Raw genomic sequence first — 72,089 nt, 5'->3', positions numbered from 1 at the left:
GCGATGTTGGCAAGCGGGTTGCACTCAGCTGTTGTGAGGCCAACTGAGGAGTTACTCAACTGAGAAGTAGCGACTCGGGTCACGAAAACTGACAACAGCCGGGAGAGCGGTACGCTGACCACACAACCCTCCATACCCGCTACCAGTGACTCCTGTCGACTGAGGATGAAGCGGCGGTCGGTCGGTAGCGTCGGGCCTTCCGAGGCCTGTTCGGATGCCGAGAGTTTCTGTATCCACGACAAGTATGAAGTGTGCCGCCTCAAACTTGGAATGTTGCTAAACAGTTACAAAACGCTATCAATATGTCAAATAAGAAAGTAAAGTGGCGGAGAGTGGATCAGAAATCATCCTGCAGTTCCCACTTGCTGTATACGTCACCGAGAAGTAAGCTCCCTAGGTGGACGCTCAATTTATTCGGCGGATTTGCCCGTCAGAAAGTTCTGACACCGGCGAGATGTGGTGAAAGTGAAAGGCTGCCAGATTAAACTGCTAGAGCCGTCGGAAAGGTATTAAACCGCCGTGCGTCCGTGGTGTGCTGAGAGCCAGGGGATTATAAACAGAAGCATTTCCGCGGCCACCACACGTGGCGAGCGCCGAGAACTTTTCAAAGCGCTGTCATTCCGCACACAGAGTCGTTCACATACTTGTGCTGTGGCCGAGCTCCACCGCAGTCCACACACACGAACGAGACAACTCAGGAAAGAATGACGTCAGATTTTCCAGAATCAGCGTTAAAAATCCAATGAGGATTATGTAAATCCCGATTTTACCCCTACTTACTCTGTTTCATATCGTATGCAGCTGTCACGTGAAAACGTGCCGATGTTCGCAGTCTTCCTGATGCCACCTGTGACACGCCAGTGAGGTTCGTGGAGAAATCCTGTCACCTCCCACTGATACAGAACCGTACAGTGACTGCGCACCACTTCGATATCCACTTCAGCCGCTGTTCCAGATTCATCTCTTTGACGTTTGTCACCGCAGTCAGCAGTGTTATCACCAGAGATGCTGTTATCTGCGACTCTGGAAACAATTTTGTCTAAAGTGCACAGCCACGGTATTACACTGAACGTGTAATACTCACTTATTTAGAATGAATCTGACTTTTGTACATGTACATAAGTACAGGGCTACTACAAATGATTGAAGCGATTTCATAAATTCACTGTAGCTCCATTCATTGACATATGGTCACGACACACTACAGATACGTAGAAAAACTCATAAAGTTTTGTTCGGCTGAAGCCGCACTTCAGGTTTCTGCCGCCAGAGCGCTCGAGAGCGCAGTGAGACAAAATGGCGACAGGAGCCGAGAAAGCGTATGTCGTGCTTGAAATGCACTCACATCAGTCAGTCATAACAGTGCAACGACACTTCAAGACGAAGTTCAACAAAGATCCACCAACTGCTAACTCCATTTGGCGATGGTATGCGCAGCTTAAAGCTTCTGGATGCCTCTGTAAGGCGAAATCAACGGGTCGGCCTGCAGTGAGCGAAGAAACGGTTGAACGCGTGCGGGCAAGTTTCACGCGTAGCCCGCGGAAGTCGACGAATAAAGCAAGCAGGGAGCTAAACGTACCACAGGATGGTGCTCCACCGCACTTCCATCATGATGTTCGGCATTTCTTAAACAGGAGATTGGAAAACCGATGGATCGGTCGTGGTGGAAATCATGATCAGCAATTAATGTCATGGCCTCCACGCTCTCCCGACTTAACCCCATGCGATTTCTTTCTGTGGGGTTATGTGAAAGATTCAGTGTTTAAACCTCCTCTACCAAGAAACGTGCCAGAACTGCGAGCTCGCATCAACGATGCTTTCGAACTCATTGATGGGGACATGCTGCGCCGAGTGTGGGAGGAACTTGATTATCGGCTTGATGTCTGCCGAATCACTAAAGGGGCACATATCGAACATTTGTGAATGCCTAAAAAAACTTTTTGAGTTTTTGTGTGTGTGTGCAAAGCATTGTGAAAATATCTCAAATTATAAAGTTATTGTAGAGCTGTGAAATCGCTTCAATCATTTGTAATAACACTGTATATGTCTAATGGGTGTTCTGGCACAGTGTGTGTCACCAATAATATCATCGAAAAGTCATGGAATGGTTGTGTGCTGCCTCTGAAGCCAAAAGAATAGTTTCATATACTATGCTTACAAAATTCACCACAAGAAAGTCGTGTGTGGAATGGATGATGGCTTTTTAGCGGCAGTAACATAGCCAGTCGCCCCAGTACAGAGGTGTACCCATTCCGCTTTTAACCTGCTTATGCTTCCCTGTTAGCCAGGTAGGCAAGCTGCCGCACGTTATCAGCAGAATGGGCAGGTTGATTTACCCCCATCCAAGCCAAGCTATGTCCGAAACCAAGTAGGCTAAAAGAGGCTTGCTTTGCTCCCTGTCTTCCCTCGGTCTTCCACTACGTAGCAATTTATTCTGCATGCTTTCATCGCAGTTTTATGAGTAGGTTTTCGAAGCTGATGAAAATACCGGAGTATCACAAAACGAGAGTCAATGAAATATACAGGGTGTACATAAAGCCCGGGAACACTTTCAATTATTTATTATTGTTTTTTTTTCATGTATACCACCACAGCGTAGTTTGGTAATTTGCCGATAGTCAGTGCTAGTCGGAAACATGCCGAGTTCAGGTGCGGAGCGAGCTTTCTGTGTGTTGGAGTTCCCCAACCACCAGATCTCACTCCGTGTGACTTTTTTCTGTGGGGACACATTAAAGATCTGGTGTATGTACGGCCTCTTACCACGTGATGTTGCAGAGCTCCGGGAGAGAAAACGGGAAGCGACTGCCACAGTCGACGACCGTGCTGGGACGGGTATGGCAAGAATTTGATTACCGATTGACGTCCGCCGGGTCACTCATATTGAATGTTTGTAAAAAACCTTTCAGAGTTTCTCTTCAAATTGCAATATGTATGACATCTGTACAATGCTTAGTTCTTGTGCAATAAATAATAGAAAATGTTCCCGGACTTTATGTACACCCTGTATATATATTTTCGGTTATTGCAGGCAAGAAAATGGTGGATTGTAGTTGTCCTTTTCTCCTTTTCGGCGAATTTCTGGTTTATTTGTTTATTTAGATATGAACGATTTTCTTTGGAACTTCTCTTCGACTAGTACTGGCCATTCTCAACTCGAACCATCATCGGGTCATTTTGTAACATTACGAGTCAAGACAGCTGTAACGGAACTTGAATAGCGTAAAGTTATCGTTAAAAACGCACGCCGCGCGATTTGTTATGATTTGGTCGGTCATAATAGTAGTAACATGCTTTTGAATACAATTAAAATATAACGGCGATACCTGTTTAGCGTTATTGGAAATAATATGTAATAAATTAATGATTAAGGTAGCCGATCCTATAAGAAGAGGTAAAATTGGGCATATTAAGGTGTTTTGCTTTATATCGACTAAGCCGATGATACGGCGTCTTTTTTTTCCGTTTACTCTTAGAAGAAAAAAAAGAAAACCAGTAACGAAGTGCTATTTGTGCGTTGTGAAAAATATAGGGGCGAATTTTAAATAGCTACAGTGTATAATCAGACTAACAAATGACATTCAATTACGCGAAATAGCGGACAGTGCAGTGTGGTCATTAAATTGAGTACACCTACAGGGCGGTCAATTCCAGGATAAGTCTATTCGCGTCTCACGAGGCACGCGGTATTGAGACCGGTTTTTTTATTATATCACGGAGAGCGGGCTTCAATTTATAAAAAGGAGAAAAGCTGTATTATTATCATTGACTGTTGGTGTTATGCAACCAAAACTGTTCATCAAAGGGTTTCGGTGAATGAGTGGTGAATGCGAAATGAAACTGTGAACGAAGTTATTTTAAATAAAGCAGAAGAGACAAGACAGTTTGGTCGTATCTGTTATTATTCCATAAACCGTAACATGTACTCTCGTTGTACGAAGCCTTTATAGACGATCGTATGACAATTTGCTTTGAAGGGATCTCGTTACGAGTTAAGTTTTGGGGACCTGGTCAACAGGGGATAGTTCGTAGATCTTAACTACTGCAGCTATTCTGGAATCAGGTGCTACCGTGACCGTTGTGTGTTGTCTATGGCTTAAGGTCATCATATCTCATGCTCTAAGATCGACGCGCCATTCCTCTTGGTATAACGGTGTCTCACGGTAACCACGACAACGCAGACGGCGAAGGAAGATACGGTAGAAGTGGCGCCACAACGTGCGGCTCGATCGAGGAGGATTGCTGCATCGAGTCGAGTGTCATCCGGATTCTCGAACCCTCGAGTTGGAAAATACTGTAGCAGCCAGTGAGTGTGTCCAATGAAAGAGGTATTCTTCAATAATCGCTAAAAGTGAGCGATACTACCAGGTATGATTAAAATAACTGTATAATTATAAAAAAAAGGAAGTTGAGACTTGTGATTTCGGAAGATAAATATATATAAATACATAGTGAAAATAAGTGTATGTCTTGGTAGTGAATAATCATGTCAAAACGAACGAAAAGAATACATGATAATGTGCAGTTGAGTAGAGTAATGAGTAGAGAGAGAGAGGAAAGTGAAGAGGAAAGGGATGATGCATCCCATGAGCTCAATGTGGGACAGGAGACATGTACAGATAATAATACAGTTATTGATTTAGAGCCGTTAGGAGATTCAAATACAATGATAAGTAAGGTAAGCAGCGTGGGAGAACATAAAGATCTTGAGGTTTCGGATGTAGATCAGCAAGTTGATCCTCAAAATGGAAATATTAGTCAAAAAATGTTTGATATGCTGGTATCAATAAATACTCAAATGGGTGTAATGAATGGAAGACTTGGTTCACTAGAAAAAGATAATAAGCAATTAAAAGAGGACAATCAAAAGTTAAATGAAAAATTTGAGGCCAAATTTGGTTCATTAGAAGTTAAAATGGATTCTTTGGAAAGCAAACTGAACACCTTTGATTATAAACTGGAAAATACTAAGAAAGAATTAAAGGCGGACTGGGAGACTCAATTAAATGCGAAATTTGGAGAACTAGATGTAGAGTTTTCTAACACCTTAGAAAAGCAATATAATAATTTAATGGGAAAACTTCATGACGTAGAAAAGAAATATGAGGTAGTTTCGAAGAGTTATGATGGCCTGTCCAACAGGATGGTTAAGTGTGAAAGCAGCTGTTTCAATGCTAGCGCACAGATAGAAGAGCTTTCGAAACAAATAGTCGAGTTTGAGTCTGATGCTCATAAGAGGATTGACAAGTATTTAGTAGATCAAACTAAAAGACTTGACGAAGATCTATCTGAATGGATAGAAATAAAAGGAAATGAAATTGTAGACAAGGTTAAGACTACTATTGGATCCCAGCCAAATGAAAATATCAATGAGCACCTGAGTAGAAATGATGAATTAATTAAGCTCTTCACTAGCGAATTTCAGAAAATAAAAGACAAAATAGTTGATGAGTTACCTAAATGGCAAAAGGAAACCAATCATAAATTGGCGGAGTTAGAACGAAAGTCATCACAAAATTTGTTGACAGAGGACGAACGTTCGGAGAATAGGTCGAAAAACAACCGAACATGTGATAATACGAAGTACAATTGTGGTGAAAATTTGCATTGGGAAGTTGATGATTCGGTAGGTAAAGATGATGATTCTTTTGGTCAGCGAGGATATTTGTCTTCTTTAAAGGTGGAGAACAGCATTTTTAAAAGTAGACAATTCCCAACATTCTCCACTGAAAAGAACAACCTGCATCCGAAAATCTTTATCAATAATTTCAAAAGAATATTTCCGCGTAGCTGGTCAGAACACGACCGACTTCAATTTATAGTATCCAAAATTACCGGAGAAGCCGCATTATGGGCTGCCGAAGTAAGTGAAAGTTGCCATACTTGCGCTTAGTTTGAACAACTTTTTTTGGCTAAATACTGGTCGTCGAGTAAACAAGAGAAATTAAGAAAAGAGGTTTACCAACCTGAGTATTTTAACAGTAAAAGGAGTACTTTAAGGCAATATTTTGAAAAGTACATAAATAAGACACGTTATTGGAGTGATCCAATTTCTCACAAGGAAGTGATCAGAATTTTGAAGGGAAGGTTACCCATAAATATACGTGAAAAGTTAATAAATGTTCCTGACCACGATGTAGAACAGTTCTTGTCGGTGATTGACTCTATAGATATGATTATGGAAGACGCAAGACAAATGAGTAGTAATCAAATGTCGACTCACACTCATAGTAATACGAATAATTATAATAATAATTTAACGTATGATAATAATAATACCGAAAACCAGGTCAAACCCGCATCACAGGAGCGTGGACAATCTTCATCCTATGGTTGCAATAAAAACAATGATTATAATAAATATAGAAGAGATACTTACTGTGCTAGAGGTAAACCTCGATATGGTGACGCGAATGTGCATAGTAGTGATATTAATAAGGGTAACAGGTACCCAAGTGATGAACCCAATTGCATTCGACCTTGGGAAGATAATTCGAAGCATAATGTTCATCGGCAGGATGGAACAAATGCCTCGAGTCCTCATCCAGCACAAGGAGTTATACCAATGGGTGAAGGAGCCTCCAATGTGCGACGGGGTGAATACCATAACTCGGATCATACTGTACGGATTGTGGAAGTTCATGAACCCCCACCGATGACTCAACGAGATAGATTAAACTAATACCAAATGCCTTCCTAGGATGACTGGAAAGGAGAAGGAAGGCAGGCATCAATTTGAACTGAGAGTATTAAGGTACAATAACGATCACGATATAAGGAATGAATTAATTTAAGAAAAACCTGAAGTTTCTAATAAATGTGGACAAATTTTACAGGCAATAATTCCAACAAGTATAAATAATGTTGATGTTGAAATATTAATTGATACTGGAGCAACTATTAGTGTCATGACGTTGGACTGTTTAAAACAGATAAGCCGAGGGGTAAAAATGCCCACTTTTCCTATTACAGGATGTACCGTGTCTGGCGCGTTCACCGCAAAAATGCAAAAAGTTGTGAAACAGGTACGTGTTGACGTTACAATACAGGGGGCTCAAATAGAAAGTACATTCCTGGTTGTTCCTAAAATGATAGTACCATGTATCTGGGGTTTGGATTTTTTATATGAGACCGGTGCAATCATTAATTTAGAGAAAGGTGAATGTATATTTAATTCAAATGGTAATGTTTTGACAACTACCCTGAGAAAGGGCCGAGTAATTCCAAATCAATTGTGTATGAATCTAATGGTAAAATATGTCAGTATTGATGATGAAAATGTGTATGATATATGCCTTATTGAATGTTCTGAAGAAATGATGGATAAAATGTCATTGCAGGAAAAGGTGTTAGAATCAGAATATTTATCTGTTATCCAAAGGGATGAACTGTACTACTTGTTGGAAGCATATCAGTCAATTTTTAGGAAACGTCCAGGTATAATAAAAGACTTTGAATACCATATAAAGACGTATGCACATAAACCCTTTTGTCGTACTTCCTATTCTATCCCATGGACAAAGAAAGAAGTAGTCAGAAAGGAAATCAATAAAATGTTAGAATGGGGTATTATTGAGCCCTCAGATTCTGAATATTGTAACCCTCTTGTGGCGGTAATTAAACCCAATGGTGACATCAGATTGGTGTTGGATGCCAGAGAGATCAATAAGATCATTATACCTGTACAAACGCAACCGGAGAACCTAGAAGAGTTAGTACAAAAGTTTTATGGTGCCCGCTTCTTAACTTCTTTGGATATGCGTAGTTCATATTGGCAAACTAGAATATCGAAAGAATCTAGAAAATATACTGCATTCGTTTTTCTGGGCCGAAGTTACCAGTTTACTGTCATGCCATTTGGGTTGAAAATAAGCGGTGGTGTTTTCATATCGGCATTAGATACCGTACTGGGCAGAGACCTTTTGAATGAAGTTACTTTATATGTGGATGATTTGCTAATTGCTTCTGAAACTTGGGAGGAACATTTGGACTTATTAAGAAGAGTTTTTGCGAAATTTTTGGAATACGGAGTTACTGTAAATTTGAGCAAATCCAAGTTTGCTCATAACCAATTGAAATTTCTTGGACATATAATCACTCCTGAAGGGATAAAACCAAATCCTAAAAAGATGGATGCGATTAACAGATGTGCTTATCCAAAGAATAGAACGGAATTAAAGTCATTTATCGGCTTAGTTTCATTTTTTCGACGATTTTTACCCAATCAGTTAGGAAGCCAAGACTGTTTGTTACGGCTGTTAAGAAAAAAATGTCATGTGGGAGTGGAATTCCGAATGCACGCAAGCTTTTGATAACATCCGCAATGCTTTGACTAATGCTCCACTGTTACATCATCCGAGACTTGATCAAGATTTTTATATTGCTGCGCATGCTTCTGAAACCGGATTGGGTGCCACTCTTTTCCAGATGGACAATCCAGAAGATATCAGTACCATCAAGATAATTGGGTTTGCCAGCAGAACACTCTCTAGCTGTGAACGTGCATATTGTACTACTGAATTGGAAGTACTGGCCGTGGTCTGGTCACTTAGAAAGTTTCGCTATTTTGTATATGGAAAGAAGATCATTGTATTCTGCGACCACAAAGCTTTATCTTTTATTTTAACAGGAAGGATGTTCCATTCACGTTTAACCCGGTGGGCCTTGCTACTGCAAGAATATGATAGCTCAAATACATCAGAGGGAAAGACAACATCATAGCCGATGCTCTTTCAAGATTACCGAAAAGAAAGAATGCTGACGAGTGTGAAGAACGGACTATTGACTTTAAAGTCATGAATTTATCAAGGCAATATTGTGAGAGGCAGATTTCACAGCTATCTCGAAGTCTTCCACAACTGCAAGAAGATGATAAGTTGTGGAAAGCCATTAGGCATGCTGTTGAAAGCAAAACGCCAAGTCACTCTCAAGAACAGTATCAATTAAAATCCGGAATATTGTATCGGAGGATGGATGAAGAAGATGTTTGGAAAGTTTCTGTTCCAAATAAATATTTAGAATCACTAGTATGGTACACTCACTTGAAATGGGGTCATTTTGGTGCCGCTAAATGTACAGCCAAAATAGCACAATACTGCTATCATCCAAATTTGGGACGTATAGCTACAAATATTATTAAGAAGTGCAAAATATGTCAGAAGGCGAAACCCATAAACTATTGTCGGAAGATAGAATTACATCCTATCATCTCACAACAACCTTTAATGTTGGTGTCATGTGACGTCTGTGGGCCATGTCCCATGACACGTGGACGGTTCAAATATGTATTGGCTTTCTATGATCTCTTTTCAAAATATGTGAAATTATATCCTTTGAAAAATCTCCACGTTCGACCCATGTTACGCAAATTTATCAACAACTATATAACTGAGCTTGGCAAACCTATAATGATCTTGACAGACAACGCTGCTTATTGTACAAGCAAAGTATGGAGAGACACTATGAAAGAACAAGGAATCCAGCACATTTACATCTCAAGATTTTACCCTTGTGGAAATCCGGTTGAAAGAATCTTCCGAGAGTTGAACCGATTTTTACGGACGTACATACCCAAACAACATTACAAATGGATCGATTGGATTTATGAATTTGAGAAAGTGTATAATGACTTACCACACTTATCGACAGGTTATTCACCTAACCAAATAGTATTTGGTGAAAGTATTGTGCCAGAATGGATGAAGAAATTACCTGCAATAGAACAAAAGATTACCAAGAAAGAAGATATGGTGAAGAAGGTCTACGAAAACCTGAAGCATCAAGCACAATTGAGAAAAACCCGTTTTGATAAAAATGTGAAGAAAGTAGTCACATATGATGTAGGGGAAGAAATTTTATTGAGAAATCACCCAAAAGCATCAACCAGGAAAAGACTGAATAAGAAATGGCAATATTTATATACAGGTCCATATAAAATAATGAAAATACCTCATGAAGGGAGCTACCTCCTGGCAGATTGTGATACTGATGTAATTAAAGGCTTGTTCCCTCACATAGACCTGAAGAAGTATTATCAATAATGAGCAAAATATAGATTCAAGAAACACTGAATGATACCAAGACTACACTCAGTGGACTAAATAAAAGCACCAATGGATAAATACGTACTTATACTAACTTACAAAGAAAATTAAGGAATGTACCGATGATTTCCATGAGATACCTTCTTGGTATCAGCAACAATGACGACGCTGAAATACGATTTATCCTCTCACTGAACGATGAGGATGGATGATTTGAAAGTGGAATTAAGAGGAAAAGAAAAGGACCAAATCCTCTCTGGTTAAACAAGTGGCCTGATAAGGGTTTTGGCCTAGGATGCCAATCGTCGAACCCGGCTGTGATCCCTGCCTTGCACAGTCGGTTGAAGAACTGAGGGCTTCATCCAAGAAAAAAAATGTGGTGTGAATATGAAGTGATTAGTGAGAAGTGCTTCTAAGACAACCTATAAACAAATGTGGAATTTAGTTAAGGGCATTTTGTCTAGGCCCATTAACTCAACTTAAATATTGTAGAATGTATGTACTGACTTGTTGAGTGAATCTGAGAGTGAGTGTATTCGCCGAAACAAATACCCTCTCCTGTCACAGTACACAAAAAAAAAAAAGAAAAGAAATAAGCCTGTTCTGTCTGGAACCCTCTTCAAGACATCACAGTCTGGGGGGCCGTGTAACATTACGAGTCAAGACAGCTGTAACGGAACTTGAATAGCGTAAAGTTATCGTTAAAAACGCACGCCGCGCGATTTGTTATGATTTGGTCGGTCATAATAGTAGTAACATGCTTTTGAATACAATTAAAATATAACGGCGATACCTGTTTAGCGTTATTGGAAATAATATGTAATAAATTAATGATTAAGGTAGCCGATCCTATAAGAAGAGGTAAAATTGGGCATATTAAGGTGTTTTGCTTTATATCGACTAAGCCGATGATACGGCGTCTTTTTTTTCCGTTTACTCTTAGAAGAAAAAAAAGAAAACCAGTAACGAAGTGCTATTTGTGCGTTGTGAAAAATATAGGGGCGAATTTTAAATAGCTACAGTGTATAATCAGACTAACAAATGACATTCAATTACGCGAAATAGCGGACAGTGCAGTGTGGTCATTAAATTGAGTACACCTACAGGGCGGTCAATTCCAGGATAAGTCTATTCGCGTCTCACGAGGCACGCGGTATTGAGACCGGTTTTTTTATTATATCACGGAGAGCGGGCTTCAATTTATAAAAAGGAGAAAAGCTGTATTATTATCATTGACTGTTGGTGTTATGCAACCAAAACTGTTCATCAAAGGGTTTCGGTGAATGAGTGGTGAATGCGAAATGAAACTGTGAACGAAGTTATTTTAAATAAAGCAGAAGAGACAAGACAGTTTGGTCGTATCTGTTATTATTCCATAAACCGTAACATGTACTCTCGTTGTACGAAGCCTTTATAGACGATCGTATGACAATTTGCTTTGAAGGGATCTCGTTACGAGTTAAGTTTTGGGGACCTGGTCAACAGGGGATAGTTCGTAGATCTTAACTACTGCAGCTATTCTGGAATCAGGTGCTACCGTGACCGTTGTGTGTTGTCTATGGCTTAAGGTCATCATATCTCATGCTCTAAGATCGACGCGCCTTTCCTCTTGGTATAACGGTGTCTCACGGTAACCACGACAACGCAGACGGCGAAGGAAGATACGGTAGAATTTCTAATACATGTTTTCGGTAGTAATGAGAACTATCTCTGAAACTCGAGATCCTTCGGAGCTAAGAATCTCAAGATGTCTATTATACTGCAACGCCAACTAAAGTAAGGTTTTGGAAGTCTAGTTTCTGTAGCATTTGTGCATTCCAGCCAAATAAGACCCCATTTACACCAGTTTTAATTACTTTTTCCAAGATGTGTATGCGGGTTCACTGAATTCATTGCAAGTTGCCAAAATAGTCCATTATATATTTCCCAAATGCACTTTACTAAACACGAAGTTAGTTTCTGATATTATGTTAATCTCATAAGTGCATATCTGAAAGGAGAAACTTTTCTAATGTGCCAAGTTTCCCCTTCACAGCATTACTTACAACCGGAACGTGGTTTTTAATATGTACTGAGTCATATCATTTTCTATTTCAATCAATGTTTGCCCTAAATTTAGAAAGTCCATTTACTACTAAATAGCCTCAAGTTCTTAGCATATATTCCTACATGCTTTTCAACTACCAAGTCTTTGGCCTCTTTCAAAATTATTTATGGAGCGAGAAAACTGCTGGTCAAATTTGGTAACGTGTGCGAGGTTACCGATTGAGTGTTTAGTAACTTTTCACACAATTTCCGCTGCGAGACATCTACCGATTTATTTGAAGCTGTCTCACACACAAACGACGAGTTGTCCCCTGCTGGACTTGTGCTCTACTTAGTGAATGGTATATATTCCCCAAATCCTAATTCCTTCCCAAAAACCTTTAAGTTTAATTTGTTCATTTTTCTGAAATAGCTGAGCTGCAGTGAAACTGCCCACACACTCATATACCTGGCTGGCTATTGACGTTGGATTGATAGCGCAACCATATGTCAGGTGCAGCGAACTGAACAGGTCCCGTGAAACTAACCAGGCCTGCACAAACCGAAGTTGGGCTGCTTTAAACACTGTGCTTCAGTACTTACCGTCCACCACAGGTCACCTCCCCTATGTATAAATGGCGGGAAATTCAAATTTTGGAAGTGGGGCTGTTGTGTAAATTGGCGGGAAATTCAAAAATTCAAGATGGCGCATTGTCATGCTGGCTGACTTAGAACGCAGGAACAGGCTCTATGACGTAAGAATACAAGATGGCCGACCTGAAATACTGCCACTGGCTCTAGGACATCATCATCACCATATCCTTCCAAGGTGTTGTAGTCACCAGTTCCGGTTTCTCCATCATCCATCCATGGAGGTCTATCTAGTTCTCTCTTCCCACTCTGCCGATAATTCACTACTTGTTTTGGCTGACTTTCTTCTGTCATTCTATCAACATGATCCTTCCATTTCATTCTAATCTCTTCGACCTTGTCACTGACGGAAAACTTTTAAATCTGTTCTCATTGTTTCGTTCCATATTTTATCCATTTTATTACGGCCCCCGGCATATCTCTTGAACATGCATGACTTCAGAATGCAGCTTTTGAAACACTGGCACTTTGGCGTGAGATTTCTTGAGACAAACTATGTTTGCTTCCCCCAGTAGGTCCAGGCCTGTCTGTTGGGCAAATAAGGTCCTACTTAACATGTTTTCCCCAAGCTGCTATTCACGCACTACAGTTACTGCAAACTACTTATCCCGTACAGAATCGTAAGTTAAAGTCCAAACTGAATGGTGTGTATTAGGATCAAATGCTTCCTTATTTAGAAACACACCAGTGGAGGGAAAGAGCCCTACCATCCCGCCCCCGCCACCTCCTCTCAGTTTCGCATACTCTGCGCCGTATTATCAGGCGAAAGTCTCGCAGCCGCTTGCGGCCCGGGCCGCCGTTGCCGCATCGCCCCGGGGAGCAGGCTGATATGCGTCGAGGTTAGCCGCAGGGGTCGCCTTGCCACGTAAGACATAGGAGTCCTGAGTTAAAATGACGCGGAACATGAAAAATGCAGGAAGTGCACTTCTGCTTTAATCCATATGACAGGTATTGAAAATTAGCTTAGTCGAAAATAACCTAGGACCCACACATACATTCTGCTTGGAAACTGCAAAATCAAAAAAATTGCGCATTTGTCCTCCTGACGATGGTCACTTCCGTGAGTCTGAAGCCAACAAAATAATTTTTAAGTAAAATTAGAAAAAAAGTGTGTGTGGAATGTATGTGGCTAATTTGCCAGGAGGTACATAGCCAGTCACCCTACTGCTGCTATTTTTTCTCTGTTATTATTTCATCCCCCCTCAACCCATATGGGCTGTCAGCACTACAGGCAATCGCTCTTCAGCCAACTGACAAGAAAATCTAAATGAGATGAAAGAATAATAAATACAAAGGAGATATTTGCAAGGAGTTAAAAACTTCTGTAAGATGAAAATAAAATGGCATTTTTATACACTCCTGGAAATTGAAATAAGAACACCGTGAATTCATTGTCCCAGGAAGGGGAAACTTTATTGACACATTCCTGGGGTCAGATACATCACATGATCACACTGACAGAACCACAGGCACATAGACACAGGCAACAGAGCATGCACAATGTCGGCACTAGTACAGTGTATATCCACCTTTCGCAGCAATGCAGGCCGCTATTCTCCCATGGAGACGATCGTAGAGATGCTGGATGTAGTCCTGTGGAACGGCTTGCCATGCCATTTCCACCTGGCGCCTCAGTTGCACCAGCGTTCGTGCTGGACGTGCAGACCGCGTGAGACGACGCTTCATCCAGTCCCAAACATGCTCAATGGGGGACAGATCCGGAGATCTTGCTGGCCAGGGTAGTTGACTTACACCTTCTAGAGCACGTTGGGTGGCACGGGATACATGCGGACGTGCATTGTCCTGTTGGAACAGCAAGTTCCCTTGCCGGTCTAGGAATGGTAGAACGATGGGTTCGATGACGGTTTGGATGTACCGTGCACTATTCAGTGTCCCCTCGACGATCACCAGTGGTGTACGGCCAGTGTAGGAGATCGCTCCCCACACCATGATGCCGGGTGTTGGCCCTGTGTGCCTCGGTCGTATGCAGTCCTGATTGTGGCGCTCACCTGCACGGCGCCAAACACGCATACGACCATCATTGGCACCAAGGCAGAAGCGACTCTCATCGCTGAAGACGACACGTCTCCATTCGTCCCTCCATTCACGCCTGTCGCGACACCACTGGAGGCGGGCTGCACGATGTTGGGGCGTGAGCGGAAGACGGCCTAACGGTGTGCGGGACCGTAGCCCAGCTTCATGGAGACGGTTGCGAATGGTCCTCGCAGATACCCCAGGAGCAACAGTGTCCCTAATTTGCTGGGAAGTGGCGGTGCGGTCCCCTACGGCACTGCGTAGAATCCTACGGTCTTGGCGTGCATCCGTGCGTCGCTGCGGTCCGGTCCCAGGTCGATGGGCACGTGCACCTTCCGCCGACCACTGGCGACAACATCGATGTACTGTGGAGACCTCACGCCCCACGTGTTGAGCAATTCGGCGGTACGTCCACCCGGCCTCCCGCATGCCCACTATACGCCCTCGCTCAAAGTCCGTCAACTGCACATACGGCTCACGTCCACGCTGTCGCGGCATGCTACCGGTGTTAAAGACTGCGATGGAGCTCCGTATGCCACGGCAAACTGGCTGACACTGACGGCGGCGGTGCACAAATGCTGCGCAGCTAGCGCCATTCGACGGCCAACACCGCGGTGCCTGGTGTTCCTCTGTGCCGTGCGAGTGATCATTGCTTGTACAGCCCTCTCGCAGTGTCCGGAGCAAGTATGGTGGGTCTGACACACCGGTGTCAATGTGTTCTTTTTTCCATTTCCAGGAGTGTATATATGACAGATGACTTCCTTCGCTTTTAGTTACAAAGAGCTGTAATAAAGAATTAAAATCAGAAACACAATAAGATTATATTTAAGATTTTAAAAAACACTGGTGCAGAACACTGATGTCAAAATGAAGCCCTTCACTGGCACTAAAGCTGGAAGGACCTTGTATGGGCTAGACAGCCGGTTGTTGAAGGGGAAAGGAAAGGTTGGTCGTTGGGGAGTGTAGAGTGGGTTGAGGCCAGTACAGATGTACCGATGCAGTAGAAGTAGCTGTTTGGATTCAAGAGAGGTTGAAGTAGAGATGGTATTAGTGAGGCTAAAACTTGTTGAGGGAAAGGTGCTATAGAAAAATAGTGGAATGGGGAAAAATGGATGGTAGGGAAAATATGGAGAAGGGAGAGAGAAGGAGCTCTGAAGAGGTGGAATAGGTGAAGTGGGCTTAAAGTTGATGGGAGGGGTAAATGTTGGGACGGTGTTCATGATCTGGAAGGGGGAAACGTTTGAAGCTCCTTTGGTAGAGTATGTTGGGGGGGGGGGGGGGGGGGAGGGCGGTGTAGGGTTAATGGGACTTGTTAATAGAGGTGCGGCAACGTACTAGGGTTGGAAAGCAGAGGAGAAAATATAGAGTTACTCCAGTCGAGTTTGCAGATGATGTAGGCTGTCAACAGGTGTTCAGTGTGAGTGAGCAGAGAGTACTTTTTATTTTTTTACATTTTCCACTCTTAGGAGTAGAGCAAGTGTTCGATATCAGACCTATTAAGAGTCACGGTTCTATTCAGCCAATTATCAGACAAGCTCATTGTTGGCAGGAGAGCCAACACCGTGTTACTAGAAGGAGGCCGAAAGGCACGCGTTTTAGCTCACGCAGGTTGGCGTGAGGTCTGGAACAGGACAAGGAAATTAGAATTTAGAAAAACGGACGTAGCTGGTGGAATACTTAACTTTAATCCGTTAATGAAGAACGTCGGTCTTGCCGGTACATGATTCACAATATCAATGGTTCAAATGGTTCAAATGGCTCTGAGCACTATGGGACTTAACTTCTAAGGTCATCAGTCCCCTAGAACTTAGAACTACTTAAACCTAACTAACCTAAGGACATCACACACATCCATGCCCGAGGCAGGATTCGAACCTGTGACCGTAGCGATGCGCGGTTCCAGACTGTAGCGCCTTTAACCGCTTGGCCACCACGGCCGGCCAATATCAATGGTAACTGATAATGGCGTCTTGCTAGGTCGTAGCAAATGACGTAGCTGAAGGTTATGCTAATCTATCGTCTCGGCAAATGAGGACGTATTTTGTCAGTGAACCATCGCTAGCAAAGTCGGTTGTACAACTGGGGCGAGTGCTAGGAAGTATCTCTAGACCTGCCGTGTGGCGGCGCTCGGTCTGCAAGCACTGATAGTGGCGACACCCGGGTCCGACGTATACTAACGGACCGCGGCCGATTTAGAGGCTACCACCTAGCAAGTGTGGTGTCTGGCGGTGACACCACACTCATACTCGGGCAAATGGGGGAGCCCAACTGGGAATAAATGAGATGGGACTATCAGTTCTGGAACACACCCTACAACCAAGGGAAACTTCCCGAAAACCTTATTCGGAACTGGGAGATTGGAAGAATATTACTTTATTTCTGGGACATAGTTCTGTATTGAGGGTGTTATCCCAGTCAAAAATAAAATGGCCCTGTTCTTGGCACAGAGTTTTAGAGGTCTTGAGGTTGCTGGCTGTGAGGAACTAGTGCACAGAGCTCATGCGCTGGCCTAAATAGTCGCCTCGCAAATCGTGGACCTGTTTTCAGGATGTGACACAGTGGATGCATGAAGAGGTGTCGTTTGTCAATAACGACTGTCGTTGCCATGTACGCCGCCTTGTAGCCTGTCTGGAGTGTAGTTGAAGCCCTATGCTGGCCTGGCTTTTGAGTTTCAAGATTGCGAAGTCGCGCCTCATGTGACCTGTAGGGCTAAGCCTGCTGCAACCCTCATGATGTACATTTTACGCGTGGTGTTTTCGGCTGTCTAGGCTGCCATGGAATTCCCCGCCTACCCCCCCCCCCCCCCCAACACCACCACTACCACGCAACTAGGAGACAGAAATTAGAGTCCCAGGTGAGGTGAAGTCCTCAGGCGGCGACTGGCACCTGCCGGTCGTGTGGTATGCGACAAGCCTTGTGTCGTATAGCAGGGAGACCATCGCACTTGCGACGCCAGCGGCCAGGACGTCCGGCAGCCGCGACCAAGTGGATGGGAAGGTGGCCCCAGTGCGGCTGATAGACCAGCAACAGTGAATTGCGAGTTGCCGAAAGCCAGCCTGTAAGGAGACTGTACCACAGACTGGGCTCAGATTGCATTAAACTTGGAAAAGGAAATGAAAGAAAACACAAGAAAAGGATGCAAAATCATTAAAGATGACTATTTGTCGTGCGCATGTACGTAGGGTAAAACAGTGTCGTGCGGAAGCACTTGGAAGGGAAAAGTGCAATATGGAAGCATGTGAGACGGGAAGATGTGCTGTGGAAGCACATGGAATAAAATGGTGTTGTACCGGAGCACTTGGGACAGAAAAGAGAAAATTGAAAGAATTTGGAAGGGAAAGTTGTGGTGCAGAAGCACTTGAGATAAAAGAAAAAAGCAGCCGGCATCTAGACGACATTCTCGGGGTCCGGTGCCACGCCAGGGCAAGATGCAGCGCCAGATGTTGTGGTGTTCAGAGGCAGTCGAGGCTGGTCGTACGCAGAGGACAGTGGCTATGTACTTCTGGAGTCACAAAGGTGCCAGTCACCAAGTTGGGTGTTTTGTCAGGAACCACCAACTGCACCGAAATCTGGAGAGCAGCCTCACCAGGTAATAATGACTTACGATTTATTTTTTTACGTCAGTGTCCCTCTCCGGGGCCTCTCTTTGGAACCTACATCCTCATTTATTTGCTAAATGCATTCCAGTTCTGTCTTCCTCTACACCTTTCCCTCCACAACTCCCTCTAGTGACACCTAATATTCGTTTTGTTGCCACTTCCCCCAATCATTTTACAAATTCCAGATGAATGTTATCTATCCTTTCCACCTCAGTCCATCTTAAGTCGTCCAAAGCTCATTTAAACTCTGATTCTAATACCGGGTCTCCTATATCTTCTCTGTGGAATGCCATCAATATAATCTTTCCACCTACTCCCTCCCTCCTGTGTTTTTAACTGTCGAATTCCATTGCAGTTATAATGTTACCGCCCTTGCTTTTAATTTCGCCGGAGCGAAGGTTATATTGATTTTCCTATATGCTAAATGAGTCTTTCTAATAATCAAATGAAAATATATATGTATATGCAGACAGAAGTGAAAATGAAAATTTTTAACAAGGCTGGGATTCGGACCCTGTCTCCTGCTCACCAGGCAGACTCAGTAAACAATACCCAGACGTAGGTGCTTTTATCAAATGAAGCGGTATGGTTCAAGAGACCTTTTCAAAAAATGGTTCAAATGGCTCTGAGCACTATGGGACTTAACATCTGAGGTCATCAGTCCCCTAGAACTTAGAGCTACTTAAACCTAACTAATCTAAGGACATCACACACATCCATGCCCGAGATAGGATTCGAACCTGCGACCGTAGCGGTCGCGCGGTTCCAGACTGAAGCGCCTAGAACCGCTCGGCCACAGACACCTTTTCAAATCTATAACATCTGTAATGGCAGGATAACGAGAAAATGCAGCACTTGGCGGTCTGCATGCAATTCCTCATCCGCATTCACGACGAGGTGTATCTATTAAAGCCTAGCTTGAACAGAAATGTGATACAAATGGAGGTTCAGCCTACGCTGTAACTGCATGCAGCGTAGTCAAGAACAGGTAGCATGAACTATACGCTGTGCCGTATCTGTCCCATTAGCTCAGTGAGACGATGCAATGCCATGGGCAATAGATATGCAGACTCACCTATGTTCGAGTAGAGTTCGCTCCATTTTATTTTTTTTTTTTCAGTCACAGCCTCAAAACAGTATCCAGTATACACTTCCACAATGCGGTACCTTCAATATCTATCCCTGTTGCTGTTACCTTTATTTAAACATTAAGACACAACATGAACAGCTGGAAAGAAGAATTTTAGATAAGTAAGTGTCTGCGGCGGGTATGTGGGTTGTCACCGACCGTTTTTAAACTGCACCAAGGAGACGTCTTGTAGACTTGACACAGATGATACCACGTTATGGGAGCGACAGTAGAGGACAGTAAGACATTTAGGCTGTAAATTACAGATGACAAGATTGTCATAGCAAAAGATGAAAATCATCTGAGCTATATGTCGAGAGAACCTAAAGAGGAATACGATAAAGCTGGACTGAAGATAAACATGAAGAAATCCGAGTACTTGGCCGTTGGAATGGAAAAAGTAAACGATTTGGAGACAATGGAGAAGGAATCGTAGGTGTGGAAAAGACAAAACTTTTGGGGTATTATTTAATAAACAGGACAGACATATTGACGAAATCACTGGTAGGATTCATAAAGGATGAGCTGTTTCAAGGGCAATGAACTCTGTTCTGTGGAATAAAAATAAAAGAGCAACGAAGAAGAGAAAGTATTAGCCTATATCCAGACTATAGTTTTGTAGGGAGCAGAAGCGTGAGACGTTAGCAAAAAAAAGTAAGAACAAACTGCTTGCCACTGAAATGTGTTACTTAAGACGAAAGTCAAGCTATCGAGAAAGGGATCAGATAAGAAATGACGTAATCCGACAAAGGATGTAAGTGAATAGGAATATCTGTGACGACTTCAACAAAAACGGCTGATGTGGTTTGGTCATGTTACTAGGATGAATGAAGACAGGATACCAGATAGGATACTACAATGGATACTATCCTTGGGGAAGAAAAGGGCTCGCCCACGGCGCAAACGGCAAAATGATGTAGAGGAGGCAATGGAAGGAAGGAGTATGAATGTTGAGGAAAGGCAAGACAGAAGAAGATGATGACTGGGAGGCGGAGAAGCGTCGCCAGCCGTAGATAATCCGCTAGAAGAAGAAGACGTGACATGAATTCTTGCAGGCGTAAGTAACCACTTTGTTTCGTCCATGATAAAAATGAAGCCAACAGAAAATACGGTAACAACGTCTGTAACCAAAGAGGTACAAAAACACAATAGGTCGGCTATACTACACTGCACATTATGCTATGCACAAAAATTCCATTCTGTACGTTTGACGTTCAGGCTTATCTCCACAGAGCCAGTATGTACACGAACTAGCAACATTCACTTTAGAAAACAAAAAAAAATGTTCAAAGCGACCACCTTGCATTTGCAGCTACTCGCTGGATCATACTTCGCTGGACCCTTCGGAACAGACCTGCATCCACCGTTGCCGATGCGGCATGCAAGCGAGCTATTAGGTCGTGTACATCCATGGATGGAGTAATGAAACATGTGCATTTAAGTGTTCCCATAAATGAAAATCTAGTGGATTAAAATCCGATGAATGTGGAGGCAAGAGCACTGGACCTCCACGACCAATCCATTTCCCTGGAGACGCCACATTTATATAGTTACGTTGGAGACGCCACATTTATATAGTTACGTTGGAGGCGCCACATTTATATCGTTACGTACATTCCTTCCAACGTGTGGAGATGCACCATCATGCTGTCGCCGCACGCCAAGTGAAATTGTTTCTTATTCTTCAGGCAAAGAATTGCAAAGAAAGGTACGACACAGGAGCGCATTCAACATATCCGGCGATAGGTAAAGACCCAAAAACACTCCCCACACGATTCCAGCCCATAGGCTTATGCCAACATGTGCCTGAAGGCCACGTGCACGAGTCGCATGTGGGTTGTGTCTCGACCAGTAATGGCTGTTGTGGAGGTTGAAAATGCCTTCACGAGTGAAATTACATTCGTCAGCACTCATCACGTTATTTGCAAAAGGTTCACTATCTTCCACTCAGTGCAAAAGCCACTGACTAAACGGTACTCGTAGAATGCAGGCTTCTGGGCGCAAGCGTTGAGTGACGCAGTTCTTCGTCGCGGAAACCTTCGACAACCGGTCTTTGAGATATCTGGAACTACCTCTCATCATCACAGGTATTTCGCCGACATGTATGGTGAACCGTTTCAAGAATCTCGTCTTTTGTTGGTGGAGTACGTCAAGTCCTTGGACAACCTCTATCCGTTACCTGTGGCAGAAGATTCCCGGTTTCCTATAGGCCTTGCTACAAGCGACGAAGAGCATGCTTACCACTGTGGTGCCTTTGAGGCACCGAGCAACATAAACACGAGCAGCAGCGCCAGCAGCAGCAGCTTGATTGGCAGATACACCCAGCACCAAAAGCATATTGATGTGTTCATTGTTTGAGTATTCTGCCGAGAAGTCGTCTTACATGAATTTGACAGCACCAGTTACGGTTGCACTACACAGTTAGTACATACACGCAAGCAGTTTAATTGATCTCACTGTGATGTGATCGGCTATTGTCATGTGATAAAACGATATCCTACTCAGAAACGACGACAACTAGGAAACGGGCCGGCTCGGCTAGCCACACGGTCTAACGCGCTGCTTCCCGCGCGGGAAGACGTGCCGGTCACCGGCCAAATCCGCGCCGGATTACCCTGGGTTCGGGGTGGGGCGGCGGTGGGGTGGGTGGACTGCTGAGGCCTGTTGTGGGGTTGTGAACCGCTGAGGCCTACGGCGGGACGAAGCCTCTCCCTCGTTTCTAGGTCCCCCGTTTAATACATACTAGAGAATTGACGTCTAAAAAGGAACCTGACGCGCAACGACGGCTGTTATGGTAATGTGGGGTGGTACGCGTTCTTGTGTAGTTTCCGACAGGCCACACGATGTGACATTATTTCCAGCTCTTCGCTTTCATACATTTTTCAAAATGTACACAATCTGGTTTTGGTAGACTTTTATCTTCGCTGGGGATAAGGAATCAGAAACCAGCCTCCAAGTACGGAATTGTTTCTTCATCCTGTATATATAAAGACTGAATCTACGAATGAAAATTTGTAATAAGGCCGGAATTCGAAGTCCAGTCTCCATCTTACAATGCAGATGCGCTAACCACTATGCCACCCTGGCACAGTGGCTTTGCACAACTGCACAGACGACAATAGAAAGCCTTCTTCCACAATCCAAATTCTCATTCACCCTGCAGCTCACTTGGGATTCCCCTTTAACAGCATTGCTGGGGCTCTCCAACTGTATTGGAAAAGTACGTCAGCATCGAACGAAATGGGGAATCCCGTCTGAAACCCAAGCATAGGTACATTAATCAAATGAAACCATCTGGTTCCAGAGATCTTTTCATATTTAAAACACCTGTGATGTATATATGCAAACTGAGGCGACGAATGAAAATTTTCACCAAGGTTGGGATTCGAACCTGGGTCTCCTGCTCTCTAGGCAGATGAGCTAACTACTAGTCTCATAAACTTCAGCCTACTCTTCATCATTCCAGATTGCTTTTCGTCATTGCTACATTGTGATCTGAGTTTATATCTGCTCCTGGGTACGCCTTACAATTCAATATCTGGTTTCTGAATCTTTGCTTGACGTTAGCGTAATCTAACTGGAATCTCCCCTTATTCTCCGGCCTTTTTCCAAATATACCTCCTCCTCTTGTCATTTTTGAACAGAGTATTCGCTATTAGTAACTGATTTTTACTGTAGGACTCAATTATTCTTTCTTCTCCCTCATTCCTGTTGTCAAGCACACATTCTCCAAAAACCTTTTCTTCTTCTCCTTCCCCAGTCACCACATTCCAGAACGCCATGGCTGTTAGACTTCCATATTCACATATACTTTCTCTACCTCTTCAACTTCTGCTTGCGACGTCAGCACGTATACCTGAAATAATGTTGTCGGCGTTGTTTTACTGCCGATTCTGGTGAGAACAACTCTATCACTGAACTGTTTATAGTAAATCACTCTCTGCCGTACTGTTTATAGTAACTCACTCTGTGCCGTACTTTCCTACTCACAACCAATCCTTCTACTGTTATATAATTTTCTGCTGCTCTTGATATTAGAGTATACTCGTTTGATCAGAACTCTTTGTGTTCCTTTCATTTCACTTCACTGATGCCCACTATGTGTAGATAGAGCCTTAGCACCTCCCTTTTCAGATTTTCTGTCTTCCCTACAATGTTCAAACTTCTGACATTTCGTGTCCCTACTCTAAGAACAGTACCTTTTCGTTGGTTATTCGGTCTTTTTTACATTGTCATCTCCCTTTTGGCAGTCCTCTCCCGGTGTTCAGAATGGGGGACAAGTTCGGAATCCTTTGTCAGTGGAGAGATCACCATGACAGTTTTTCAATTACAAGATACACGTCCTGTGGGTAAACGTTATGTGTCTTTAATGCAGTGGTTTCCGTTCCCTTCTGCTTCCTCATGTCGATGATCATGGTTGATTGTTCCGCCTTTTAGGAACAGTTTCCCATATCGGAGTAGGCAGACGATGCACACAAACTAATCTCAAACAGTAGTGACCATAGAACCAGAAAACTTACATTTAACGTATACGTATTTGTATATTTCTGTAACTCAACTAAAGTTCTGTACAGTTGAAACAGTGCCAGTTTTTCTGATACTAACCAATTCTTTAATTTTAACAGCGCTAACATAGACCCTAAGGTAGCAGTTACCACCTAGTGCGACCTTTCAAGGATAATATTAAACAGGACACGTCCTTGTCTGCCTCACACAGCAACACACAATAACGTAAGAGATTAAACGGTACTAAACTTGTTCTGCTCATCTCGCACAACTTTGCACCAGAATCGACAAATCGGAAAATTAACTGTAACATATATGGCGCCCATATCAGCTAGTTGATAATTCTTCATTCAGTCAACATATATACCTTATTGTGCCCTAGACGAAATTAAGGAAATGGAAACGAGCCATTTCCTATTCTGACTCTAAAAACGAATGTGGGCTCGCTCACCCACAGAAGTTTCTCAGTTTTTAACTAAGCAGATATAAATGCTTTATTACACTGCGAGCGTTCTTGGCCGTTCACCAACTTCAGTTTTCAAAAATGATGGAAATGGAAATGAGCGTTTGACGTCGTTGGCTGGGAGGCCCCTTGCGGGGCAGGTCCGGCCGCCTTGGTGCAGGTCTTATTACATTCGACGCCACATTCGGCGACCCGAAATGATGATGAAGACAGCATAACACCCTGTCCCTGAGCGGAGAAAATCCCCGACCAAGCCGGGAATAGAACCAGGGCTCGTAGGACGGCAAACCATCACGCTGACCACTCAGCTATCGGGGCGAACTTCAAAAATGATGATGACACACAACCGTCGCGTCGGCTCAGAAGTAGTTGCAACAGTACGCTAAGTCTCTCGTTAATTACGTTCACAGGTTACTACTGCAACATACGCAGGACATTATTTCACTTGTTGATGAAGTAAAAAACTTTCACATCACGCTGTTATAAACGCTCGAGAGAGAAAAATGATTACACGCAGACGTGAACTTGCTTATCAGCTGATCAAGCCACACGAGCAGACCAAAATATCACAATTAACCCTCACACACCGCCGGCCGAAGTGGCCGTGCGGTTAAAGGCGCTGCAGTCTGGGACCGCAAGACCACTACGGTCGCAGGTTCGAATCCTGCCTCGGGCATGGATGTTTGTGATGTCCTTAGGTTAGTTAGGTTTAATTAGTTCTAAGTTCTAGGGGACTAATGACCTCAGAAGTTGAGTCCTGTAGTGCTCAGAGCCATTTGAACCATTTGAACCCTGACACACCAAAATATGCAGACTGAATCACCTAAAGTTTGCATCACAGATATTGCGGAAGTGGAAAGCGCTGTTGATGTGCGATTCTCACAGAAAAGATTGGTAGTCAGGGGCTCCTAGTTTTAGCAAATAAACAGACTGTAATAATATTTAGAAAGTAAATTTTTGTGCAAACATACTCTCTTTTTCAAATGGAGTATGGCCTAATGACATCAACATACTAAAACTAGGGCAAATTTAAATGTAAGTGGTGTTTGTTGCAGGATTCTAGTGCGAGTCGTTTACGAGATACCGAGTTTTGAAAAGTTTCCCCACCAACACTTGTTTGTGCCATTCAACCTGTGTAGCTGCTAGGTACGATGTTTTTATGTTGGCTTACAGTGTGCTTGTGTGTTCCTAGAGCGACTACAACTTCCTGTTCAGTTAGTGGTTGAAACGGCTCTGAGCACTATGGGACTTAGCTTCTGAGGTCATCAGTCCCCTAGAACTTAGAACTACTTAAACCTAACTAACCTAAGGAGATCGCACACATCCATGCCCGAGGCAGGATTCGAACCTGCGACCGTAGCGATCGCACGGTTCCAGACTGAAGCGCCTAGAACCGCTCGGCCACAGCGGCCGGTGTTCAGTTAGTGTGTGACAGTCCAAGTAGCAAGTCGTGAGTGGACGATGGGATTTACCAATGCAGAAAAAAATCGACATGCTCATGCTGTTTGGAGGAGAGTGTAGGAAGAATGCAGTTCGCTGTTGTATGGCACGGCAAGATATCCCAATAGACGTCAACCATTTCGACAGTTACTTATCAACCTTTTCAACCAGTTAAGTGAAAGTGGTTCTGTAACATCTAGACTACGTAACAGAAAGAAACAGGTGACGACAGAAGAGGGGGGACATTAATGTTCTTGCTACTGTTTTAGTTAATCAGCTTGTTAGCTCCCGCGAAATCTCACGAGGAATTGGTATGAGTCAGGCAAGTGCCGTACGCAATCTCCATCGACATCGGTTCCATCCCTGTCACATCTCTCTCCATCAAGTGCTGCACGGAAACAATTATGAGAGTCTTGTTAACTTCTGTACATGGGCATTAAGTTGGTTGGTTGTTTTGGGGAAGGAGACCAGACAGCGTGGTCATCGGTCTCATCGGATTAGGGAAGGATGGGGAGGGAAGTCGGCCGTGCCCTTTCAGAGGAACCATCCCGGCATTTGCCTAGAGTGATTTAGGGAAATCACGGAAAACCTAAATCAGGATGGCCGGACACGGAATTGAACCGTCGTCCTCCCGTATGCGAGTCCAGTGTGGACATTAAGACAAGATACTACAGATGTACTGAGTACCTTGTTTAATGACGAAGCCACATTTACAAGGCGTGACCAGGTAAACCGCCGAAACATGCACTATTGATCTGTTGACGATCCCCGTTGGCATCGCCAGACGGAATGTCAGCCTCCATGGAGTGTAAACGTGTGGTGTGTGGTAGTGAACTATCAGTCATAGGCCCGTTTTTCATAGACGGAACACTGAACACGCACACATATCGCAGCCTTATAACGGAGTGTCTTCCACGGATGCAAGAAGACGTTACTTTGCAGACTTAAGAGGAACCTGTGGTACCAACATGATGGCGGTCCAGCCCATAGCGCACGAAGCACTACAACACGTCTTCACGAATTGTTTCCAGATCTTTAGATTGGCCGCAGAAGACCTTGCCAATCCGTTCCCCGTATTTAACGCCTGTGCACTTTCTTCTGTGGGGAAAGCTCAGAAACAATGTCTGCAAGGACACACCAACCACATCCGATGATATGCAGCGACGTATTAGTGCGGCCTGCTCGGACATCTCCGCTGAAATGGTAGCACGTGTGCATCAGTTATTCCAAACCAGTCTGGAAGCGTTTATTGCCGGTACCGGTGGTCATTTTGAGCACAACCTGTAATCATCAGTTGTCTCGTTACTGGTGAGAACCCACATAAGCAGTGTATGCACTTGTGTTGTTCTGTAGTGTGTTCTACCACAGCTACTGTGCAGGAGTCGGTGTGGGCATTTCTCAAAATATTACATCTCGTAAACTACTCGCAATACATTCTTACATCAAACACCAGTTACCTTATAATTTACCCTTCGTTTATTTGTTAATGTCAGTACGCATTGGCCGGCCGCTGTGACCGAGCGGTTCTAGGCGCTTCAATCCGGAACCGTGTTGCTGCTACGGTCGCAGGTTCGAATCCTACCTCGGGCATGGATGTGTGTGATGTCTTTTAGGTTAGTTAGGTTTAAGTAGTTCTAAGTGTAGGGGACTGATGACCTCAGATGTTAAGTCTCATAGTGCTTAGAGCCATTTGAACCATTTGAACCATCAGTACGCATTGTTCCATTCCAAAAGTGTATGTTGCTTCCTATGTATTATTACAATATGTTGATTGGCTAACAATACGAGCCCCTGACTATCAACTCATTCTGTGAAAACCGCACATCAATAGCACTTTTCATTTCTGCAATATTTGTAGAGCAAATTTTAGGTGATTCAGGCGGTATATATTATCAAAAGTTAAATCGGAAATGTTGTAGCTAAATATCAGCTCAAACTGAAATGGAGGAGCAACTAAGTCTTAGCACTTGTACATTTGTAGCTATGAATAAGGGATTTTCTCACCGAATAAAGAAGATCGCCTTCCACAGGACGGTGCAATCTTTACACAATTACGACTGCATACAGCCCTTTCGCTTTGTAACTATAGCACCCAACAGCAACGTTATCGATTTGCCGATTTTGCTGCTTGTAGGATAAAAGGATGCACTTCCTTATTACTCATGTAAGAGAAGACTTGGGCTCGTATTGGAGTATTACACCTGCTTTGTTGGTGGGCGCACTTCACTGAAGGTGGTATGTAGCTGCCGTGATGTCGGCATAGAGGCCGACTGACACATGAGGTATAGTCGGGATATTATTTATATAGATGTTGAACTGTGGGCAAGAGATGATTCGGGCACGCTGCTCGCGCCTCTGTATAGCAGTTCATCATGGTCTAGCGTGCCCCCTGGTGTCTTCTTGTCTCTACTAAAAAGATTTAACCAGGCCGAGAGCAGTGTCGATAGCATGTGACGCGCCAGAAATACGGCCGCGAACGACACTATATACGAGTAATATCTTAGTCTGACAAGGATAGAAAATTCCAGTCTCAGGATAGAAGCTTCTAGTCTGACACTATCATGTCAGCTAGAAAAACAACGGTGTGATTATACCAAGTCTCAATTAGCACGTCGCTAATCACTTAGAATCCCAGCTGAGAAGACGGTTTGCCGTCCAGAAGTCGATGGCCAAACTTTGGCGCGATATCGTGGAGATCTTCAAGTTGCTGGCTGCGACGGATCGAAATAGTGCGCGGCACTAATTAGTCACCTTGCGGATATATACTTACCGGCCTGTTTTCATACCTGACCTGGTGGCCTGGCGGGAGCGCTCTTGATGCCCTCCGCTGGCCTGACCGCTGAGTTTCAGAGTTGCGTCGTCTGAACTGTAGGCGTTGGGCTTGCTGGATCTCGCAAGATGTATATGCTGCACGTCTCAGGATTTTTCACAAAACAAGATCTCTCATTTTAAAGAGTTAAGTTATCGGAACACAAACATTGAAACTTGTGCTATAAAAGTAAGCCTATAGACGTTTCATCCTGGCGTGAGAAAGAAATTTAAAAATATTATAGGTACTTCTAGAAATTTTTCCAAAAAATCGCTGATTTGAATTGGGGCTCACTAAAAGCTTTCACTCCTTCTCATGCATGCTACGCAAGACAAGTAACGACTAATTTAAACAGGGGAGCGAGGAGGGAGAGGCAGGCGGGGAGAGATAGATAGATAGGGAGAGAGAGAGAGAGGGAAGAATCCGTCTGTTGGCGATATCCTTCGCACGACAGATCGGAAAGGAAAGGACATAAGCGCCTATGTTTAGCCAACTCACTCACATGTTTAGTTTATAGATCTGCATGATCTCGAGGGGAGAGTTTTCGGTACCTATCTGAATAGAATAGTAGTAGATGATGAAGTATATCAAAAGTAGCTGTGTCTGCACAACACATTGATATGTGCAGACACTAGCTACTGATTGTCATGGGATCTAATAGTTTGGTTACAACCGATTTAACACGAGGGGCAGATATGACATAAGCTCTTATAATTTACAAACACGCTATGTCCAGGAGTAACTTTCGGTCATTTGGAGGGGAGAGTGCACTGTTACTCTCAAGCTAAAACGTCAGCCAGATGTAATCTGAGCTGGGTTTATATCTTAAGTAGAGTGTTCCAGGTTACCATCAATATATATATATATATATATATATATATATATATATATATATATATATATATATATATATATATATACAGGGTGAGTCACCTAACATTACCGCTGGATGTATTTAGGAAACCACATCAAATACTGACGAATCGATTCCACAGACCGAACGTGAGGAGAGGGGCTAGTGTAATTGGTTAATACAAACCATAAAAAAATGCACGGAAGTATGTTTTTTAACACAAATCTACGTTTTTTTAATGGAACGCCGTTAGTTTTGTTAGCACGTCTGAACATATAAACAAATACGTAATCAGTGCCGTTTGTTGCATTGTAAAATGAAAATTACATCCGGAGATATTGTAACCTAAAGTTGACGCTTGAGTACCAGTCCTCCGCTGTTCGATCGTGTGTATCGGAGAGCACCGAATTACGTAGGGATCCAAAGGGAACGGTGATGGACCTTAGGTACAGAAGAGACTGGAACAGCACATTACGTCCACATGCTAACACTTTTTTATTGGTCTTTCTCACTGAGGCACATGTACATTACCATAAGGGGTGAGGTACACGTACACACGTGGTTTCCGTTTTCAATTACGGAGTGGATTAGTGTGTCCCGACATGCCAGGCGAATTGATGTTCAATGTGGTGGCCATCATTTGCTGCACACAATTGCAATCTCTGGCGTAATTAATGTCGTAGACGCCGCAGTACATGTGGTGTAATGTCGCCGCAGGCTGCCACAATACGTTGTTTCATATCCTCTGGGGTTGTAGGCACATCACGGTACACATTCTCCTTTAACGTACCCCACAGAAAGAAGTCTAGAGGTGTAAGATCAGGAGAACGGGCTGGCCAATTTATGCGTCCTCCACGTCCTCTGAAACGCCCGTCGAACATCCTGTCAAGGGTCAGCCTAGTGTTAATTGCGGAATGTGCAGGTGCACCATCATGCTGATACCACATACGTCGACGCGTTTCCAGTGGGACACACTCTATTCCACTTCGTAATTGAAAACGGAAACCACGTGTGTACGTTTACCTCACCCCTCATGGTAATGTACATGTGAGTTAGTGAAAAGGACCAATAAAAAGGTGTTAGCATGTGGACGTAATGTGCTGTTCCAGTCTCTTCTGTACCTAAGGTCCATCACCGTTCCCTTTGGATCCCTACGTAATTCGGTGCTCTCCGATACACACGATCGAACAGCGGAGGAGTGGTACTCAAGAGTCAACTTTAAGTTACAATATCTCCGGATGTAATTAACATTTTTCAATGCAACAAACGGCACTGATTACGTATTTGTTTATATGTTCAGATATGCTAACAAAACTAACGGCGTTCCATTTAAAAAAAACGTAGGTTTGTGTTAAAAAACATACTTCCGTGCATTTTTTTATGGTTTGTATTAACCAATTACACTAGCCCCTCTCCTCACGTTCGGTCTGTGGAATCGATTCGTTAGTATTTGATGTGGTTTACGAAATATATCCAACGGTAACGTTAGGTGACTCACCCTGTATATATATCGCACATGTATTGTAAATTGAATGTCGCGTGGTACTGAAGAGGCAGCCGAAAATGATTTCGCAGTACAGTTACACAGGTGTGTTCCATTCCACTGAAGACAACAGAGATGCTCATTAGAGCAGAGAAGAATAAATTATGAGGAGTAATTTTCTTAGATGCATCCCAAAGATGTATCATTGCTATTCAGGGATGTTCTACACTATATCTGCATATTCTCATCTCCTGAGAAGGTGTAGTAGGTAGCACTTGTTATTGGTTGGTTGGTTGGTTTGTGGGGATTGAAGGGACGAGACTACAAAGGCCATCGGGCCCTTGTTCCACGACGATAAAAACCTACAAGGAATAAAAAAAAAATCAAGTAACGGAGATGACAAGGGACGACACAGACCAAGAAAAATTGTTCAAATGGCTCTGAGCACTATGGGACTTAACATCTGAGGTCATCAGTCCCCTAGAACTTAGAACTACTGAAACCTAACTAACCTAAGGACATCACACACATCCACGCCCGAGGCAGGGTCTGAACCTGTGACCGTAGCGGTCGCGCGGTTCCAGACTGAAGCGCCTAGAACCGCTCGGCCACACCGGCCGGCCAGAACATGAAAGAGACAAAGACCAGACAAAAGGATTTAAAAGGACACAAGAGTGTGACAGTGGTTGACCGACCATGGAAACGAAAAAGGAAAAGCCAACCACCAAGAAACACACTAAAAACCCCCATTTAAAACCATAGGCCAAAGGCCGGACTCAACACAATAATGAAATGATCGTATGTCATTGTCGGCCGGGAGGCCCCATGCGGGGAAGTTCGGCCGCCGTATTGCAAGTCCTTTTTAGTTGACGCCACTTCGGCGACTTGCGAGTCAATGATGATGAAATGATGATGAAAGAAACACAACACTCAGTCATCACGAGGCAGAGAAAATCTCTGACCCCGCCAGGAAGTGAACCTGGGACCCTGTGCGTGGGAAGCGAAAAGAGACAAACGCTTAGATCGAGCGATAAAAGCCGCCTGCACGAATAAAGCTGAAAACTAAGTCTGCCATTGCAGAATCATCCGATAAAAGTGCAGGGGGCGTATCAGGTAGCGCAAACGTCTGCCTGAGCGGCGTGAAAAACGGCCGTCAATGCTGAACCACATCGACAGAGAGGCGGGTCCTCGCGGCGCAATAAACATCGGTGCATCAACCAAGTGTGGCCGATGCGAAGGCGGCAGAGGACCACAGAGTCCCTGCGAGGAGCCTCATGATGAATAGTCCTCCTAGAGTGAACGTTGACCTTTTCATTTTCTCTGATACCATAGTGCCCCATACCTCACTAATCGCCGCGCGGGATTAGTCGAGCGGTCTAGGGCGCTGCAGTCCTGGACTGTGCGGCTGGTCCCGGCGGAGGTTCGAGTCCTCCCTCGGGCATGGGTGTGTGTGTTTGTCCTTAGAAAAATTTAGGTTAAGTAGTCTGTAAGCTTAGGGACTGATGACCTTAGCAGTTAAGACCCATAAGATATCACACACACACATTTTTGAACCTCACTAATCGCAGTGGTGTAATTCTGTACTCTGCTCTCTTAGCTGGTGTTACTGACTGCACTATTCTGTATCAGCATCAACGCTGCCTGCGAGTGAGACAGGGAGCACCATTCGACGTATAAAAAAATCTTGACAAAGTTTTATTTGCACTCACTGGTGTGTCTTTTTACTGTTTATGCGCTGTCAACGCCATCTGAATTACGTGACTATATGTACAGAGGCGGCACGCCTGTTCGCTTACAAGTGTCCGAGATCGTTCGATGTGGGTGTCAAGAGATCGTTATGGTGAAGCAGAAGTGTGCATTACTTCGGTGTCATCTATACGGAGTCATATATAAGCAAGATACATAAGTGCTTGTTTGTAGGTATTACATACTTCCGAGCAACATGTAGCTTTGCATACTCTTAAGGCAAACGTTTAGGGCAGGGCGTTAATTAGTGACATGAATGTAATTAACATGTAAAGAATTCCATTCCTCTTTATAACCTGTGCGTTTTTATGAGTTTGTGGGAATTATTTTAGTTTCTCAAGCAAGAAATTATGAGACTCAAACTCGTATGTTTGCCCATCTATCGCATATGGAACAAATGTGATTTTCGTATTTCAACTTAAAACATTTTTCTATGGATTCTATGTATTTATAAGCCTGAGACGAAATACTCTTGCGTCTCTGGTGAATTATGAGTCTTAAACCAGTATATCTTTCATATGGCTACCGATATAGCACATCAAAATTAGTTTGATTTCAGTTTATTTTATTTTATTTAAAAACTAAGTCCAGAAATTCAGCGTGCACATGCCATCTTCTGCGATCGTCAGGTACAGTTCATTAGATTGTTCCTCCGCTGTCCCGCTTGTCTTGTGTCTGATCATGACCTAAGATGTCAAGACACCACGGTGTAGTTTCGAGTAGTTTGCAAACAGCTTCGACGCTGCCACGTCCTCAGCTTTCGCCCTTCCAGCGGCTGGTAAACGGTGGCGGCGGCGTCTTACACGAGAGTTTACTGCGAAAAAAAGACGGTATATGAGCAAGTCGTTGGAGTTCTTACGTTCTCAGAAAGCATGGGATACCTTCGTATAGTTTGAAACCAGCATCGACGCCACCACCCCGTCAGCTTTTGCGCTTCTAGTGACTAGCACAAGGCGACGGCGTCGTTGTAGTACTCAAATAAATGCGAGACTGAAGGGAAAAAAACGAGAGTACATGAGCAAGAGTTTACTGTCAGTATGAAGCTCAGATACCATGTCATACCTTTATGTTGACAAACAGCGTCTGTAAAAGAAAAAAGACTACTTGAGCAAAGTGATGGGAACTTGTGGAGCTCGTAAGTGCACAAGAAACCACGGCATACCATTGTATATCTGGCAAACATCATCGATGCAGCCACCGCCTAAGCTTTTGCACTTCCAGTGACTTGTACACGGCAGCGCATTGTAGTCGAATTCAGATAAATTCAAGGCTCTGTAAAAAATAGATGATAATACATCAGCAAACGTTTACTGCGAGTCGTGGGAGTTCGAACGTGCTCAGACACCACCGCATACCTTTTTATAGTTCGGCAGAACCACGACGCCGCCACCTCCTCAGACCTTCCGATTCCAGTGACTTGAACCCGGTGGCGGTAGCATCATCCAGTTACGTTCACTTCTGCAGCATGCTTTCCGCTCGCAGCGACCTGTTTCTGAAACTCTACCTAAACTTCCCAGCGTCTCTCCTTATATAGAACTACAACAATGCGAAGCGTGGTTTCCGTGGAAATGTGTTATGACGTTATTTCTTCACCCATTGTCCATTACAATTCCACGTGCATGTACCGATGCTACACAACCATTCGTGTAAGATGAAGCGAGAGAATTCATATCGGCTCAATCAAAGACTCTTTGTTGGATATCTATACTGAAAACTTTGTGATTTTAATCGCCAGACAGTTTTTAAGTAACTTGCAGACCCTATCCCGTACAGTTCGTTTTTAATCTCCTTATACTATCTAGAATTGTACCAACGTGTTCCTCACCTTTGACAAGGATTCGTACAAGCCCCATGCGAAATATTACGTACCCGTACTTTTAATATTAGTGAGGGACGTGGAACAGTTCTTAATATAGGGGAGTGGTGTCTGGATTATACTAAGTTCCATTCAGCGGATAGTCATCAGTGTAGTCTTATTTAGAGGTTTCTTTTGACAGCTTAACACAACCGAATAACCCTCAACCATCCTCTGCCTTCGCATTCGCCTCTTGTGACTTTGTTTGCAAAGAGACATTGAATTCTAGGCATCCTCTCCCTTAATTTTGACTGTGTTACGAAACTAGACTTCTGATACAGGAAGTCATTGTCATTCTGACAACAGCCTTGCCAAAGAGGACGGAGAAGATGAAAGAGTTTCAAGGAACCTTCTTGTCCTTGACGTGGAAAATTATCCCTAAAAGGGAAACTAATTAGTAACAATCAACTATATGACGATGCAGAAGGCAATGGAGAACATGGCATTAAAGATGAAATATTTTGTATTGTAATGTTATGTGTGCCTCACTGCTTTTTTTAAAACTAATTAGTGCCTGATTTTATTCTGAGAAACTCTGTAATGTATGTAAATACCGTAAATGTAAATGTGATTCAAAAAGTACTTGAAGTGAAGCGCAGCTGGACAACAAGAAACTCTTTAGCGCGCAATCCCCATAACGATAGTAGTTGTGAATCTTCGAGTATGGACTCTAAAAAAAGGACAATTCATTTACTAAAAAAAAGAGGACTGTTAATCTGTATCTTGTGGAAAGAGGACGTGTTGCTGGGCCGTCGCTCAGAACGTATTGTTACATTTAATGAAAATTGATATTTTACTCATAAAACCGAATAAAGTATGTGTAAGAGTTGCCAATCATTTATGTATACAAATTTTATGGAAGTGAAGAATAGAAATATCTTGTTTTTGGAAACTTCATTGTCGTCGCCGTCTATCAATCGACAGAATTGTAAGTGTACAAAGTTCACTAAAGTACAGGAAAAGAAATGCATTCTCTACAGTTTTCATTCAATACGTAACAACCTCTCATAATTTCATAATTAAAGTAATTGCATTATGTTCTTGTACAATAGTATGGTGCTGAACTCCACTGACTAATTTTGATGTAGCAGGACGTGTAGTTTGAAGGAAGTTTGTGTGCCAAGCAATCTCCATTTCTCACGAAAAGTAGATTGCTGTTTGATCTTATTTACTTACAACAGTGGTCCCTTAGGTATGAAAAGCTATGAAAACTTTGGCTCAAAGCTATCCGCAATACGGCCAAGTAACCAACAGAGTCGTACTTTAAATCTTAAAGAACAATATCTTCCTCCAAATTATAATACGTAACCAACTGGTGCAGGCAACTGGTGCAGAAGCTGATCATTGAAGGAGGCGGCAATCAAAATTCAGGTACCAGTTAAGACTTAAAGTAAAGTCTCGATCAAGATCAGTCTCTCTCTCCAGACACACACATAAATATTCATATTATAAAGATACAAGTCATTTTATAGTATCTGCAAGAAAAGTGCCCAATTACAGGTGGCCTGTCACGTAAAATCAGTCAGAAAACTAATAACCCCTCTTCCCAAATAAGGTGATTTGCATCATTTGCATAGAACACAACGTCTGAGAGTACTAAACGGAGGAGTCTGATTCGATCCTAGTTCCCGGAAAACTGTTAACGCAGGATGGAATTTCGGAGATACGTGGCGTTCCTGCGGTAGTCATATCCAGAGACTGCTTACATGAAATGTGTTCGCGTTGGAGAACCATCAGCGGTATAGTAGAATGACAACAACGAAAATTTGTGTCGGGTCAGGACTCGAACCCCAATTTCCCTCTTATCGCGAGTGGTCGCCTTACCATTATGTATGTCCGAAGGAACTTTGCATCGTACATGTGAACTTCACAGGCACTGTAACATCATACTTAGCCGCCGATACCGGACAAGCTACTTATAATTAAAATGCCTCGCCTGTATGGGAACGTACATAATGAATGTACGAATGCAGACTCTAGACACTTGGTTGATGACATGTGGAAGTTTGTTTCTGGCCGTGAGTCGTGCTCGGATAGCCTAACGGTAAGGCGACCGCTCGAGATAAGCAGGAAACCTGTGTTCGAGTCCCGGCCCGGCACAAATTTTCACTGTCGTCATTCCATAATACAGCTGATGATTACCCACATGCACAAATGCGAATGCATTCCACGTATTTCGTGACGGCTGTAGTCGCCGCAGAGCATGTTCCTTCGAACAAGCCTGCTTGTCCGAAGGAAAAAAATGGTTCAAATGGCTCTGAGCACTATGCGACTTAACGTCTAAGGTCATCAGTCGCCTAGAACTTAGAACTAATTAAACTTAACTAACCTAAGGACATCACACACATCCATGCCCGAGGCAGGATTCGAACCTGCGACCGTAGCAGCAGCGCGGTTCCGGACTGAAGCGTCTAGAACCGCACGGCCACATTGGCCGGCTGTCCGAAGGAACTTAGGATCGTAGTTCTGATCAACACATGCACTACAATATCATAAAGACTGCTTAGGCGGAGAATGAGGCTGCGGTCAGTCGCTATAGCAATGTCCTCTCAGACGATGAAGCTATAGACTTCACTTTATCATGATGCCAGTTCCTCCGTCGGTCTGTAGGCCCAGACGTCAATGTGACTTCGTACGCGTGAACACCTCCGGTGAGTATGTAAGACATTATCAGATGTTGGGTGATTACTGTGAAGGGCACGGAGATGCCTTGTGCTCGTGTGAAACAGGGTTGTTAGCAAGAGTTTCAAATTGGCCTCATTGTGGGTCTCCATTTGGCTGGCTGGCCAAATTGTACAATATAGAGACGCCCTGCCAAATCCTCAGGACAGGACACGTAGTTTAAATTGTGGAAACGGGCCAAAACAAGCAGCTGTCAGTTACACTCGAACATACAATTTTATTTATTTGACCAAACATTACAAGAACCAATAAATTTTTTTAAAAAAAAACAGCATTAATTTTTGGAACTTAATTTCTGGCTGAATGCTCCATACAGTCTCATGCCTTAAGGGCAAGACCACTTTAATTTAAAATCGGCTGAAAGCCAATAACTTAAGACTCAAACCAAAATAAATTTTTAAAAGGCCAAAGGCCTTACCTTAAAACAGTACTTTAAATTAGGCTGAATGCCCAAACAATCTTACGCCTTAAGGGCAAAACAGCCTTAACTTAAAAATCGGCCAGAAGCCATACAAATGCAAACAAGAACAAACAAGAAAAGGCAGTACACCCAACGGCGCTCAGAAGTTTCCGAGGGTCGGCCTGGAATTCACTCACTAATGCTCGCTTAGGTGAGACAGGCAGTCGGTCCAACCATTCTCGATCTGACGACAACCCAACCGACAGACAGTTAACGGACCCACCGACAAGATAACTTCAGCTCCACCCGACCAGCACACAACAGGGAATTCAATGGAACAACATAGAAGGTATTGGCGCCCACAACCAATTATACATTGAGCTGTCAAACTACACACAGCGCTGGACGGCGACAATACGATGAGGAAAATACACTGCCTGAATTTAAGCCAACGGCCAGGGCAGGTAACCGGAACGTTAACGGCCACAAGGCAGAAGATTCCGCTGGTGGGAGGGTGGAGGGTGGAGAAAATTTGCCAACTTGGAAACAGACGTTGTTGCTCGCGGGAATGTCCTAACAGCCGACAACGAAATCCAGCGACTCAGGGTGAACAGTCGTGTCTTGCTCGTGGATTAAGTCAAAACTCAACTTTCGTGATCAGGATCGTTTAGCCACGGACCAACGGGAACAGCACCACACACTCCGACCGGTGAGCCACGGACCTCGCAGCAATGGGAACAGCACCACACACTCCGACCGCGCGTATACGACGCCAGCGGCCTGGGACAAACTACGCGCCGCGGAGATTTCCTCGCTGCTCCGCGCCAACCGACCAACTGGTCGCACACAGCACAGCTGGAAACACTCAGCGCCAGGCCAAAGGTAGTCCTAAGTGCGAATATCGATACACACCGCTGCTGCCACCAGCGGAAGGAGAGGATAACAGCATAATCGCGATAACCGCGGGAGACTAAACACAGAATAGCAACCAAGGTTTAATCCAACGCATAGCACGAGCCAGCCACGAATCAAATATATTGATTCGGATAAGACAGTGGTACGATGTAGGACTGCATGCCAAGGTGGAAGCAGGCATACTCTTCCTCAAGTTTCGGGACGACCATGTGTGACCACCACAAGGGAGGGTCGTCGTATTTTTCACCAACCACGTCACATCGTCTTCACACCTGTGCCAGCCCTCCGAGAACAAGTAATGGGCTCCCGTCAACATTCTGCGTCATCTCTTGCCAATGTCAGGAGACTAGGCAGCAGCCAGACTAGATAATTACAGTCCCACGCGTAGCCTGTCGTTAAGATCACTTATAAACACATGCTTTTGTAGTGGCATTATGACTGGAAAGAATGAACTGCTTATGAATGGCGTCGCATTGTGTATAGTTGTGTTCAGTGATGAATCGATGTCCTGCATTGCCCCTGATGACCATCACCGACAAGTGTGGCAGCGATCAAGAGGAAGTCCCATTCTTCCAACATTTTTTTGGAGAGACACAGTGGCTTTACACTACATCTACATCTACAGCCGCACACATACTCTGCAAGCCACCGTATTGCTCATAGCGGAGGGTGGCTTGTGCCACTGCTAGTCACTTCCTATCCTGTTGCACTCCCAGAGCGAGGGAAAAACGGCTGCCTATATGCCTCCGTATGAGCCCTAATTTCTCTGTATCTCCTCTTCGCGGTCCTTAAGCGAAATGCGCTATAGCGGCAGCAGAGTCATTCCACAGTCAGCTGTAACAGCCTTTTCTCCAAATTTCTTCAACAGTGTCTCGCGAAAAGAAAGTTGCCTTCCCTCCATGCATCCCCTTTTGATTTCACGAAGCTTCTCCATAACGGTCGCATGTTGACCGACCCTGTCAGTAACAAGTCTGGCACCACGCCTTTGAATTGCTTCAATGTCTTCCTTCAATCCGACATGGTGGGGAGCCCAAACACTCGAGCAGTACTCAAAAATGGATCCCACACGTATTCTATTCGCCATCCCCTTCGCATATTGGCTACACTTTCCTAAAACTCTCCCAGTAAACCAAAGTCGACTATTCGTCTTCCCTGCTCGTTCCATTTCTTATCTCTTTGGGACATTACGCATAGATATTTAATCGACGTGACTCTGTCTAGCAGCACACCACAAATATTAAAATATTTCAGGATTGTTCTTTTCTATTCCTCTGCATTTATTTACTTGTTATACGTTTGGAGGAATCTTTCCTTCATCATACTAAAGGAAAATTCTAAGTCGCCCTGAAGCCTTCTACAGTCACTCAACCGCGACACTATCCACACAGGCCGGCCAGGGTGGCCGAGTGGTTCTAGGCGGTTCAGGAACCGCGCGACCGCTACGGTCGCGGGTTCGAATCCTGCCTCGGGCATGGACGTGTGTGATGTCCTTAGGTTAGTTCTAAGCTCTAGGGGACTGATGACCTCAGCTGTTAAGTCCCATGGTGCTCAGAGCCATTTGAGCCTATCCACACAGCATAGTGTCATTAGCGAACAATCTTAGATTGCTGCGCACCCTATACGTCAGCTGTTTTACGTGTATAAAGAATAAGAACAGTCCTGTCATATTTCCATGGAACAGTCATCACGATACTCGTGGCTCTGATGAACACTCCTCCTCCAGGACAACGCATTGTGCTCTATTTCTTAAGAAGTCTTCCAACCACTCGCATACATGAGAACTTGTTCCACATGCTCAGCACACTTCCGTTATCAGCCTGCTGTTTGGAACTGTGCCAAACGAATTTCGGTAATACAAGAATATCGAAAAAAAATGGCTCTGAGCACTATGGGACTCAACTGCTGTTGTCATAAGTCCCCTAGAACTTAGAACTACTTAAACCTAACTAACCTAAGGACAGCACACAAGAATATCGGATCTGCCTGTTGCCCTTCGTCAACTGTTCGCAGCGTACGCTACCAGAAAAGGACAAACTAAGTTTCCCACGAATGTGTTGTTGCTGTGGTCTTCAGTCCTGAGACTGGTTTGATGCAGCTCTCCATGCTACTCTATCCTGTGCAAGCTGCTTCATCTCCCAGTGCGTACTGCAGCCTACGTCCTTCTGAACCTGCTTAGTGTATTCATCTCTTGGTCTCCCTCTACGATTTTTACCATCCACGCTACCTTCAGTACCAAATTAGTGATCCCTTGATGCCTCAAACATGTCCTACCAACCGATTCCTTCTTCTAGTCAAGTTGTGCTACAATCTCCTCTTCTCCCCAATTCTATTCAGTACCTCCTCATTAGTTATGTGATATACCCATCTGATCTTCAGCATTCTTCTGTAGCACCACATTTCAAGAGCTTCTATTCTCTTCTTGTCCAAACTATTTATCATCCATGTTTCACTTCCATACATGGCTACACTCCATACAAATATTTTCAGAAAGGACTTCCTGACACTTAAATCTGTACTCGAGGTTAACAAATTTCTCTTCTTCAGAAACGCTTTCCTTGCCATTGCTAGTCTACATTTTATATTCGACCATCATCAGTTATTTTGCTCCCCAAATAGCAAAACTCCTTTACTACTTCAAGTGTCTCATTTCCTAATCTAATTCCCACAGCATCACCAGAGTTAATTCGACTACATTCCATTATCCTCGTTTTGCTTTTGTTGATGTTCATCTTATATCCTCCTTTCAAGACACTGTGCATTCTGTTCAACTGCTCTTCCAAGTATTTTCTGTCTCTGACAGAATTACAATGTCATCGGTGAATCTCAAAGTTTTTATTTCTTCTCCATGGATTTTAATACCCACTCCGAATTTTTCTTTTGTTTCGTTTACTGCTTGCTCAATATACAGATTGAATAACATCGGGGAGAGGCTACACCTCTGTCTCACTCCCTTCCCAACCACTGCTTCTCTTTCATGTCCCTCGACTCTTATAACTGCCATCTGGTTTCTGTACAAATTGTAAATAGCCTTTCGCTCCCTCTATTTTACCCCTGCCACCTTCAGAATTTGAAAGAGAGTATTCCAGTCAACATTGACAAAAGCTTTCTCTAAGTCTACGAATGCTAGAAACGTAGGTTTGCCATTTCCTAATCTAGCTTCTAAGATAAGCCGTAGGGTCAGTATTGCCTCACGTGTTCCAACATTTCTACGGAATACAAACTAATCTTCCCTGAGGTCGGCTTCTACCAGTTTTTCCATTCGTCTGTAAAGAATTCGCGTTAGTATTTTACAGCCGTGGCTTATTAAACTGATAGTTCGGTATTTTCCACGACTGTCAACACATGCTTTCTTTGGGATTCGAATTATTATATTCTTCTTGAAGTCTGAGGGTACTTTGCCTGTCACCAGATGGTAGATATTTGTCAGGACTGGCTCTCCCAAGGCTGTCAGTAGCTCTAATGGAATGTTGTCTATTCCCGGGGCATTGTTTCGGCTTAGGTCTTTCAGTGCTCTGTCAAACTCTTCACACAGTATCATGTCTCCCATCTCATCTTCATCTACATCCTCTTCCATTTCCATAATATTGTCCTCAAGTACATCGCCCTTGTATAGACTCTATATATTCCTTCCACCTTTCTGCTTTCCCTTCTTTGCTTAGAATTGGGTTTCCATCTGAGCTCCTGATATTCATACAAGTGGTTCTCTTTTCTCCAAAGGTCTCTTTAATATTCCTGTAGCCAGTATCTATCTTACCCCTAGTGAGATAAGCCTCTACATCCTTACATTTGTCCTCTAGCCATGTCTGCTTAGCCATTTTGCACTTCCTGTCGATCTCATTTCTGAGACGTTTATATTCCTTTTTGGCTGTTTCATTTACTGCATTTTTATATTTTCTCCTTTCATGAGTTAAATTCAATATTTCTTCTGTTACCCAAGGATTTCTACTAGCCCTCGTCTTTTTACCTACTTGATGCTCTGCTGCCTTCACTACTTCATCCCTCAAAACTACCCATTCTTCTTCTACTCTATGTCTTGTCCCCATTCTTGTCAATTGTTCCCTTATGCTCTCCCTGAAACTCTGTACAACCTCTGGTATAGTCAGTTTATCCAGGTCCCATCTCCTTAAATTGCCACCTTTTTGCAGCTTCTTCAGTTTTAATCCACAGTTCATAACCAATAGATTGTGGTCAGAGTCCATATCTGCCCCTGGAAATGTCTTACAATTTAAAACCTGGTTCCTAAATCTCTGTCTTACAATTATATAATCTATCTGAAACCTGTCAGTATCTCCAGGTTTCTTCCATGCATACAACTCCCACGAATGATGCTTTTTAAATCCCCTCTGATTTGTGGCCAGGTACTATTTTCTCTCAAGGAAATTTTTTCCATTCGATCTTCGAATATGGTCAAGAATTCTGCAACAAACCGACGTTAAGGATGCTCTCGCAGCGATACCATTAATATAACTTATTAATTGACGTTAAGGATACTAATCTGCCTCTTATGGCACAGAGAGAGAGAGAAAATCGAACAAATGGTTCTGCTAGCAGGCTTGATTGGTAGGCGTAATTTAGACCGTAATGAAAATAAAATGTATATGGAGAGGACATGTAGCGAGGCGAATGTATGGCAGATGGAGGAACGAAGGTCTATATTAGATTCCAGACAATAAGAAAAGTTCGAGGCAAAAAAGCAACACAGAACGTGTAGATTACATTAGAAAACATGCAGACGCAAGATGGACGCATGCAGTCAAAGACTATAGTCGTTGTGCAGGTACAGAGGGAGAGAGTAACTTTTATCTATCATGTGAATTTGTTATGATATCTCTATTGTCACTTCCAGCAAATTATGGTCTGCCTGACAAAAAAAAAAAAAAAAAAAAAAAAAAAAAAAAAAAAAAAAAAAAGAAACTGTGAAGCATCTAGTAGGGGAAGAGGAAACTTCATAGGTTGAGTCAAATTTACAAATAGCTTGGCAGCATGACGATTCAGTCCCTCTAGCTTGGACGCAGCCGCTGTTTTGTTTGGGAAAGGTGTCATAAAGCTCTTCTGGGCGAACCGGATCACAACAGTTGTATTTATTTACTCGAGTCAGAAGCCGTACAAAACTGTACATCACATGAATGTACGATGTTAAGGGATACTACATAAACAAAAGTTTCCATTATTTACAGTTTAACTGATTAATATAATGAAATAAATTATCTTCTCCCAGAAATGAGCAGGTCCACTGCCTTCAGCATTCATCAGATCTTCATCACTGCATGACCAGGGGCGTAGATAGTGGCACAGGTGATCCCTTGTCGGTTCATCTCCGCGTTCACATTGTGTCGTTCTTACAGAAGGTCCCCATTGTACGAAGTTGTCCCTGGATTTAGCAAACACCTGGTATTAGCCTGTTTAATGATCTTCAGTTGGAATAATCGAAATACCTGTACCTCCGTGCGGTAGGCACTCAGCAGGTTCCATCTGCGTTCGAAGTTGGTCACATCTAGCTGCCCAAAGTTGTTCTTTGGTATCATGTAAAGACATAATTAGTGCTGACGCTATACTAAGGAAGCAACACTGTGCATCAAAATTAAAGGAACTCTTTTTGGAAGACCAGTAATTTTCTTCAATCTGATGCAAACGCTTGAAGTTTGGCTCAAAGACGTTTGAAACCGTCCTATGTAACGATGGCAAAGGGAAAAGCGTGCAGTCCTGCGATGTCACCCTCAGGCTCGACCACGCTTGAAGCAGCAAGCTCTCGACAAATGCAAAGAGAGAGAAGAGAGAGACGGACAGAGGGGAAGAGAGAGAGAGAGAGAGGGGGGGGGGGACATAGAGGTAGCTGTAAGATGGGTTAATGAGTCAAATTGGCATCAGATTTCACCGCAGTTGTGCCCAACGCCTCATGCAAGTATCACATGATAAGAAGGTCGTCACACTGCGTCTTACTTACATTTCACCCCCTCTTTTGACGCCTGAGCGATGGAGACCAGAACCGCGCTACCCAACGTTGAAATCACGCAGGTTTCTGATGGGTGGCCGAGGATAAGATTTCAGACGCAGCGCCACTTAGAACCCACACGAAAAGGCCTCGGGGGTGGGGATGGCATGAAGGGCGTCAATGAAGCCATCCCTTCGCTCAAATGTCCAACCCCTGGACACTTCAGCACTACTCTAAGGACTTCGTGCGGCTGCAATACCACTGAACATGATCTGACCCCTTTAGAGTGTAGCGCGACTGCAATTTTTGCTCCATTGTGCAGCATGGAACCACTGGAGACCCTTTGAAAACCATTCGGTGAGATCTGAAGGTGATAAGAAGTAGCAATGGGTTCATAATATTTTTCAAGCCTCCTTTTACGTGCCCTCCTGTGGGGAGATCATGGGCATTTTCTCTGCCCGGGGACTGGGCGTTTGCGTTGTCCTCATCATTTCATTGTCAGTCTTGGAAGTGGCGAGATTGGACTGTATAAAGATAGGGAATTTGTACGGGTGCTGATAAACGCGCAGTTGAGCGCGACACAAACCAAACATCTACACTTGTACACTTCGGCAATAGGTAGATACGAGCATTTACACACCGTTATAATCACTCTAGATTTTCACTATTCTCGCGCAAATCCGGTACAAAGTCAGAATATGCACTTCTGGCATACGGAAGACAGCGCCTCAGTCTGTCTGTAGCGATTGTTAATGCACAGTATAGTTCACTCAAATTCACAATACTCGAATGTTTTATGTAAGTACGGTTGTCCCCTGAAGCTAATTCAAGTACAGCTTCTTCATACATATCGACTATAGAAATCTGCCTCCCAAAGATATGGTTGTTAACAGGTGTATGGGACAGGTCGTACCTTGTCATCATCTTCGTCACATACTTCTTCATTCTGCACAGGTAGTCTCACACGTACCATGAATACTGTACTCCAGGCCCAGCAAACTGAACGTTTTCTACTTCAGTTTCTACATCAAAGTAGTCGCCAAGTTTAGACTCACTAGTAGCCAAAATGTGCCTATCGGCGAATATCGGTGTTTTGCTGGCGCTTATCTCAGGACAGATGAGTGTTGATGGTGGCGCAGGAAACGGGTATGTATCATGGTCCGAAATATATGGTAATCGATCTGTGCTTAACTGGGGATCAGCGAGTTTAGAAAGTTCTGGCAGCGGCCGCTGTGATGGTAGTACCAGGCCTGGCAAGTCAGGAAGGGAACCAGCAGATTTCTGTTGCTGTGGTGCTGACACAGACAATTGTATGCCGAACACCTGAGTTTTCTAATCCTGCAGTTCTGCTAGTACTGGATCACGGGCACGCTCTGCTGCTGGGAAAAAATAACAAAAGTTTAGTATAAACGAATGTATTACTAAATGAATAATAACAATATTATTAATATTTAATTTACCTATTATTATTAATATTTAATTAATCTATTGATCTAACACTCTTGTTCTGCCATTTATTCCGGCTGGAAGTAGTGGTATTTTCCTACTGATAGCGCTTCATGGTGGTCGATTAACTATGACGTGGAGAGCTCGAATGAGAGACAGTTCGATTTTTAAATTAAAAAAGGAGAATAGATGGGAAATTTCATTCCTATGGCCAGGAGCGTTGGGGCTCCAGAAGTATTGGACGAGAGCATCATGGCGTTGACGTAACTCCATTGGCCAAGAGCAAATTATAGGAGGCGGAAGGGTGAAGAGAGGCGAGGATGTTAACCTGAACAGACCAAAGTGACAAAAGTCGTGTGATAGCAATATGCCCATATACAGACAGCGCTGGTGTCACGTACACAAGGTGTGTTATGTACATGGATGATTCATGTGAAAAGGTTTCCGACGTGACTATGGTTCTAAGAGCTATAGGACTTAACATCTGAGGTCATCGGTCCCCTAGACTTAGAACTACGTAAACCTAACTAACCTAAGGACATCACACACATCTATGCCCGAGGCAGGATTCGAATCTGCGACCATAGCAGCCGCTTGGGTCCGGACTGAAGCGCCTAGAACCGCTCAACCACAGCGGCCTGCACGTGATTATGGCCACACGACAGAAATTAACAGACTTTGAACAGTACAATAGTTGAAGCTAGACGCACAAGACATTCCATTTCGGATATCGTAAGGGAACTCAACATTCTAAGATCCATAGTGTCAAGAGTGTGCGGACAATGCAGTGGCTGACGGCCTTCATTTAACGACCGAGAGCAACAGCGTTGCCATGTAGTTGTCAGAGCTGACAGGCTAGCAACACTGTGTGAAATAATCGCAGAAATCAATTTGGAGTGCATGGCGAAAGTATCTGTTAGGACAGTGAGGCGAAATTTGGCGTCAATGGGCCACGGCAGCAGAAAACCGACGTGAGTGCCTTTGCTAACAGTACGACATCGCCTGCAGCACCTCTCCTGGGCTCGTGACCCTTGACGACTGGAAAACCGTGGCCTTTTCAGATAACTCCCTATTTCAGTTGGTAAGAGCTGAAGGTAGGTTTCGGGCGTGGCGCAGACAACACGAAGCTATGGACACAATTTGTCGTCAAGGCACTGTGGGAGCTGGTGGTGCCTCCATAAAGGCGTGGACTGTGCTTACATGGAATGGACTGGGCCCTTTGTATAACTGGCTACTTGGAGGCAATTTGCAGCCCATCATGAATTTAATGTTCCCAAAGAACGATGGGGTTGCTGTAGATGACGATGCGCCATGTCACTGATCATATTTATTCGCAATTTGTTTAAAGAATGTACTGGACAGTTCAAGAAAATGATTTGCCCACCCAGATACTTCGACGTGAATCTCATCGAACATTTATAGACGTAATCGACAGATTACTTCGTGCACAAAATCCTCCACTGGCAACACTTTTGTGATTATGGACGGCAGAATGACCCAATATTTCTGCATGGGACTTCCCACGCTGAGTTGCTGCGCTATGCCGGGAAAAAGGAGGTCCGACACGATATTAGGAAGTAACTCATGACTTTTGTCAAATGGTTCAAATGGCTCTAAGCACTATGGGACTTAACATCTGAGATCATCAGTCCCTTAGAACTTAGAACTACTTAAACCTAACTAAACTAAGGACATCACAGACATCCACGCCCGAGGCAGGATTCGAACCTGAGACTGTAGCAGCAGTGCGGTTCCAGACTGAAGCGCCTAGAACCGCTCTGCCACAGCGGCCGGTGACTTTTGTCACCTCAGTGTATAACAAGTAGTACAAGTGTATAACAACAGTGTAAATCCTTCAGCACACCGGAACGCTAAAACTGGAAAATGTTGACATCACCAGTTCCTGGAACGCTGACACCGAAAACTGCTGACATACGTGATGTTTGGGCCAGAACTCTCACTGCCCTCCTAATTGTAAGTAAATCTAAAATAAATCCCACGGGTACCTTCGTTCTTTATGTTTTCATCGATATTTCTGGCTGTTCCCAGCTATTCTTCTTCACCTTAGTGATTTTCTCGTCGGCACTTGTAGTACGGTCCGCTCCATCGTGATCTAACAGTCTATTTTATTTTTCGGTCTGTGGCGTGATACCCTTCCTCCTGCTACTGTCCTGAGTTGACACCGTCTGTCTGTAAAACGGTCAGCTTTATTATCTCTGTATTTCAACTGCTTATGCACTAGTGCCGTAGGTGCAACCACAACGGAGGGGTATCTGTTGAGAGGCCAGACAAACATGTGGTTCCTGAAGAGGGGCAGCAGCCTTTTCAGTAGCTGCAGGGGCAACACTCTGGATGATTGACTGATCTGGCCTTGTGATACTAACCAAAACGGCCTTGCAGTGCTGGTACTGCGAACGGTTGAAAGCAAGTTGAAACTACAGCCGTAATTTTTCCCGAGGGCATGCAGCTTCACTGTATGGTTAAACGATGTTGGCGTCCTCTTGGGTAAAATATTCCGGAGGTAAAATAGTCCCCCATTCGGATCTCCGGGCGGGGACTACTCAAGAGGACGTCGTTATCAGAAAACTGGCGTTCTACGGATCGGAGCGTGGAATGTCAGATCCCTTAATCGGACAGCTAGGTTAGAAAATTTAAAAAGGGGAATGGATAGGTTAAAGTTAGATATAGTGGGAATTAGTGAAGTTCGGTGGCAGGAGGAACAAGACTTTTGCTCAGGTGAATACAGGGTTATAAATACAAAATCAAATGAAGATAATGCAGGAGCTGGTTTAATCATGAATTAAAAAATAGGACTGCGGGTAAGCTACTACAAACAGCATGGTGAACGCATTATTGTGGCCACGATAGACACGAAGCCCACGCCTACTACAGTAGTACAAGTTTATGTGCCAACTAGCTCTGCCGATGACGAAGAAATTGAAGAAATGTATGATAAAATAAAAGAAATTATTCAGATAGTGAAGGGAGACGAAAATTTAATAGTCATGGGTGACTGGAATTCGGTAGTAGGACAAGGGAGAGAAGGAAATGTAGTAGTTGACTATGGATTGGGAGTTAGAAATTAAAGAGGAAGGCGCCTGGTAGAATTTTGCACAGACCACAACTTAATCATAGCTAACACTTGGTTCAAGAATCATAAAAGAAGGTTGTATAAATGGAAGAAGCCTGGAGATACAGACAGGTTTCAGATAGATTATCTAATGGTAAGGCAGAGATTTAGGAACCATGTTTTAAATTGTAAGACATTTCCAGTGGCAGATGTGGACTCTGACCACAATCTATTAGTTATGAATTGTAGATTAAAACTGAAGAAACTTCAAAAAAGGGGCAATTTAAGGAGATGGGACCTGGATAAACTGACTAAACCAGAGGTTGTACAGAGTTTCAGGGAGAGCATAAGGGAACAATTGACAGGAATGGGGGAAAGAAATACAGTAGAAGAAGAATGGGTAGCTTTGAGGGATGAAGTAGTGAAGGCAGCAGAGCATCAAGTAGGTAAAAAGACGAGGGCTAGTAGAAATCCTTGGGTTACAGAAGAAATATTGAATTTAATTGATGAAATGAGAAAATATAAAAATGCAGTAAATGAAGCAGGCAAAAGGAATACAAACGTCTCAAAAATGAGATCGACCGGAAGGGCAAAATGGCTAAGCAGACATGGCTACAGGACAAATGTAGGGATGTAGAGGCTGATCTCACTGGGGGTAAGATAGATACTGACTACAGGAAAATTAAAGGGACTTTTGGAGAAAAGAGAACCACTTGTATGAATATCAAGAGCTCAGATGGAAACCCAGTTCTAAGCAAAGAAGAGAAAGCAGAAAGGTGGAAGGAGTATATAGAGGGTCTATACAAGGGCGATGTACTTGAGGACAATATTACGGAAATGGAAGAGGACGTAGATGAAGATGGAATGGGAGATATGATGCTGCGTGAAGAGTTTGACAGAGCACTGAAAGACCTGAGTCGAAACAAGGCCCCGGGAATAGACAACATTCCTTAGAACTACTGACAGCCTTGGGAGAGCCAGTCCTGACAAAACTCTACCATCTCGTGAGCAAGATGTATGAGACAGGTGAAATACCTTCAGACTTCAAGAAGAATGTAATAATTCCAATCCCAAAGAAAGCGGGTGTTGACAGATTTGAAAATTACCAAACTATCAGTTTAATAAGTCACTGCTGGAAAACACTAACGCGAATTCTTTACAGGCGAATGGAAAAACTAGTAGAAGCCGACCTCGGGGAAGATCAGTTTGGATTCTGTAGAAATATTGGAACACATGAGGCAATACGACTTATCTTAGAAGCTAGAATAAGGAAAGGCAAACCTACGTTTCTAGCATTCGTAGACTTAGAGAAAGCTTTTGACAATGTTGACTGGAATACTCTCTTTCAAATTCTGAAGGTGGCAGGTGTAAAATACAGGGAGCGAGAGGCTATTTACAATTTGTACAGAACCCAGATGGCAATTATAAGAGTCGAGGAGTATGAAAGGGAAGCAGTGGTTGGGAAGGGAGTGAGACAGGGCTGTAGCCTATCCCCGATGTTATTCAATCTGTATATTGAGCAAGCAGTGAAGGAAACAAAAGAAAAATTTGGAATGTAGTCGAATTAAGTCGGGTGACGCTAAGGGAATTAGATTAGGAAATGAGACACTTAAAGTAGTAAAGGAGTTTTGCTATTTGGGGTCGAAATAGAGAGGATTTAAAATGTAGACTGACAATGGCAAGGAAAGTATTTCTGTAGAAGAGAAATTTGCTAACACAGAGTATAGATTTAAGTGTCAGGAAGTGTGTGAAAGTATTTGTATGGAGTGTAGCCACGTATGGAAGTGAAACATGGACGATAAATAGTTTAGACAAGAAGAGAATAGAAGCTTTCGAAATGTGCTGCTACAGAAGAATGCTGAAGATGGGTAGATCACATAACTAATGAGGAGGTATTGAATAGGATTGGGGAGAAGAGAAGTTTGTGGCACAATTTGACTAGAAGAAGGGATCGATTGGTAGGACATGTTCTGAGGCATCAAGTGATCACCAATTTAGTATTGGAGGGCAGCGTGGAGGGCAAAAATCGTAGAGGGAGACCAAGAGATGAATACACTAAGCAGATTCAGAAGGATGTAGGTTGCAGTAGGTACTGGGAGATGAAGCAGCTTGCACAGGATAGAGTAGCATGGAGAGCTGCATCAAACCAGTCTCAGGACTGAAGACCACAACAACAACAACAATGCACTTTATTGTCTCGTTTTCCTAAACGAGTGAAAGAAGAAACCGTTAAAACCACACTTGGCGTCTACAGATCAATTTTATTCTGTCTGGTGCAATTGTTCCAGACGAGTCTTTAATATAAGGTATGATGCTGTTCATTGGGCTACACAAGCAGGTCACTCCGTTTTTTCCCAGCTATAAGCTGAAAAATGCACTGATGTGGGTGGTGGACTTTTTAAAGTGAGTTTTATAGGAAAAACTGGCATTGTAACACCAAAAAAGAACTGCTAATTTTTCATTTGCGCCGTTACCATTCCTGATAACTGTAGATTGTGAAGTAATATTCTTGGCGCGTATCTGGTGAAACGTCACATATAGGCTAACGAAGTTTCCAGGCAGCGATGGAAGGAGCGAAGCGAGCACAGGTAGCTAAATCTAAATTATATTCAATACATCGTATTTATTGATATTTTCAAAAAAAGGTATGAAAAAAGACGTAAATGTGGTGCTGAAAGTAAATTTCCAGGTAGGGATTATAAGCTGTACACGAGAACGTCGTATTCAAAATTAGATACATTTTTATTTTGCACCTGATAATTCACGAGTGCTGGGGTGATATTCATGGTAGAAACAGGAGAAGCAGTAATTTTCTCGGTAACTTAAAGTTTCTATAGAGAAACAAACTTGGTTCCCATTAATAAAAGGTACGCTCTCATCGCACAGTTTTGGCAGAAATACGCGCATAATGCATCATTTCCTCGACTGTTGGTGAGGATAACTTGTGACTTAAAACGGAAAGAATTTGGGTGTAGTGTTCTTGGGGTGTGATTTCTTTATCTCTGTTTACGAGATAGAAGTTTTAAATAATTTTTTGCCCAAATTCCTTACCAGACCATAAAAGTAGACATCTCGGGATTGCAGTAGCGGTGTTCATTTGGTAACTCATTTTAATACTGCGCGATAGCGATTCTTCTTCATCTGGAAAAATCTGATCGTATAATTGTAGGTTTGTTTGTCCTCTCCACGAGTCAGTTAATAGAAAAAAACGTCCTTCATGTAGGGCTTCATCACATCAATCGGAAAGCCTCTGTACAAGGCTGTTGTAAGTTTAACGAATTTTGACGAAGTAATGACAATATTCTTATATTTTACAGTGTGCTCATTCGTTCCAAAAGACAGTACTGTTTTGTGGGGTTACGTAGACAATTGGCAATAACTTTTCAGAAAGGGTTATATCCCACTGCACTGTGTACGACTACGTAGTTTTGTTCATTTTTGTTTGATAAAGTAAAAATTGAAAATAAAAAATAATTTTGCATAGGCGCTCAACGCCAGGGACTCAGATATCCGCACCGGCCCGAGTGGCCGAGCGGTTCTAGGCGCTACAGTCTGGAACCGTGCGACCACTACGGTCGCAGGTTCGAATCCTGCCTCGGGCATGGATGTGTGTGATGTCCTTAGGTTAGTTAGGTTTAAGTACTGATGACCTCCGCTGTTAAGTGCCATAGTGCTCAGAGCCATTTGAACCATTTTTCAGATATCCGCTCTGTTCTCTTACCGGCGCACCAGCCGTCTCTAACACAAATGGCACGCAGAGAGAGGGGAGGGTGGAGAGAGGAGTGGTTATCGTTTTATATACATTCCACTCCTAGAAGACCTGATATGAGTCTTCTCTGCTAGGAGATCGCCCTATACTTTAGTTCTTGACAGAAAGCGATTGTCAGCTAAAAACATGTTCAAATGTGTGTGAATTCCTAAGGGACCAAACTGCATAGGTCATCGGTCCCTAGACTTACACACTACTTAAACTAAGTTAAACTTATGCTGAGAAAAACACTCACACACACACCTATGCCCGAGGGAGGACTCGAACCTCCGCCTGGAGTGGCCGCGCAGCCCGTGACAGGACGCCCTAAACCGCGTGGTCACTCCGTGCGGTGGTCAGCTAAAGTTAGTACCAATACATGAGGCCCACCCCAATTTGCATTTGCAAAAAATCACATTATCATGTGGAAATGTCCACATAAAAGATCTGTGCTACCATTTGCAACAAACGGCACCGCAGTACCTAGCACAGTTCCCATTTTTTTTTTTTTTTTTTTTTTTTTTTTTTTTTTTTTTTTTGTATCAGGAAAAGATTTTATACCGATCCAGAATTATTCTATTTCTTTTTTTTCCGATAAGATTACTGGGAACTCAGAATTTGACACCGACGGGAACTGTACCTACGACTTCAAAATATTGCAGCCTTTTAATGACATCGATTTCAAATTTTGTATTTGTGGGTATCCAGAGCCTCCAGACGTTTAATAAACGCAAACGTAATCCAAATGTTCAAATGTGTGTGAAATCTTATGGGACTTAACTGCTAAGGTCATCAGTCCCTAAGCTTACACACTACTTAACCTAAATTATCCTAAGGACAAACACACACACCCATGGCCGAGGGAGGACTCGAACCTCCGCCGGGACCAGCCGCACAGTCCATGACTGCAGCGTATTAGACCGTTTGGCTAATCCCGCGCGGCAAACATAATCCGTAATAGGCTGTAATGAGATGTTTATTTAATCGTGCGACCAGCTAATTTCGACTATGCGTCATTGTCAAGCACATTTGTAACATCTGCACTTTATGTCACTTTCAAATCATCCTTAATTACAAGTAAAAAGTAGCCAAATTCCATCATTTTGCTAAGGGATCCACACTACAGTGACTTCTTCTAAGATCGTATTCCGCAGTTAGCATATGGTTGTACATAGAGCAAGTTCAGAGTGTGATCTTAAAAGGTGTCACTGTAGTGTGGATCCTTTCGTAAAATGACGGAATTTGGATCCTTTTTCCTTATAATTAAGAATGATTTGAAAGTGCAGATGTCACAAATGTGCTTTAAGAATTTTTAACATGCTGTAGCCTTGTCAGCAACTGTGATAAATTGATATGTCCAAAATCCGCCTCAGTTGCGAAATGTTACTGGTTTTTACCAAGGTTTCAGCTAGAGTAATCTAGCCGTCTTCAAAAGCATAAAATAATCTAATACGTGCTAGAATAAGGCACGGTCAAACATAAAAAGTTTAAGTACCGTGGTACCATGTCAAGCTACGTTATTTAGCTGAGGAACGGCCCCAGTCCCACTTCGTGGAAAGCGGTCGGTTAACCGCGGACGCTAGGTTGGAACTGGCATGTATTAGTCTATTTTATGCTTCTGAAGAAGACTAGATTACTCTAGCTGAAACCCGGGAAAAGACCAGTAACATTTCGCAACCGAGGCGGATTTCTGACATATTTACAAATGTGCTTGACAATGACACGATGACGGGTAGTAGAAATTACCCGATAGCCCGATTAAATAGCATTACAGCCTGCTACAGACCATGTTCGCATTTATTAGAGCTGGATGTAATCAGCGTTTCCGAGGAACACGTGTTGAACTTACACGGTTTGTTTACACGGCGATCAAAGGCCGCGACAGGTGAAGCGCCTTGTTTCCCCACACACGCTCCTTCGTGCCGTGGAGAGTCTCTAGCCAGTAGCAGAGTGGATAAGCAGCGCCCCGCTAGGGCAGTACCTCTGGCAGCAGGAGAGGGAGAGAGAGAGAGAGAAAGAGAGAGACGGAGACAGAGGAGGCGGCGGTTTTTCCGGCGCCGTCCCGTTCCGGTCTCTGCCCCGCCGGCCCCCGCATTAAGCCGGATCTGTCCGGAGCGAAGCGGGGCGGGCGCCGCTGCAGGAAGGCAGTCAATTAGCAGGATGAGCCGCCGTAGGCCGCTGCCCGCCCTGCAGTCTTCCCGCGCCCGGAAGAAAACCGCCCGGATGCGGACCGGCACGGCACGGCACCATCCACTACACGCCTCAGCGAGGAAGCGACGCACGCGTGGCTTACACAGAAACACCTGCTTATTGACGTCATCTCTGTTCCACAAGAACATTTAATAATACGCTAAGAGCGCGATGATTCGGCACTCGATAATCCGGCAGACGCGATAGGCCGGAACGTACCAGAAATTTTCCCATCGTTTCGGCTCAATGCATCGTCAGTAACAATAGTCTGTCTCACTGAGCGATTGCCAGATGCCTCATTCAAAAATGGTTCAAATGGTTCTGAGCACTATGGGACTTAACATCTATGGTCATCAGTCCCCTATAACTTAGAACTAATTAAACCTAACTAACCTAAGGACATCACACAACACCCAGTCATCACGAGGCAGAGAAAATCCCTGACCCCGCCGGGAATCGAACCCGGGAACCCGGGCGTGGGAAGCGAGAACGCTACCGCACGACCACGATGGCTAAAATGGCTCTGAGCACTATGGGACTTAACTTCTGTGGTCATCAGTCGCCTAGAACTTAGAACTACTTAAACCTAACTAACCTAAGGACATCACACACATCCATGCCCGAAGCAGGATTCGAAACTGCGACCGTAGCGGTCACGCGGTTCCAGACTGTAGCGCCTTTAACCGCACGGCCACACCGGCCTGCGACCACGATGCCTTGTTAGCTTTGCGTTAATGTCAACGATGCTTCGTTCACTAGACCTGTGCTGACCAGCCGGAACATCATGACCACCTTGTAAGAGGTCCATGATCAAGGAATTTGATGCTAGCACACTCGAGCAGATGTAATTTCGATGGATTGCTCACGCCCTGCCTGCGATATGTAAGCTATAACGAATCTCAGACCAGAGAGCAGTGTTGTCAGCAGTAGGAACTATGTGGCAGTAGGAGTAAGTAGTAGCGAGCAGTCTGGTGTATCGTGTTGGCTGGGCCGGCCGTGGGGAGCTATGGCGGAGCCTGAGCGTTGTCGTATAACGTAAAAGCTGCCTCACGCATATGTAGTATTGTTATATCAAGTCCCATGTAAATGTTTAAAAAAAATGTCTTAATAATAATCTTTCTCATAAAAAGTAACTTTTGACAATCATTCATTTCAATTTAAGGAATTTACTAATTTCTCCAATCGTTGGTCATCCCGATTATTGAAAAGAAAAATCAGTTGTTTCTTTTTATACGTGGCAAATCTATCGGCCAGCATTGCACTGAGCTGCGCCAGAAAAATTTCTTATAGGAGCAGATATATACGCGTTATCCGGCGACCTAATTGAGGTAAGATTTTTCAATTTATTCAGAATGAATTTTCAGGGCCATGTCGCAGCACTGCTGACGTCCAAAATTTACCAGTTTAAATTCACAGTCAATTATTGAAAGATTATAAGTGAGTCGCAATTTTTTATTGAGAGATTAGTCATATTTTATTATTGGTAGGTTACGGAATTTATCTGTTGGTAGGTCACTCTAAATGTGAATGTTATAATTTTTAATGTTGGGAGGTTACAACCTACCTAATAGCCGATATCACCACATTTGGCACGGATAACAGCGACGACGCATCGTGGCATGGAAGCAATGAGGCTTTGATAGGTCGCTGGAGGGAGCTGGCGGCACATCTGCACACACAACTTACCCAATTCCTGTAAATTCCAGAGAGGGGGCCGATGAGCTCTGACGCCATGTTCAATCACATCCCAGACGTATTCGATCGGGTTTAGATCTAGCGATTCATGGGGACACCACATCAATTGGAACTAGCCACTCTGTACCTCAAACCACTCCATCACTTTCCTGGTCTTGTGACATGGAGCATTATCTTTCTGAAAAGTGTCACTGTCATCGGAGAAACATGGTCGTCACGAAGGTGTGTACGTGGTCTGCAGCCAGTGTGTGATACCCATCAGCTGTCATGGTGCCTTCCACGAGCTCCACTGGACCATGTGAATGTTCCCCAGAGCACAATGCAGCCGCCGCTAGTTTGTCTCCGTCCTGTAGTACAAGTGTCAAGGAGCTGTTCCCCTGGAAGACAACAGATTCGCGCCCTCCAATCGGCAAGATGAAGGTACTACGATTCATCAGACCATGCAATGTTTGGCCACTGCGCCAACGTCCAGAGCCGATGGTCATGTGCCCATTTCAGTCAACTGGACGTAGTTTCTCACCTTGGTTTCGCCACTTGTTGAAGACACTCACCTCAGCACTCCTCGAACATGAAATGCTAGTGCCGAGCTTCTCGGCCCTCGAAATCTGTCCTCGGTCAAACTCAGATAGACAATGCACCTTCACCATTCTACATACGGACAGCACCCTCACTGGTACCAAATGCTCCGTACATGTGTGTGACTGGCAGTCATTCCTCTCCAGGTGGCACTGCTGTCGCCTGGACGCGTTTATATCGATAGCAGGCAGGTGGTCTTAATGTCCTGACTGATCAGTGTAAATTTACAGTGCTTACATTTGTGTCACTGCCGTGCTGAAAACTATTAAATAAAAATTTAATAGTTATTTAATAAAGCCATTATTGTTTCAATATTCAGCTCCTTGTATGACTGACAAATAGACCACAGCACAGTACAGTGTTTGCACGCACAGTGAATATGTTTTCCAAGCAGATGAAAAATGCAGCTGAAACGACAAAACGCGACAAGTGACGTTGACACTCCACCAAGAACTGGACATCATAGGAAGACTGGAAAAATCTGAGAACCGAAACAATATTATGAGTGGATATAATATGGAATATTCAGCTAATACGAGATTGACAAACGAAAACAACAGCTAGAGAAATGGTTGAGTGCCAAGACGGATGAGGGTAACCAAAGATTTTTTACAAGGAATTAGATCTGCCCACAAAAGAATTTCTTTCATTTTCGAGAGGGTGATTTCATGATTTGAAAATTCGTCATGGTATCCACAAACATTTAATTCAGTTCTGTTTTTACAGAAAAGCAATACATACTTTCAATTTTTGTACTGTAATCTTTCCTATTGTGTTTATTAAATAAGAGTTAATTGTTTTTGTGACTCGAAACTACAGTTTTTACTTATATCCCTTTTTTTAAAATCAGATTTTTAAAAATCACATTGATAATCCGGGATATCTGTTAATTTGGCATTGACAGATCCCCTAGCAAGCTGGGTTATCAAGGTCCTACTGTACCCTCTTGTATCAAGGTCCTACTGTACCCTCTTCTGGCACGAGATGCAATAGTTTTTGCTGTGTCTGGCAGACGTCAGAACTAAATATCTAAATAATCAAAACAACGTTGAAAGAAGACAGAATTTTTGTGTCTGGGGAGAAATAACGAAAGGACTTCCACAGGGTTCAATTTTTAGTCCACTCCTATTTCTTACACAAGGTATTCCACGAGGTTCAAATGGCTCTGAGCACTATGGGACTTAACTTCTGAGGTCATCAGTCCCGTAGAACTTAGAACTACTTAAACCTAACTAAGCTAAGGACATCACACACATCCATGCCCAAGGCAGGATTCGAACCTGCGACCGTAGCGGTCACGCGGTTCCAGGCTGAAGCGCCTAGAACCGCACGGCCACACCGGCCGGCGTAAACAAAATATGGAAAGCAAAGAACTTGCAGTGTAAGAAATTTGTTTCACAGTACCTAAGATGAAGAAGTGCTCATAGCTCTTAAAGTATGCATTTAGAGACCATGATTACTAGACTTTTCTTACTTCAAATGTTAGTTCATGTCATGTCCCTGAGTATTAACCATTCTTCCTGGGACACCATATATGTCAGACTTTACACTTAATATTCACCAAGAAGTATCGATAGGCCCCATATACTGCAAATGATATTACTGCTCCAATTAATTCCATTAGAGAGAAAGCAAATGAAGAAATTGTTAATGATACTTTTCAAAGAATTTGTAAGCTTATCTACGACAATGGGCACTATTTAATTTGGAGAAAACACACTACTCTCACTTCTGTGCAACATATAGTGGTATACGAACAATTCATGTAACACATGAACAGGAGTCAGTAAACAGACTAGAATGTTCCAAATTTTTCGGTGTATGGATTAATGAAAACTGGAACTAGAAGCAGAGTATTACTGAGCAGTTCAGCTTCTTGTACTGTTCGTATAACTGCTAGTCTTAAAAATAGATGTTTCCACTCGATAATGTCTTGTGGAATAATTTTCTGAGGTAACTTACCACCTAGAAAGAACGAAGGGATAGCACAAAGCGAGCAGTAAAAATATTATGCGTTCACCAATAGTCATTTTATAGGAACCTCTTCAAGGAGTTAGCCACCATCAAAATATATTACATATTTGTTCTTCGAAACAAAAAGTCGTTCAAGTGATCTACGGAGCATGTAAATATCCAACTCACAGTTGTGATTGGTAGGTGGTTTCTGATTTCAGGCGTTGTCTTCAGACCTTCTCAGCTTTGTTACAGTACAACTCGTCAAGTTCATCGCCGTGTATGACTGTCTCATCATTAAAAACGAAAGTGTCTGCTTGTTAACTTCTACACACTGCCTTCCTTTACCTGAGGTAGATAGTTTGGATCAGTGGCACGTGACATCATTGTCTGAGCGTTTAAGGAGTCATTTCTGTATGACTGACTTATTAATTTAAGCTGAAGTGAAAGTCGATGTATAGTTCAGCGATAGACAGTCAAAAAGGGAGTCTCAAAAAGTGGTGGTTCTGCTGGTACATACATCCAAATCATGACATTCTTGAACTGAGATAACGTGAGAGTGACAATGTTAGAAACATAAAAACGAAAGTTACCATATATGTGTCTTCTTTGGTTTACAGGCTCTTTCTCGCAGTTGCAGTTCTACACCGCAGTTCTAACATAGACTGTTGTGTAGTGGCAACAGACGGTATTAACCTATACAGGAAGTTACAGGTATAAGTGCAAATGTTTTTACTGGGGACCGAGAACAGTGAACTGAACAACATTAAATTCACATTTACTTCTTTTGCAGAATAATAATTATGCTATTACAAATAGTATGTTTTTGGGTTGGTCAGTATCTCCAAGAACATGTGGCAGCAGCAAGCTGTTATTGGTTATTTCCTCATGCGTTGCTGGTCAGTTGTTGAAGTGTGGATGCGTGGACGCAGAATGGTTAGTCTATAATCACAGGCGTAGTCCAGTGAGTGGCGCAGTTATGACTGTGGAGAAGACATCAGGGAATAAATTATGTGACGAGTTCAGTTTAGTAATTTCGGTACAACGCCCCACATATAAAGGAAAAACCACAATAACTGACACACTGAAGTGCGTACATATTAAGTATTAATAATAATAATAGTAATATCTGGACTTGTACCCGTAATAGCTTGTATAACTTATGAAAATTACCAGAAATAATTTGGTGCTTTATTTAAATCATATTAATTGAAATATCGTTCTATGTAAGTACCTAGGTTTCGGAACCGATGTAATTTGACGTAATACAGAGGGTTTTTCTTTTCCTCCCTTTGACTGGTTTAATGGGACACTTGTGTCCACATCTTCATCTCAAAGTCACACTTAAACCCTATGTCCTCTGTATCTTGGATAACTGCCAGTCTCTGCCTTCTCCTGCAGTTCTTGCCCCCAGTGGGTCTTCCGAGTACAGTGGAAGTTACTGCATGATGTTCTAACATATGCCACTTTTCCACATTTCCTCGCCGATTCTGCAAAGAATTTCCTCACTGCCTATATTTCTCAAATGTATTCAAGAGAATGTAGGGCCCTTTTGTGCCGTACTGCAGGCCTGGTGGAATAACTTCATTGAAACTTCCATCCATAAACCGATTTGTTTCGTAGCGAATAAATGTTGGTACAGACCATCAACAACAGTAGTAAAATTTGTCATAGTGTCTGTAAAGCAAAAACTTGAAAAATGATTGAGTTCACATACATAAAGTAAACGGTATGAACAAGAAACAGAAATTTTAAATAAATTGACATTACAATCGAAATTGTTTTTGTGTGACATGAGAACCAACTTCAGTTTTGGGAAAATTTAGTGTAAAAAGTGAATTGTTTTCATACATAAACTATCATTCAGATATAGATCTAACGCATGCTATCGATAATTGAATTTTGGGAGCTGTAGATTTATGTGAATTTTACCAGAACTGTCACATAGTACGTTTACTTTCGTGTCACCCAGTTTTCCCCACTTGTATTCAACTTTTCAACAATACTGTGTATTGAGCGGTATTATTAACCGAACACAGAACTAACTGATTCGTGAAAAGTACTCTGCATCGCAACCATGCCTGTAAAATACGATAAATTAAAAATTAAGTTACTGCGTTGACGTATCGTCGCCTGCGATTGTCTGCGTAAGAAGTAGTGGGCAGGCGTGTCGGCTATCTGTAGACTGGTGGTGGAGCCAGAAGCCGGTCTGGGCTGTGGTGGTGTATCCATTAAGTGCTCAGCTATGTCCATCGCAGTGCAGCCAACTCACGGTGGCTTCGCTGCCCACCGGACACGGAGCTCTGCATACTTGATGAGGGGCGTCAGCTGGAATACCGTTTCCATCTGCTGCGGCTGCCGAGTTCGGCCCACGGTAGACCAAATCCACACTTCTACTTCACCCGTTGCGGATTTAGATCGTCAGAATATCGCAAGGCTCAGTTTCGCACTTATGCAATACGGAGAATCTTTTATATTATACGAAGGGCTGCCCGGAAAATAATGCACCACATTTTTTTTCCTTAGCCGAAAACAATGCTACGAAAGCGAAACGTTACGTATGTATTACTTGAAGTCTCTTGAGAGAGCGCGCCAAGTTTCCGACACTTGTGACAGGTTGCGTAGCTGCAGGACAGTTTCAAAATGAAGTCTGTAGGTGATGTACTTTACAGGCAACGTGCCTTCATTGAATTTCTCACCGCAAAGAAAGAAACTGTGAGGAATATTCACAAACGCTTGTCTAAAGTCTATGGAGCATCTGCTGTCGTCAGAAGTACACTTAGTCGCTGAGCACGGAGGGTGTGGTCATCAGAAGGCAGTCCGTCGGAGCTCCATGATTTACAGCGGTCGGAGAGACCATTTACGCTTGTCACACCTGACATGTTGCAGTCCGGAACTGCTCTGCTGCTACGGTCGCAAGTTCGATTCCTGCCTCTGGCATGGGTGTGTGTGATGTCCTTAGGTTTAAGCAGTTCTAAGTCTACGGGACTGATGACCACAGACGTTAAGTCCCATAGTGCTCAGAGCCATTTGTCATTCCCGAGGACAGAAGCATTACTACTCGTCAGTTGGCGCTGCACCTGTCAATCAACAAAGGAAGTGTAGATGCAATTATCCGCACTCTTGGATATTCAAAAGTGTGTGCAAGACGGGTCGCGCGGTGTCTAACGGTGGATTACAATTCGCACAGAAAAAAACATTTGTCTTGATTTGTTGCAACATTTTGAAGCACGGAGGAGGCCTTCTTGTCCCGGATTGTGACATGTGATGAAAGCTGGGTTCAACATTCTGAGCCAGAAACAGACCGACAGTCGATGGAATGACGCCATTCCTACTCCCCACTGAAGGAAAAATTCAAAGCAACTGCTTCCGCCGGTAAGGTCATGATCATCGTGTTCTGGGACTGTGAAGATGTGATTGTTATTGATGTGATGCCAAGAGGCGGTACCACTACTTCAGAAGCATACGTCAACACATTATCAAAACTGAAGAAGCGATTCCGGCGACTTTTGGCGCCACAGATGTTTTACTGCAACGCGCGGCCCCACACAAGTCTGAGGACGGCTGAACACATCGCAAAACAGGGTTGGAAATTGTTAGCCCATCTACACTACAGCCATGATCTAGCCCCGTCGGACTTTGACTTGCTTGGTCCATTAAATGATACCATTCGTGGAAGACATTTTGAGGACGATGAGGAGGTGATTCACACAGCGAAGCACTGGCTCCGCTAACAGGACAAGGATTGGTACCGACAGGGCATACACACCCTTGTTCCGCGCTAGAGGAAGGTCATATAACAGGATGGAGATTACGTAGAAAAATAGGGTGTGTAGATAAAACACCATTCTTTCGTGTGTGTAATTCTCATTGTGTTCAACAAAGAATTGTTGAAAAAAATGCGGTACATCGGGCAACCCTCGTACTTTAAGCTTTAGACCATTGTGAACCGAGCAAGCTTGTAGGAGATTAGAAAGGGCCACCGTGGTTCAGTAGCTGTGTTAGAAAATTGCTACGAATGCAGAGAGAGAGAGAGAGAGCCCTATCAGGGATTTTAGCGTATCAAAGCATAATTGACAAACAAAAGTTGAACAAAGTCGAAATGATCGTAAAGAGAGCAATGCGAGAGGTGTTCGATGAATTCGAAAGTAAGATTTTCCCAGGTCTGAATAAAACTCGTAAGAAATTTGGTTCTATATAAAATCAACCAGAATCTCGAAATAATCTGTTCAGTTATCCAGTGAAAATGGTGGTGAAGAAACGGAAAGTTACAGACAGGACGAAATACTGAATTCGGTCTTCCGAAACTGTTTCACCACAACTGTTTCTTTTAAGTATAGTTCCACCTTTAAAGTATCGCACGAACGCCGAAATGGCAGATATTATCTCTAGTCTTTCTCGGCGCTATTGATTAACAGTGAGCTTCCCAGTGTGCTGCCGAGCTGTTGTTTTCATTTTCTGCATAATATTTCGACTGCCGAAATAGCCGTCTTGTGCAGGTTCTGCGACTTTTGCTGTTACGTGTACTCGCTGTCTGGACTCCAACTAGACTATAAACTACTAGTTTAGCGCCAACTGCTTCGCTCGCGTAGACTGATGTTATGCATGTTTTTTTTTGTTATTGAATTTTTGAGCTGTTCACAAATTACAACACTTTCTGAACTTTTCACGCTCATTTAGCCCTAGAAGCATAGTCTTTCGTGAATGTGCAAGTACTTCTGACCAACAAGAGATTCTGGTAGCTGTAGTCCAAGGTTTTGCGTTTGTGTGGTGACATTTTCATGGAAACTTCCATCCTCTAACACATATTGCTTTATACCTAATTGTTTTCATGATCAAATAATTTCTCTCTCCTAAAGGGTTGAATATTCAAAAACAGTGAAACGGAGGAGCCAAATATCAATTTTCAAAGATTTAGCTTTAAAATGCTTTCACAGCGAAATATTTTCATAAAACGTTTCATCCTCTATATCATCCTCTTAAAGGCTGTATTTCCAAAACACAGAAACACGTATATTTTTAAAAAAAATTTGTAACCGAGTAGTCAAATACTAATTTTCATAGATGTAGCTTTAAAAATACTTGAGTGCTTTCTTAATAATGAAATATTTAGAAGAAGCTTTCACCCACTGTATCACTGTATGGGTAGAGGGTAAATTTTCAAAAACGGTGAAACACGCATTTCCGTATTTCTGATCTTCAAAGCAACTGCCTTAATAGCGACATATTACTGGGAAAAAAATATTTCATCCAAAATTTTATCCTTTAGGGGTGAAATTTCGAAAAATACCTAGTAAAAGGATGCTTATAGTATAAAATTCCCCATATTTCAAGTTTCTGTCCTTAGCGGTTTGGGCTGGACGATGTGAGTCAGTCAATCAGGGCATTGCTCTTTGTTATATACAGCCGCTATTTATAAACGAGTTCGATGCCCACTTCACCCTTTGATGCACTTTTGTTTCAGAGATCGCGCTGAGATTCTGTGAAAGGCAAATTCTCTCAGCGTTTTCGAACTCTGGTGGACGTGATGGTCAACGAGATTTTAATAAACTGAGTGCCGCACCCCAGTTGTTGCGTTCCTGGAATATTTAAGCCCTTTTCACCGTAATACAAAATTCGCGATGGAACTTGGAAAAGAGAGCCAAATACCTCTCATCGACGTGTTAAGAGAAAAGCGGTTGATCCCTGGGTCACAGTATGTACAGTAAACCTACACATGCTGACCTCTACCTTCACGTCTCAAGCTATTACCATACGTCACAAAGAAATTCGCTGATAAAAACTGTGATGAAGCCTAAGCACTTTCAGATATGGAGACCCGCTAAAAAAAAATACAGCACTTACGATTAGTATTTCAAAAGAATGATTACTCAGATCATCAGACTGAACAGGTGATGTCATCACAATCAAAAACGCCTGAGAGAGAGAGGTTGAAACTGAAACCGAGGAAGAGAAGCCAGAAATCGCTTAAATACTTCATGCTGGCCCAGTATCCGGAAACGTCAGTGGACTCCTGTGGGTCCAGTGTATTCCGTGCCCATCAACTAACATAAAAAGTATTCTTTGCAAAGCTAAAGGCGATCTAGGTCTCCGAAAGCCAGGTGTAAGTCGCGTTTCATGGTAATGTGGCATGGCGTATGTGGGACAGACCGTTAGAAGAGTCGTGAAGGCTATCACGTCCACCACATAGGGAAAATGTTGAGTGAATTTGTACGATCACAGGGTATGATAGGAATAAGGAATCGAAGTCGGCTATAAATAGCGGCGTCAAGACCAACAATAGTTCAAAGACTGGTCCACGCAATGCGAATACATAATAACAAAAATGATAGCAACTGAACAGGGGGCTGGATCGGTTGTCAACATACCGTTCAGAAATCGGAAAGAACTCGGCAGAACACCCGGAAGCACTCCATTAATGTCAGATGTAAAAATTGTTGTGGAATTATGTTACATATTTTACGCTCGAGTATTATAATGTTGCGGAACAAAAATCTCCTGTACGAAAATAAACACGAGTGCCCAAACAGAGATCTTGCGAAAAATTAGCCAGCTCTGTTCGGCCATGATATCCAAAGTGCCGTCTATAAAGGCTATCCAGTTGATACCGCGTTCTTTGCCTTTCTGAATGCATGCAGTTTCGCATTAATATTCTTCAACTTTACATATTCATACACAATATTTTCACTCTCAGAGATGAATGTCTTATTTGACCGCCCACGTAATCTGAAATATGTTTCATTTCCTACTTTTTAAGCAGCAATATCTTTCTACTTTCATCTGTATTCCTATTTACAGTCGTATTCAGTGATACTGTAACAGTGTTGTGATCTGTCGGCGGTCGATGTCAGCCAACAGACGAGGTTGGCCTGTTAGCGTTTGTGCTGTACGTGTCCCTTCACGTTTCCACTTCACTATCACATTGGGAACAGTGAACCTAGAGATGTTTAGGAGTGTGGAAACCGCGCGTACAGATGTATGACGCAAGTGACACGCAATCACCTGACGACGTTCGAAGTCCGTGAGTTCCGCGGAGCGCCACATTCTGCTCTCTCACAATGTCTAATGACTACTGAGGTCGCTGATATGGAGTACCTGGCAGTTGGTGTCTGCACAATGCACCTAATATCAAAAATGTATGTTTTTGGGGGCGCACCGATACTTTTTATCACACAGTGTATCTCGTTTCATGTGACTTTCTGTCCCTGGTACTATGTAGGCATTACTACCATTTACAATCAAGATTAGTCCTGGAATTTTTCCATGGACGCTCCTGCAGTTAACTAATGCTGTACAGTGATGAGTCAAAACATTGTTACCACCTGCTCCATCTTTGAAACGAAAGACATGACTGATACTGCTTATCAGGTATCCGACAGTTTGTTAGTAGGTATGTGGAGGTATTTAGCATTAGATGACTACGCACAGGTCATGTAATTAATAACGGGCCGCTGATGGCGCCCGATAGCGACCAATGCGGGTTCCATAAGATTTACATCCGGCTAATTTTGTCGCCGAGACATCATGTGAGTCCACTATAATGCTCCATAAACCACTATAGCACGGTTCTATGTCCGAGACGCGGACAATTACATTGCTGAAAGATGACATCGCCGTCGGGGAAGACATCAAGGATGAAGGGATGCAGGTGGATGGCAGCTGTCAGCGTGTCTCCGATTACTACCGCAGGTCTCACGCAAGCGGAAGAGAATGTCTCAAAAAAAGGTTCAAATGGCTCTGAGCACTATGGGACTCAACTTCTGAGGTCATTAGTCCCCTAGAACCTAGAACTAGTTAAACCTAACTAATCTAAGGACATCACACACATCCATGCCCGAGGCAGGATTCGAACCTGCGACCGTAGCGGTCTCGCAGTTCCAGACTGCAGCACCTAGAACCGCACGGCCACTTCGGCAGGCTGAGAATGTCTCCCATAGCATAACAGTGCTCCCACCAGGCTGTGTCAGTGGCACGCTGCACATTTCGAGCTGTTGTTTACCTCAATGACGGCGTTTGTGGAGACGACCAGCGACCAGCGACCTAGCGTAACAAAAACGTGATTCGCCCGAAGAGCCGACACGTCTCCATTGATCGACGACGAACCCCGGTGGTACCGTGCACACTGCAATCGTAATGACGATTTCGATGGGACAAGATCTGAATACATACTAGTTGTCTGCTGCGGATCTCAATATTCAACAATGTACGATGAACGGTGTCCTCCAAAACACCTATGGGTGCATCAGCATTGCGCTATTTCGTAAGAGATGCCACAGATCACCATCTGTCCTACTTTACAGAGCACACAAGTCCTGAACACCACTTTCTGTGAAGAGTCATGGGCGTCTAACCATTTGTCGCCTAGTGGCAGTTTCACTGTCCTCCTACCTCTTGCCGTAGATGCCCACGACAGTAGCACGTGAACATTCGACGAGCTTCGCCGTTTTCGAGATACTCGTTCACAGGCTCTGCGGAATAATAATGTGCCCTTTGTCAAGGCGCCTATGTCAATGGATTACTCCATTTGCAGCTCATGTCTTCGCTAGGGTGACCTCTTATCCACGTCTGCTCCGCTTACATACTTTCTTACCGCGTCACGTGTCGGCAACGCCACCAGGCGGCATCCAACGTCTCGATGGGCAGTGGTCAAAATGTTTTGGCTTATCAGTGTACTTCGAAAGTAATTCGCTGAATAGGAGTTCATTGACAAAAAAAATTGTTCAAATGGCTCTGAGCACTATGGGACTTAACATCTATGGTCATCAGTCCCCTAGAACTTAGAACTACTTAAACCTAACTAACCTAAGGACATCACACAACACCCAGCCATCACGAGGCAGAGAAAATCCCTGACCCCGCCGGGAATCGAACCCGGGAACCCGGGCGTGGGAAGCGAGAACGCTATCGCACGACCACGACATGCGGGCTGTTCATTGACATCAGGTGTGTTAGGTATAGGCCTGTTACCCATCAGTGACATGAAAATTTGTGCTGGACCGGGACTCGAAACCAGTTTCCTGCTTGTCGAGAGTGGTCGCCCTAACCAATCTGGCTCCGTGGACCAACCCGAATTTCTGTGACACATTGTCTTCATCTCTATATTGTGATCCACTGAATTTATCAAGTTTGTCTCGGTCCAGAGAGCGTGCGTAGATAGCGGAAGTAGTTAAGGCAATCGCTCGCTATAGGTTGGAAATCCGGATTCGAGTCCAAGTCCAGATCAAATTTTCATATGTTACTGCTGGGCAGTAGATGTATACCTAATGCAAATGATGTCAATGAGTTCACGTTCAGTGAATTAATGTCTGTATACCTAACACAGCTGATGTCAATGATTTCACGTTCAGCACATTCATGTCTGTATACCTAATGCAGCTGATGTCAATGAATTCACGTTCAGCGATTTCATGTCTGTATACCTAATGCAACTAATGTCAATGAATTCACGTTCATCGAATTCATGTCCGTGTACCTAAAGCAGCTGATGTCAATCAATTCACGTTCAGCGAATTCATGTCTGTATACCTAATGCAGCTGATGTCAATGAATCCACATTCTGCGAATTAACATCGAATTATTTTGTACAGCTGTCGACCGTCAGCAGGCTATGTCCTTTCAGACATTAAGTAATAATGTGACGAACGCTACTTTCTTTAGTTAATGGTACTGATATTCCACCCTGTCTGAAATCAGAATCTTATCGGGCTGTGGAGGGATTTCTCCACCCTAAAACAAAACGACATGCGTTTTTCACAGTATGCCATTATCATCACACCAACGCCGCAGCTTCGTATCACGCCGTTCACGGTTCCCTGCTCTCAAAAACACCCAGTTAGATGGAGGAAAAGGTGAAACTTCCTTGTAAGGGAATACTCTAGATAGCCAGTGTTAGACGAGAAAACGTATTTATCAGTCTTTTCAAGAACCGAGCTCGTGGTCACGGCGTAATATTTGTCTCCAGCTTGAGTTTGTACCACACTCCACATTACAGTTTCCATACACTTCGCTGGAAAAATGCCTCCTAACAAATGAACACAGGGACCATCGGCTAAAAACAGAAAAGAATGATGATGATGATGATGTTTGGTTTGTGGGGCGCTCAACAGCGCGGTCATCAGCGCCCGTACGAAGTCCCCATTTTTACAGAGTCCATTTTCTTTTCACAATCCAATCTAGTCACTTTCACAAATGTTGATGATAATGAAATGATGAGGACAACACAAACACCCACTCCCCGGGCAGAGAAAATCCCCAACCCGGCCGGGGATCGAAACCGGGACTCTGTGATTCAGAGGCAGCAACGAACGTGGCACTGTAAGTGTTCATTCGGAAGGGAGGTAGATTTTACCGTCCTGGTGACAACTACGTCATTAGAGATGCAGGAAAACTCGGATTGATGAAGGACATGGAAGAAAATCCACCGCGTCGTTATCAAAGCAACCATCCCAGCATTAGTCTTACACAGTTTCGGCAACTACTGAAAATCTATGACTGTTCATCTGTTCTACAATGACGCTAGTCTTGGCAAGTTTTTAGTGCTGTTCAAGAGGGGTAGTGTAGCTACTGGCATAGTGTTTTATCTTCTACTCTTTTTCACCACCATCAGTAATAACACGACGTGACATCGCAGACGCACATTTAAGTCACCTACAGCTAATTGTTAGCATCGTTTCTGCAATGTCAAGGCAACATAACACCATTTAAAATGGTTACTTGCTATTAATCATGACACGGTATCATGAAGCGTTTTGAGATGTGACTTTCTAAGGTTATGCTCTCTCCCAGCAATGAGACCAATTGATTCTGAATTCCGCAGAAAGCGTATTATTAAAGAAAAAAAAACTCCCATTTCTGAATACCAAACCAGCGCCCCCCAGACAAGATGCTGCCGTCGGTTTCTAAGGAAATGCCGCGTCTGCGCTTGTTAGCGGAAGCGGAAAGCGCGGCGGTGAGCAGCCCTGCAGAACTCTGCCCCTTAAACGCCGTGAACCTGCAACCCGCTCCGCTCAGCTGGCGAGCTAGAACGACCGGCAGCAGACGTCAGTAATACCAACTGAAGACGTGGCCGTAGTGGCAGCACCGTCGTGCTGAAGACCGAGAAACAGGGATAGGAATTACACTACTGGCCATTAAAATTGCCACACAAAGAAGAAATTCAAATGATAAACGGGTATTCAGTGGACAAATATATTATACTAGAACTGACATGTGATTACATTTTCACGCAGTTTGGGTGCATAGATCCTGAGAAATCACTACCCAGAACAACCATCTCTGGCCATAATAACGGCTTTGATACGCCTGGGCATTGAGTCAAACAGAGATTGGATGGCGTGTACAGGTACAGCTGCCGATTGCAGCTTCAATACGATACCACAGTTCATCAAGAGTAGTGACTGGCATATTGTCACGAGCCAGTTACTCGGCCACCATTGACCAGACGTTTCCAATTGGTGAAAGATCTGGAGAATGTGCTTGCCAAGGCAGCAGTCGAACATTTTCTGTATCCAGAAAGGCCCGTACAGGACCTGCAACATGCGGTCGTGCATTATCCTGCTGAAATCTAGGGTTTCGTAGGGATCGAATGAAGGGTAGATCCACGGGTCGTAACACATCTGAAATGTAACGTCCACTGTACAAAGTGTCAATGCGAACAAGAGGTGTCAGAGACGTGTAACCTATGACACCCCATACCATCACGCCGGGTGATACGCCAGTATGCTGATGACGAATACATGCTTCCAATGTGCGTTCTCCGCGATGTCGCCAAACACGTATGCGACCATCATGATGCTGTAAACAGAACCTGGATTCATCCGAAAAAAGTGATGTTTACCATTCGTGCACTCAGGTTCGTCGTTGAGTACACCATCGCAGGCGCTCCTGTCTGTGATGCAGCATCAAGGGTAACCGCAGCCATGGTCTCCGAGCTGATAGTACATGCTGCTGCAAACGTCGTCGAACTGTTCGTGCAGATGGTTGTTGTCTCGAAAACATCCCCATCTGTTGACTCAGGGATCGAGACGTGGCTGTACGATCCGTTACAGCCATGCGGATAAGATGCCTCTCATCTCGACTGATAGTGAAACGAGGCCGTTGGGATCCAGCACGACGTTCCGTATTACCCTCCTGAACCCAATGGTTCCATATTCTGCTAACAGTCATTGGATCTCGAGCAACGCGAGCAGCAACGTCGCGATACGATAAACGCAATCGTGATAGGCTACAATCCGACCTTTATCAAAGTCGGAAACGTGATGGTACGCATTTCTCCTCCTTACACGAGGCATCACAACAACGTTTCACCAGGCAACGCCGGTCAACTGCTGTTTGTGTATGAGAAATCAGTTCGAAAGTTTCCTCGTGTCAGCTCGTTGTAGGTGTCGCCACCGGCGCCAGTCTCGTGTGAATGCTGTGAAAAGCTAATCATTTGCATATCACAGCATCTTCTTCCTGTCGGTTAAATTTCGCGTCTGTAGCACGTCATCTTCGTGGTGTAGCAATTTTAATGGCCAGTAGCGTAGCTACTATAAGTACTGCAGTATTCTTACAAGTGTAGAGTGCTACAACAGCCTACACTTGTTAAATCCAAATCCCCTGCACGGCTCAAGAATTGAACGTTGACAGTCACTTTTCTTTGACAACACTCTTCACACGCTATCGCTATGACAGTATATTTTACTCGAAGTGTAATATGTGTGAATCAGTATCTCGACAGAATAAGCCGCTGACCGCTTCGATGCCTACGCTTACTTTCCTTCCCAAAAATCTAATGATCAGTCTCATTTGGACTTGGGTATTCGTTGTTTATGCCGGCTTTAAAGCCGAATCAAACAGAACAAATTCTCT

The sequence above is a fragment of the Schistocerca serialis genome, chromosome 2, assembly GCF_023864345.2.
Source record: "Schistocerca serialis cubense isolate TAMUIC-IGC-003099 chromosome 2, iqSchSeri2.2, whole genome shotgun sequence".
NCBI classification, from domain to species: Eukaryota; Metazoa; Arthropoda; class Insecta; order Orthoptera; family Acrididae; genus Schistocerca; species Schistocerca serialis.
The sequence above is the reverse complement of the archived record's forward strand: the minus strand, read 5'-3'. Positions refer to the sequence as shown.